Source organism: Leptodactylus fuscus, chromosome 1 (assembly GCF_031893055.1).
Source record: "Leptodactylus fuscus isolate aLepFus1 chromosome 1, aLepFus1.hap2, whole genome shotgun sequence".
NCBI classification, from domain to species: domain Eukaryota; kingdom Metazoa; phylum Chordata; class Amphibia; order Anura; family Leptodactylidae; genus Leptodactylus; species Leptodactylus fuscus.
Genome location: NC_134265.1, coordinates 110,487,643 through 110,559,731, shown reverse-complemented (window position 1 = coordinate 110,559,731; position 72,089 = coordinate 110,487,643). Strand labels below are relative to the sequence as shown.

The window sequence follows — 72,089 nt, the reverse complement described above, 5'->3', positions numbered from 1 at the left end:
CATAACATGACAAATTCATATTGTGCCTTGAAACTCAATGAATATAAAACGTAGCTTTTAATAAATATGATTAAAAACGAAATTTCTGTGTGTCTCGTCACTGCTATTGTGTTACAGTGTTAACAACAAGTATTGCACACTTGTATCTTTTTATGGATAGGGCAAGGGGGGTGGCCAGAGTCGGGGAAACCCACCCCACCAGCAATGGTTCAAAATAATTAGCAGCGCGGTGTGGTATACACCCACCCGTATGACCAATTCCCCCCTATATCTCCAAGGGCTAATGTCATTGCTCCTGTCACTATTTGTTAGAATGGTGTCTAAACAGATATAGTCACTTGATAAAACAATAGTAACCCTCTTGTATAAATAAGTGCAGATACAGCAGACTGCCTCTAATAGGTTGGATATAACAGGCTGCGCTTACACTATTACAGGCTAATTGTTAGCACATAAGTAAACTGAAGTAGACTGAGCTAATGGCATTATAAGCCCTATTTAAACAAGAGTGTTTAAACAAGAGTGTTTAAATAGGGCTTATAATACCATTAGCTCAGTCTACTTCAGTTTACTTGTGTGCTAACAATTAGCCTGTAATAGTGTAAGCGCAGCCTGTTATATCCGACCTATTAGAGGCAGTCTGCTGTATCTGCACTTATTTATACAAGAGGGTTACTATTGTTTTATCAAGTGACTATATCTGTTTAGACACCATTCTAACAAATAGTGACAGGAGCAATGACATTAGCCCTTGGAGATATAGGGGGGAATTGGTCATACGGGTGGGTGTATACCACACCACGCTGCTAATTATTTTGAACCATTGCTGGTGGGGTGGGTTCCCCCGACTCTGGCCACCCCCCTTGCCCTATCCACAAAAGGATACAAGTGTGCAATACTTGTTGTTAACACTGTAACACAATAGCAGTGACGAGACACACAGAAATTTCGTTTTTAATCATATTTATTAAAAGCTACGTTTTATTTTCACTTGAGTATACCCCTGTGCTGAAAAACTATTGATTTTGGATATACTAGCCCTTGGATACAATTGAAACTCAATGAACCCAAAAAATGATTTATTTCTAGTAGCGATACGTACACAACCCTTCATGAATATTTCACATTTTTATGAACTTCAGATTTTTTTGAGCACTGCAAATATAACAATTATGTCAATATATCATATTATACCAACTTACAGCTGTAGCTTTCCTTGCTCGAATTCCTTTAGGGTCTTCTTTCTCTCCCCAGGACTAAGACGAGAGGAGAACTCTGCTGCATTGATTCCTCCAAAAAGTTTTATGAGTAGAAACAGGCTGTAAAATATAATGTATCACTAAGTAAATTTAACATAAAACAAGTTAAGAATCCAAACCTGCCTCCATTCCTCGGTAATCTGACTACAGTCAAACCAGCCCCCATAGCACAAGTAATCAATTACCTGTGAGATTAGGGAAAGGATAGAGAATGGAGCAACTTGGGGAGCCGAGGCCGCCTCTGATCACTAAACTCTCGAACCCCCACGTGCAGCAAAAGCATTCTCTTAGACCAGGTAAGTGAATAAATACATCCTGGACAACCACTTTAACTAGCAAGTGAAACAAGCAAAGAAATGCTGGCACCCTTAGGGTATGTTCACAAAGAGTTTTTTGCAGGTGGATTTTCACGCAGAATCCACCTGCAAAAATTGCTACCATTGACTTCAATGGGACCCGCTCACTTTTTTTTCCCCACTAGATAGTAGCGGAAAAAAGAAGCGAGATTCTGCGGCTGAGTCAGCCGCAGTGTGAGACACGGTCCTGTTAGGCCCATTCATTCAGGCCTAATCAGAAGCGGGATGCCGCGACAGGATGATGATGCTGCATCGGCATCCTGTGGCAGATAGCTGCGCGGAAAGTTCACACAGCGGAAAAGGTTTCTGCCACCTTTTCCTCTGTGTGAACATACTATTAGGGTCATAAGAAGCTTTCAAACACTGGTAAAAAGAGGTTCTTCTGTTGACCACGTAAATGGCTTTAATATGTAAGCAGTAATTGCAATAATATTACTTTTTATTAACCCCTTTTTTTAAATGCCGGGTCTTTAAAGATGGTGACAATGGTAATACAAATAAAAATAAAATAAAATTATTTTTTTTTAAATAAAATAAAAAATAAAAAGTTCAAATCACCCCCCCCCTTTACCTAGATACATATATTAAAAAAAACCCAAAAAAAACACAGTGAAACACACACACGCACATTAGGTATCCCTGTGTTCAAAAATGCCCAGTCTACAAACTTAAAAATATATTTCTCATATAGTGAACGCTGTAGTGGGAAAAAAAACCCCTCAAAAGTGTCAAACCGCTGTTCTTTTGCTGTTTCGCCTTTGATAAAAATTGTAATTTGGGTGTAATGTGAATGCCGTAAAAATGAAGCCCATAAGAAAGTTGTAAAAATGCACATTTTCTCCAATTCCACCCCATTCTGATTTTTTTTTTTACCAGTACATTGTACAGAATAAATGGTACCAATACGAAGAACAATTTGCTCCACAAACATTAAGTGCTTTATATGGCTCTGGGAACAAAAAACAAAAAAGTGCGAAGCACAAAAATGGTGTCATTTTAACATGCAGTTTATATGTATGGTTAGACAATGTTTTTTGTGTTACTGACATGTTTTGACCAAAATCAGCATTAAACACTTGCGTTTACTTAAACAGAAAATCCAACTGAATACAAAATTTCTATTCATTGAATTCTTGCCACATTTTCCATTTCCATAAATGTGAAAACAGCAGCAAGTAGCCCCACTGAATGAGACCCTTCAGTGTCATAATCTCATATTTTTGCTGCTGGTTCGACTTTAAATATTGGTTGGATTCTTAATGTGTGTAATCACGTGCATTAGTAGTCACTTACCGATGTGAAGACTCTCTGGAGTTGGTGAAGCAGAGTATACGAGAAAAACGTAGGGTGAGTAAGAAGTGGAGGAGAATAAGAGGCTTGGAGTTAAGGTTACACGGAATATAGTAGTGCTGTAAGACATAAGCAGTCATATTCTTAATAAATACAGTACATAGCAACACTAGAATATCCTAGCTCAGAACATCTTCAAAAGCTGCTCACCGTAAGCCCCTTAGGAAGGGAGAAGTTTTCAGAAGTGGAAAGCTCAGTTTGATCTTCAGTGGTGTTTGGTTTTGGCTGCTTGTATATAGATGTAAAGAGCCGTGGTTGGTACAAGCCCAGCTTCTGAAGTTTCTCCGGATTGTGCGTCAGGGTAGCAGAAAAAAGCAACTTCTGCAATGGAATCTGAAGCTGGCCATAACTGTAAGGTAAAATGATATGTGAGAAAGATGAAAGCGTGTAGTAACATATATGCAAACCGACCACTGAATGTACTTAAAGGTGGAAATACTTGCACAAATACACAAAGGAAGTACAATATGGATTAAAGATGGTTGTGTAGGAGATTACTTACTTTGCTGCAGTTGGCACTCCTGGCATCTTGCGAGCAAACAGCATGCCAGAATCACGTGGTTCCACCTTATGTACAGCATTGATGACCTGAGGTAGCCAGTCTTGACTCATAGTGTCAATCATACGATCTGCTTCATCAATAACCTGTCAAATGAATAAGATGCAGCTCAAAAAAACTGGTAAAATCCAACATATAAGTTTTTACAGAGTGATAAAGCTTACCAGAAATCTCAGATGCCTCAAGGTGAAGCCTTCTGTCTTCTGAATATGATCAACAAGTCTACCTGGAGTGCAGACAAGAATGTCAGCCAAACTGCAGAAACCAAAGTTCCTATGGTACAAAGAGAACATAACTATTAATTAAAAAAATATATATATCACACATAAACACAGTTCTCCAAAAGAAAAGGGGTATGCTGGGTAATGGGAAGTAGACAGTCATAAGGCTTTTCCAACAAGTAGTAATTATGACCTATCTGCTGACTGACGGAAGGCTGTATCCACATCTAGGGCAATATCACAGCTCTCATTGGTATACATTTTGAAGTCATTGATTTAAACAACAAAAACAAAACAACACAACTTACTTTTTAGTTACCAGAGTCTCCTGCTCCTTAGCAAAAGATTTATGTCCAGCTATCAGGACAACCTTGAGACCTGTACCATCGGCATAGATATTAAAAACCTTGCAGACCTGTTAGAGGTAAAACCAAACCTAATGATACATAAATCATGTGCAGCACAATGGTAGAACCAGCAATAAATGAAAGCCACGGCTTGTCTTCTCAATAAAGCATTGAACTACCTGTTGTGCCAGCTCCTTGGTGGGCAGGACTACAAGAGCACGGACTTCACATACAACACGTTCCATCAAAACCTGTGGACAAAAAAGGATACTTAAATTATATGATATAATGAATAGAGATGAGCGAGTACTGTTCGGATCGGCCAATCCGAACAGCACGCTCGCATAGAAATGATTGGACGTAGCCGGCACGCAGGGGGTTAAGCGGCCGGCCGCCGTCAAAGCGGAAGTACCAGGTGCATCCATTCATTTCTATGGAGCATGCTGTTCGGATCGGCTGATCCGAACAGAAGTCGCTCATCTCTAATAATGAATGATCACCCTCACACCACCAGTGCGTATCTCCATCCTGGTTTGTGTAAGGCAATTCTGAACAGTAGACCCAACTGTAATAAATTCTGTAGACCAAAATCCTGTCCAAACTGACCTGTACTATTGGAACAACAAATGCCAATGTTTTTCCACTTCCAGTAGGTGCAGAAACACAAATGTCATTTGGGCGGTATCCACCTCTGCCCACAAGAAAACCATGAACACAGCTGTCCAAAATAGCCGGGATGACTTCAGCTTGAACTAAATATGAGTGGAAAAAAAAAATATCAATCAGTAAAGTGAAGTGTCTAAGATTAGAATCTTGTCTAAGATTAGTCTCAGATGCACTACCAAGGCCAGAAAAAATGCCAGCACTCATAAGCTCTACTTTATCCATAATACTGCCATTGTTGAAATTCTGGATTTTTTTTATTTTATTTTTGGAAATAATTGTTTTCTAAATGATTATTTTACTAGCTCTTTTAATAAGCTGCTCTTTAGGTTAAGCGTTCCTTTAAAAAGGAAATATACTTTCTATACTAAAACAATATAGAGGAAATACGATCCCTAACGTTTTTACAAAGATTGTTTCCCACTGACAAAATCAAATCGTTCTTATAAAGAAAATAATTACAAGGCAATGGACTTCTTCAACACAATGCAAAAGGGGTCTAAGACCAAGTAAACATTGCAAACTGGTATATGTACCTGGAAAGAAAGATTTCACTTTGTTATTTTCCAGTTTCTTTATAATGTTTGGGTCTAAACCAGGAACATCATGAACGGAAACAAGGTTCTGCTTAATATCCTTCTGAACCAGACTGGGTTTCGATAGCCACTGAGGGAGGACTGGAAGCACCTACAAAACAAAACTAGTGTTACATCACTTTACAAATTTAGCATGCATTACACCCTAAGGCTACACAGAATGAATGGTAGTAGCAGACATGGCTGCAAAAGACAAAATACAGGTTACAAGTGATATGAGAATGGATGGTAGAACTACAATAATCAATATTAGGCAGGAGGGGGATAAGGGGCAGAGGAAAAGGGAAGAAGGAGAGGACCAAGGTAGAAGATGGAGGGAAGGAGAAGAAACAAGAAAGAGAAAAAGAAAGCGGGGAGAAGATGATATAATGTATGAAGCAGCGTCCATGCACTTACTGGCAGGTCAGTAAATTACAGTTTCCAAGTTCCCTGTGAGGGAGTAGCTGAGAAACGCTTGGTATTCGCTAGACCAGGGGTAGGCAACCATTGGGACTCCAGCTGTTGTAAAACTACAACTTCCAGGATGCACACCTGCTCTGCTGTTCTTGGATCTCCCATGGAAGTGAATGTAACATGTTGGGAGTTGTAGTTTCACAGCAGCTGGAGTGCCTAAGGTTGCTGTCCCCTGCGCTAGACCATTGAAACTCCATCCAGTAATACCAGATTTTGTTGAATACGTCAGTTGCAACCTTTGTAATGACACTATCAAAGAGTACAATGATGTACTTCAGCTATCTACAGTAGACCCATTGAATGAAGCAGTGGTGTGCTTGTTTGACCACCGCTTCATTCAGAACAGGGAGTAAAACACCCTTATTCTTGTGGATATCATGTGACTTTCTGCTTGGTCTTACCCTCTGAACTCGCTTGGCCTCAAAACCTCCAAGTAGCAGATATTTGGGATCTGAGGAAGAATCTTTTGTTTCTTTGTTGTTCTGTTTCACTTTAGCCACCTCATTTTCTGCTTTGTTCACCTCTACTTCAGCATTCTTGCTGTTTTCGTCTGCAGCTTTTGAAACCTCACTTGATTGTCGAGATCCTGGTTTCTGTTCCTTCTTGTTGGGGGTCTTAGCATCTTCATTCTGGACCGTTTGGGAGATGACGCTAACTTTTGCCTCTCCTTTACTGCCTTTCTTCTTATGTTGTTGTTCTTCTTCAGCCTGTGGCTCCAGACTTATGCTGTCTTCTTGTTCATCTTTGTTTAGTTTTTTCTTGCGTCTCTTCTTTGCCTTTATCTCTCCTTCATCCTCTGGTTCAGAGTCAGAACCAGGTTTTTCCACCTTGATCTCTGTTTCATCAATGAGAGTTTTCTTCCGTTTTTTAGATTTTTTCCCCTTTTCAGATTTTGTGCTTTGGTTTTTGGTTTCATCTGTGTATCCTTCCTCCTCTTCCCTGCAGTGCTTAAAAATTTCTTTCCCTTTCTGCTTCTTACATTTTAGTTGTGACTGCCGTTCCTTGGCTTGTTGACGTAACTTCTCTAGCAAAGTTTTGGCACGATCTTCAGTTGAATCCACTTCATCACCAAGGTACCTAACAGATGTAAAAGAATAATAGATACATAATGAAGTATGTGCAGTGCATCAAGCTCAGCAACATCATATTTCAATACCATGAAGCAATTGTATATTTCAATTTACAACTGGAGGTTCATGAAGTAGAGACTCAAGGGAGCCAAGGAAGTATCGGAGTGGGGGAACCAGGGTATTGTGGGGGAGAATCACTTTTTTTTTTTTTTTTTTTGGGGGGGGGGGGGGGGGGGGACAAGGCAACAAAAAAAGAAAACAACAAAAAAACAATTCTAGCATTGTGATTTTTTTTTTTCTCTAATGGCATTCACTAAGACAGTGCCAGCTGAATAACAATAAGAGAACCTGAGAGTTAAGAGTTATGTAGCAGACATATCTTCTGTTTCTGCTACTTCGCAATGCTTTACTAATACATCATTGAGCATTAACTATCTGTTCTGCGTAATGTAATAGTATGACATTGAGCAGGAAAGGGTTAAATTGTACCAATTCTGAACTAGTACCACAAAGACCCCTGAACATAAGGAGATACCAGTATTATAAATGACACATACTAGGCCAGTGGAACAGTCACAGATATGAACTGGGGCACTTTGGCCCTATCCACTCTCCTTGCCAAAATACAAAAAGATTAAAACAAATCTAGAAGTGAGTAATACCAAGGACATCTTAGACTATGTTCACACTTGTGCCGGGCTGTCCGCTGACTGTTAGACTATAGTCTACAATGGGGTCTGTTGTGTTTCCACCATTTTTTATACTGAAAAGGTCAGATTAAAAAAAAATCCTGTATGGAGGATATTTGACAGAGACTCCACCATGGATGTGAACCTCGCAAACTTAAATACCGATCAGACAACAACACATATAAACATCAATACAGATCAGACAACAACAAATATACAGACATGATACAGATCAAACAACAACATTTACACAGAGATCGATACAGATCATACAACACATATACAGACATAAGCAGAGATCACACATATAAAGACATCAATAAAGATTATACAGCTGATGATCAAACAGCGGAGACCTGTCCGTATTCTGCACGAGACATGACTGCGTTCAAACGACGCACAAAGAGAACAGTACCTGTTAATAACAAACAGCGCCATCCTGAAAAGAGATCCCCGGTGATTCCAACATAACACAGCAGCACATCACGTGGGACACGGCATGGCAGGTCGCATATCAATGACATCACGGTCCGGCCATTGGCTGTGCGACGTATAGAAAGGTTTTCATTGTCGAGCGCCCTCTGCTGGCTGGGAGAGTAACATGCAGCTACAGTAGTCTGGGACCGCCTCATGCCCTGCGTGTTCTGCATTGTGATTATAACATAGTAAATCTATAATAACTGGTTTATAAGGACTGGGAAGAATCAGATGCCGGTGTTGGTGCTATATACAGCTTTATGTAATTAACCCCTAATGGTTTTTGTTTTTCAGTTGTTTTCATATAGGCTGAGGCCACATGTTTCTGAAAGGCTGCATTTTTTTTATTGCATGTTTCACTACAATTGTTTGATCCAAAAGCTTTCTTCCCTTTTGGTAACTGGCAGGGTCGCTTTAACCATAGGACCTACAGTGCAGCCTCACCGGGCCCTATGGTTGCAGGGGCCCCTTCATCTGCCCCGAATCGAGTGGGGCTGTACCACAATAATAAAAAATAATGCTCTGTGAAATGTGACAATGATTGTCCTTAAAGAGGACCTTTCATCTCCTCTGCCAAGTCCAGCTCTTTGCATCATTTGATAGCTACTGCTCCAATAGTTCCAGCACAGTTGGAATTTAGGCTATCAGCAATGACTGCTCAGGAAGAGGAGCTAGAGAAAATAATCCAACTGTCCTGGAATGTGTGGGCAGGCATCTATTTACAGCTGTTAAGAACTGTAGCTTTCAGAGGTGATGAAAGGTCTTCTTGAAAGGGAGTTTTCTGGCCACAGGATAGGTCATCTGTATGTTATCTGTCACTGTCTGACACCCAGACCCTGCACAGGTCAGCTATTCTTAGCAGCGTCCAGATGCTGAAAGGTGCTAGTGGATGGAGAGCGTGCACAACACCTCTCCTATTACTTGAACAGAAGCTGTGCTGTATATTCTCTGTCTACTAGCAGCTTCTGGCACCTGAAGGCTGCTAGAGCGGCTGATCTGTGCAGGGTCTGGGTGTCAGACAGTGACAGATAACATCAGTGTGAAAAATAAGTTTGGAGCTAGAAAATCCCTTGGAGGTTGTCCAGTTTCAGACCAATATTGAGAGATAAATGTTATTATTTGTATGATGATCAGCGCCGTACCTCTAATGAGGTGAGGCGATGGCCTCTGGCGTCGCTCCGGAGGGGGCGGCGCCGCTGCAATTTTTATAAATTTTTTTATCCTAAACTAGCGCAGGAGGAAGGTTGCTCTAAAAACAACTCGAGCGGCCCTCTTTTGCACTGGTTTAGACCTGTGCATTTCAGCACAGGCGGCATCATCACTCCTCCTATGGTGAGACGGAGACGTCTTATCGATGAGTGAAGAAAAGGCGGCACAGGAGCAGCGGCGAGGTTGTTAAGTATTACACTTTTTTTGTTTGTTTTATAATAGGGCGCTACATGCTGGAATATCCCCAGCAGGTAGCAGCCTATTTACCTACCTCCCCGGGCCTGCTCACTGCCGCTCCCGCTTCCCCTTCTACTATCGGCCAGTAGGGCATCAGTGAGCAGGCCTGGGCCCAGGCCGCGATCCCACTACCGCTATTATTATACTCAGGGGTCTTTTCATATATCATTTTGTATAATATTCAGAGCCCCAGGGGAGGTGAGGGAACATAATGAACAGTGTTACTCACCTCTCCGGTATCTGATGTTAATCCTAGCAGGCTTCGGACCTATATGGTAATGTCCCAGACGTCACGTGGTCACAAAGCCTGTGCTAGCAATACCATATAGGCCCGAAGCCTGTGCTAGTAGTAATACATACCTCCCAACCATCCCGATTTCTGCGGGACAGTCACGATTTCGGTGTCCTGTCCTGCGGTCCCGGTCGGCGGGAGGTATGTCCCGATTTCAACTCATCGTTGTCCTACGGACGCCAATGAGCTGAATACATAGGTGTTTAAAGCAGGAGCTGTCACAGTTCAGCTCCTGCTTTAACGCTGAGCTCCAGCATTTGTAGCCACAATGTGATGACGTCACATCTCGCCTACAACTATGTGTATGAGAGAGAGAGCGGCGGGGGAGCGATGGAAGGTGAGTGTAAGTGTTGGTTTGTGGTAAACATTAAGGTGGAACATAATGTAGGGGGCCCATGAAACTGGGGACAGATGAGGGGGGGGGGAACGGCATGACACTGGAGCAGATGAAGGGGGGGAGAATGGCATGACACTGGGGCAGATGAAAGGGGGGAGGACAGAGATGGAGGGGGGGGACATGAAACTGGGAACAGAGATTGGGGAGACATGAAACTAGGGGCAGATGAAGGGTGTATATGAAACTGGGGGAGAGATGGAGGGGGGACATAATTTACGGGTGACTGTAGGAGGATTATACTGTGCGGGAGCACATGAAAAAAGAATGGGCGGAGTCAACATAAAAGTGGGCGGAGCCAAAATTGCCAGGCGCGCAGCACACATTTTGTCCCTCTTTCTACTTTTCAAAAGTTGGGAGGTATGGTAATAGCCTGTTACTGCTAGCAAAGGCTTTGGGCATGTATGGTAACAGGCTATTACTACTAGCACAGGCTTCGCGCCTATATGGTACTTATAGCACAGGCTTTGGGCCTATATGGTAATATCCCAGACCACGTGACGTCTGATTAATGCACATTGGATCCAGTAGAGGTGAGTAACAGTGTTTATTATATTCCCTCACCTCCCCTGAGGCTCCGATTATTATACACAGGGTCTGAAAAGACCCCTGAGTATAATAATAGTTCATGGGTGTGCAACTGTGGGGCATAATAGTTGGGTGGGCAACTTTGGAGTATAATAGAGCTTGAAGGGTCCACTGTGGCCCCTGTAACCTCTATTATGCCCCACAGCGGCCCACCTGCAACCTGTGGGGGGCATAATGTTAGGCTGCAGGGGTTGCTGTGGGACACTATATATGAAGTGAGGAGTCAAAGATGTCTGTGTTGCAAACTTTTCAGAGTCAAGGCACAGCTGGAAGAAGTGGTCATGGCGGTCCAAGGAGAAGAGACGGGAAATGTGGGAAGAAGTCTCCAGTGAGCATTACTGCACAACATATTACTGCATTGTATTTATTGTTATGTTACGACTAGCACCCCCAACCCCCCCTGCTGCCTGAGATGGACGTGCAAGAGATGAACACTGCCCCCCCCCCCCCCCCCCCGGCGTCTTTTGATCGTTCACCTCAGGCAGCAGACAGGCCAGGTTCACCACTGATGATGATAATTACTACAATTTTCCAATATACTTTCTTTATCATTTCCTCACAGTTTACTAGCTCTCTGCTGGCCTGTCATTCATTCTTCTTACTTCCAATAGATAGAAACCAGTCCATGATGTATGATTCATGGTCATATGTTATAGGGTCAGGTACACAGCTTGTTTCGTTAATAGGCAGATGTCTGATTACTGTGCCGTGACTGTGATGAGCTGTGCATCTGTGTGTTCATTACATGACCATGGACCGTATAACGCATGAATATGGACTGTATATCACATGACCATGGATCATACATCGCATGACCATGGATCGTACATCACATGACCATGAACTGATTTTTATCCCCTGGAAGTGTAGAATGAATGACAGCGATCAGAGATCTACAAAACTGTAAGGAGTTGATACAGAAAGTATATTGGAAAATTATATAACTTTTCATTATATAAACAATAACATTTGTCTCTCAATATTAGTCTTAAACAGGACTACCCCTCTAAAGGGGTATTCCCACAACAATTATCATTATCATATTTCATATAAAAGTACTTTGCGAAATATAATTGACGGCCATTGTCAGTAATAAGCCAAACTGTATATGTCACTAAAGCACGGTTGACACTAGATAGGCCCTGTAGTCCATCTTCATCCAGGATGAGCATGCTCTGTATTCTTTTTCTTTTCCATTGCTGTTTATTAGATCAGGGTTACAGAACCATGCTCGTGCCATTCTAACAGTTGGATTATGAGCAGTACACACATAAGTTTTATTAGGTAGACTGGCCGGTGCAGCAGTGACAAGGTTCACCTGCGAAATATAGTTTTCATAGTGAAGCATGCTGCATTGTAAGGACCTCCCACTCTTGTCCTTGAAGAATGTAATGGCGCTATAGAGGTGTAGATCTTGGGGAGGTAGGTAATACTACAGTTGCAGTACAGATGGTTCATTTGTATAATTGCAGGATGGGCATGTTTCGTGATGATGTAGCAGTGCTTACTAATAGAAGAAAACTCTGCCTGTGCTCCAAGATCCTCATTTGAATAAAGAATAACAGTGATTTTTCTCACCATCCCTGGAACTCTGAACTTTATCCGTAGACCGTATCTGCCTTAAAATCCTGACCAAAAAGACGGCCCTCATTGAAATCCGGCTCCCAGAAAAAAGAATGGACATGATCATTCTTCAGGTGGAGTTGCCTCGCGCATCCGCCTGAAGACACTCTCTCCTCCCGACTAGGCCCATTCATTTGGGTTTAATCTGGAGCAGAGTGTGCAACTGGATGCCGGTACCCATATTTTGGACCGGAACCTGAGGCAGCCTCCGCCTCAGGTTCTGAACCAAAAAACCCCGTATGAAAGTTAACCAATGACAACTATACGGACCAAAACCGGATACAAATTCATCCAGTACTCAGATAAAACTGTGCTTATTGTAAATTTAAGTTACGGCTTTATTGACAAACACACACATTACTCGTTTCGGGCAGTACCATCGTCCTTCTTCAGGTGTAATGCTACAGCGGAGCGGCTCCCTCACTGGACAGGCGGCTCCGGGTTTGCACAGCTAACTTTGCAGACATTTGATGGGAAGTGCTCCCTCCCCAGTAAGTGCTCACAGCAAAGAGAAGAAACCATAAGAGGCTGCAGAAGAGGGGGAATCCGCTGCGAGAAGGATGTACCTGGCAGCGGGGCTGCTGCTGCTGGCTTTGCTGGCTCTGGCTCTGCCTCCCGCACCCTAGCTGCTCATATCATATGAAAGGTAAAGTTTTGATTCTGCTAACAGCACCTACAGCACTATAGGAGTGGTTTAAAGCAGCTAGAAGCAATGATAGACTACCTTTAAAAAATTCAAAAAGTTGTTTGTTGGGAAAATCCCTTTCAGGTTTAAGACAGGGGTGATATTAAGGGATTAAATTAGTTGTTTGAAAGTTTTTTAAAAAAAGAAACAGCAAATGTAAAATAACAAACCATCCATTACCCACCTCTTAAATCCACTATAGATCCAGTGCATCATTTGCTGGACCCTGATGGTTTATCTTTACAAGTATCTTTAAAAGTAATGTGCTATACAGACATGTGACTACTGCAGCCAATCACTGCCTCTGTGTGGTGATGCCATTAAGTGTGACACAAGACAGTGGTGGCCAGTAACTGGCTGCATTGGCATACCTCCCATTAGTCCCTGATTCAGCGGGACAGTCTCAGATTCCAGGTGCATTCTTGGTCAGAGGACACAGAAGAGTTGAATATTATGGTGAAGCAGGGAGCCGTCCACTCTCTGCCTCACCATTTGGCACAAGTTTTTGGTCCGGGAGCAGTAGACATGATGTAGTGATGTCATTTACATCACACCTACTCCCTGAAGGGAATAACAGAATGGGCATGGTGAGTATTATTGTGTATAATGTTTCTTCTATACTGTGGGGGCACCAAGAGAGGGACATAATACTTTGGGGGTACAAGGAGAGGGACATAATATTGCAGGGGGACTGTGGGGGCAACTGGAAGGGGACATAACACTGTGGGGGAACTAGGGGAAGAAATTAAACTATGGTTACAGCTGGAGGAGCACCTTAACCTGTGGGTGCACCAGGAGAGGAATTTTATATTGTGGGGCAACTGGAAGGGCACTTTATACTGTGGAAGCAGAGGGGGGCATTATACGGGCATATTCCCACTGCACTAGAATCAGACAATTATTAACAGATGCTAAGAACTGTAGTTGTTGGAGGTGGTGAAAGGTCCTCTTTAAAAATAGAAAGAAATAAATAAAGTGTAAAAATGTCATAGAACACATATAAGCTTAAGCAAAATCAGTCTCCCAACTTCTGTTCTGCATCAGATTTAATCATCAATACTGAACATAAGAGATAGCAGTATAAATAGTAAAAGAGTAGTCCATACACAACACTGAATGTCTATTGTTTATTGAATAATATACAATATAATTAGAAAAACTACTGTACATTGCAGGTACAAAGGGCCTTATTCCAATATGTTATAGAGCAACTCCGGCAAAGGTAGAACCGTTCCAGCCAACATTAGCTCCATTTATATCAATGAAGTTGATGTAAACCCTGAAAAATACAATGGAAATCATATATATGAAAGCGGCTACACAAGCTAAGGTAGAAATATCACTACAACATTGTATAGGGTAAGGCTGACATAGCTCTATAAACTTCAAATGTGTGGTTCTAATATTGTACTATTCTTTGTTGAACTTTTATCACTGCACACTTGGGCAGCGCGACAGACACATATCTAGAATTTTGTTTTGTGACTGGACTGATATGATGGTTAATTTTGAGTTTCTTCTATTACAGTACTATCATTACTTTGTGTCTTTCACTTTATTGAGACTATAACAAGGTGACATCATTGCATTGATATTTTGTATCCCTAGCTTTGGGACAGGTTAGGGGTAGGCAGGTTCACATATGTGTTGGAGTCTCTGGTGAAGACTGCTGCAGAAACCGCCGAAAATCGGCAGAGAAAAAAAGTCCTGCATGGAGGACTTCTCTCCCTGCCAGTTTCAGGATAAAAACAGCGGAATCCAAACTGACCTCAGGTAACTGCTATTTTAGCGTTCCGACTCTCCATCATTTGGGTTCCCAGCCCAGCACAAGTTAACCTAGCGTTAGGTGTGTTTGGAACAACTGTACCTGAGGAAGAGGCTGGACCACCAACCAGGTTGGACAACTTTTGATTTTCTACCCGTATTTGTGTCATTAACATATTTCATAACATACTTTATGAACAAATTTTGGATCCTTTCTGGGAAATCCTGTATTTTTTCACTCTTTCTCTTGTTGATGTTTTGAGAGTTGTTTCTGCTTAGCACTATGGTTGCTGTGCTATCTAAATTATTTCCAGAGATATCACTACATTGGTTGAAAACACAGTTGGGATTGAGATTTTTATATCATATATACAGTCATGGCCAAAAGTTTTGAGAATGATACAAATATTAATTTTTACAAAGTCTACTGCTTCAGTTTTCCGAATGGCAATTTGCATATACTCCAGAATGTTATAAAGAGTGATCAGCTTAACAGCAATTACTTGCAAAGTCAATATTTGCCTAGAAAATGAACTTTATCCCCCAAAACACATTTCAACATCATTGCAGCCCTGCCTTAAAAGGACCAGCTAACATTGTTTCAGTGATTGCTCCATTAACACAAGTGTGGGTGTTGATGAGGACAGGGCTGGAGATCAATCTGTCATGATTAAGTAAGAATGACACCACTGGACACTTTAAAAGGAGGCTGGCGCTTGGCATCATTGTTTCTCTTCTGTTAACCATGGTTATCTCTAAAGAAACACGTGCAGTCATCATTGCACTGCACAAAAATGGCCTAACAGGGAAGAGTATCGCAGCTAGAAAGATTGCACCTCAGTCAACAATCTATCGCATCATCAAGAACTTCAAGGAGAGAGGTTCCATTGTTGGCAAAAAGGCTCCAGGGCGCCCAAGAAAGTCCAGCAAACGCCAGGACCATCTCTTAAAAGTGTTTCAGCTGCGGGATCGGGCTACCAACAGTGCAGAGCTTGCTCAGGAATGGCAGCAGGCAAGTGTGAGTGCATCTGCATGCACTGTGAGGCGGAGACTTTTGGAGCAAGGCCTGGTCTCAAGGAGGGCAGCAAAGAAGCCACTTCTCTCCAGAAAAAAACATCAGGGACAGACTGATATTCTGCAAAAGGTACAGGGAGTGGACTGCTGAGGACTGGGGTAAAGTCAATTTCTCTGATGAATCCCCTTTTCGATTGTTTGGGACATCTGGAAAACAGCTTATTCGGAGAAGACGAGGTGAGCGCTACCACCAGTCTTGTTTCATGCCAACTGTAAAGCATCCTGAAACCATTCATGTGTGGGGTTGCTTCTCAGCCAAGGGAATCGGCTCTCTCACAGTCTTGCCTAAAAACACAGCCATGAATAAAGAATGGTACCAGAATGTCAAGATCAACTTCTCCCAACCGTCCAAGAGCAGTTTGGTGATCAACAATGCCTTTTCCAGCATGATGGAGCACCTTGCCATAAAGCAAAGGTGATAACTAAATGGCTCAGGGAACAAAACATAGAGATTTTGGGTCCATGGCCTGGAAACTCCCCAGATCTTAATCCCATTGAGAACTTGTGGTCAATCATCAAGAGAAGGATGAACAAACAAAAACTTACAAATTCTGACAAAATGCAAGCACTGATTGTGCAAGAATGAACTGCTATCAGTCAGGATTTGGTCCAGAAGTTGATTGAGAGCATGCCAGGGAGAATTGCAGAGGTCCTGAAGAAGAAGGGTCAACACTGCAAATATTGACTTGCTGCATTAACTCATTCTAACTGTCAATATAAGCTTTTATTACTCATAATATGATTGCAATTATATTTCTGTATGTGATAAAAACATCTGACAAACACACATAAAAACCAGAGGGCAGCAGATCATGTGAAAATATAAGATTTGTGTAATTCTCAAAACGTTTGGCCATGACTGTATTATACAGCTGCATATAAATATCCTAATCCCGACTGTAATCTTAGTATCATATGAAAGAAGAGACTCTCCTTTTTCATCTCTTTCATATAACATGAAAAGCAAGTTTGTATGTTGCATAATGTCGAAGCTATAACTGTTTGAAGTGACCTACCCTCATTTTCTCTACATGTTACACAGCCTCTATTCCCATACACAGCAGCATTCAGGGAGAGGCAGAAACAGCTTTAATTACAGAAGCAAATGAAAGTGAAAAATGCAGGATTTCACAGAAAGGATCCAAAATTTGTTAATAAAGTATATTACAAAATTTAATTATGACACAAATACTGACAGAAAAGCACACGCTGTCTGAAAATTTTGTTACACTTTAACTGATTAGTGGCAGCCCTCCTGCACTTTATGCTTTGACAGATATTACTTTGAGGCTCCTTGCAGACGACCATAACGAGGTTCATTGTTCATTCAGCCCACGCACACAACCTTCAATTACACAGTCCCATGTGTGAGATAACAGTCCAGGCAGCAAAAATTAAGGACAGATCCTATTCCTGTCCGGTTTTGTGAACGTGCTTCCGCTGCTCCTGTTCATTGAAGTAATGGGACTGCGGAAGCATGGACGGCACACAGATGACATCCATGTGTCGCCCGTGCAATGACTTTGCCGTTCAATCACGGCCAGCGGCTAGCACACAGTCATGTACAACTGGCCTAAGGTCTCGATTTGGGGAGGGCAGCGGACTGGAACTGCAGCCTTGAACACATGGAAGAATCCTGTTAGGGCCCCTTCACACGGAGTATACAGTAGCAGATTCTGAACGTATAACATGTTCCGAACCAGCAGCATTAGAACAGATCCCATTGTTTTCTATGGGAGCCGGCATATGTGAGCTTCCCATAGAAATGAATGGGCTGCTTTTTTCCCTATTGCTTTCAATGTGATGTTACACGTTCAGAATCAGCGAGCGTATACTCCGTGTAAAGGGGCCCTTAAACATACTTCACAGACTTTGTTCCCAATTAAAGCAACTAAATAAAAATGGGCGACTTTGACTTTGTTGGCAAAAGCAGAATACATTCATAGAGATGTGAATACAGCCTTATTTACACAGAAGGTGTGCTATGCTGGTAAATACCGGCCATCAGACTCACTCAGAATTTATACTATTCATTCTTTGCCAAACTGATAACAAACTGGGCTTGCCTGCAGAAATGTCAGACAAGGAATTGTACAAAGGGCCTCATACAGGTAGAATTTACCAAACTACAAAATAGAATCACGTTCATTTGCTATATCACAAGATGAAACAAATGTCATAAAACAAATTTTATATTACAAAGAATACAAATCATATCAAAGGATCAGTTATATATAACAAATACTGTATATCCACCATGGGCCTGACGAATAGAGCACCCTGGAAACATTAACCTAAAGTTACTAACCTGAATAAGCCAGTTTTCTGGATCTCTGGTGCACGGTCCGTTCTTGTGCCAAAGATGTGCCACATTGTTCCTTCTATGCCCCACTTACTACTCTTTAAGGTAAGATTACTACAGAGAGTTGGCGAAAGACCTGAAATCTATCCCAGCTCCTGACTGCCAGTTCAATTCTGGCGCACATGAAGCTTCATAATAATTTAAGAGCTTCTCACAACAGCAGGAGACTTGAATAAGACTGATGTACAGAACACCAGTCTTAATAAATTCCTCCCACTTTCTGGATGAACCATTTTGATAATATGCGTAGTTGTGGAATCTGACATTTGGATATATTGGCAATGCATTTTTATTACCGAGGCAATTTCATTTATTCACCCTTGCTTCCTTGAGAACATGAATAAAAAGGAATTCAGTATTTATACCAATAGACTTGCCTGTCAGGGGGTATTTGCAGCTGTTTGCTCAGAAACTCGCACAGAATTTTGGAGTAGGTTGCATTCTTTGGACCACCAGTCTTTCCAATGCTTTGCAGACTACATAAAGCACATGGATCTTTTGTTTCACCAAAAGTCATTTGTTGATCAGGGTGAATAATCACTGCAAAGGCCTACAGAAGAGGACGCAAGCAATATACTGTAAGATAGTATACTACGGTATATCCGTATGCCTAAAGTGTTTACAACAGCACAGAGAAAATATTCAGAATAAAGTGAGTCAATTAGGCTAAGGGTCCATTCACACAAAGTAACGTGCCGCGTGATGTGGCACGTATACGGTGTGTGAGACTTTGCGCGCCATAAAAGTTCCCATTGATTTCCATGGGAACCTGGATCGTATACGCCGTGTTATTTTGCGGCCGTGATTTGGCGAAATCACGGCCGCAAAATAACGCGGTGTATACGATCCAGGCTCTCATTGAAATCAATGAGAGCTTTTACGGCGCGCAAAGTCTCACACGCCGTATACATGCCATATCACGCGGCATGTTACTCCGTGTGAATGCACCCTAAAGTTGCAGAAACACAGTTTTTTTGTTGTTGCAGATTTTGTTGCTGTTTTTTGAGCCTAAGCCAGGAATGGATTGAGCACAAGGTAGAAGCATAAGAAGCTTCCTAGATATTTCCCATTCCTTTTGTAGACATTCTTGGCTTTGGAACAAAAAATTGAAACAAAATCTGCAACAACAAAAGCTGCGTTTCCGCAACAGGAGGCCTCAACCTTAGAAAGGTTTTTAAGGCCGTAAAAGAAATGTATCACCTATTTATTGTATTTTATGCTTACGTTTATAGGGCCATCATATTCCGCAGCACTTTTACAGCCATTGTCCACCACTGTCCCATATAGTGCTTACAATCTAAATTCCCTATCAGTAGGACAATGTACAAGATCTATGGTGCATACGGATAATATTTTTCACATTGGTTATATTGTACTTGTGCTTAAACCAAAAAATATAGTTTTTCCCCCATCAATCTGCATTCAGTACCCCATAATGAAAATGCGAAAAGCAACCTCAGAAATCCTGGGAAATTTATTAAAATGGAAAAATAAAATTTTTCATGGATGTAATATTTTTTGATTAATTTAAATCAGGTTGTGAAACATTGCAAACCTATGATAATAATGAGTTGAATGCTAAAAAGACATGTCCAGAAAATTGGAAATTTCAGCCTTTTATTAAGTGTAGTGGCCAGAAAATTACAAGATTTCAGGATTTTTTTTATATATATAGATAGTGAAGTAGAAAATTTAAAATTGCATAACCAAAATTCTTTAAAATGATATGGAACATAAAAACTTGATTAAAACAAAAGAAATTTTCTGGTGACACATTCCCTATAGGATAGGCCATCAATGTGTGAGTGTTCTCGGCACAAGCACATTGACTCCTCTGTATAGACTTTCTTGAAGTCACCATCCAGCACACATTTTTCAAGTTTAAATAAAACTCAGCCTTTATTTCTCCATTTTAGAGTAGGAAAACATCCATTACAAAGTTTAAAAAGCGCTCAGCATGGCCAGCATAGGAAGGAAAAACGCAGCGTCCGGCTGACGCGTTTCGGAGCCCTTATACTAGCTCTTTACTCAGGCTATGAGTAAGGAGCTAGTATAAGGGCTCCGAAACGCGTCAGCCGGACGCTGCGTTTTTCCTTCCTATGCTGGCCATGCTGAGCGCTTTTTAAACTTTGTAATGGATGTTTTCCTACTCTAAAATGGAGAATTAAAGGCTGAGTTTTATTTAAACTTGAAAAATGTGTGCTGGATGGTGACTTCAAGAAAGTATATTATCACCCTGGGCTGAAAGGCATACAACCTCCGTGCATACCATTTATGCCTTTATGCAAAGTTTCACCTGAAATTAACAAGAACAGTGTACATTCTCCTTTACATCAAAGTATCTGGACACGAAGGTGAGCTGACATATTATTTGTTTATTCTCCTCTGTATAGACAGCTGTGTTTAGGACTGTGGTGTTTAGTACCAGACACATCTATATGTCTCCCTAGGATCTGGAGATGAGACAGTCTTTAGCTTTTTCATCTAATACTAATACTTTCAATACCTCATTCAAAAGAAACAGGACGTGCTCCGTGTATCAGCACTTGAGAATGTCTTTTACGTAAGAATTTTCTTCTTGATACAAATCAATTTGCTATTTCCACCCATCACTTGGATGTGCTGCGATATCTTAGTATTACTAGTGGTAAAGACTTTGCATAGAAAGTATTTCACTAAAAGCTCCCCCTAAAATAAGTAACAGCGTAATAACCCCTTGTATATGGCTGACTATAAATGTACAATTCCCCGAGTCATTTCCACTCTCTTTGAATCCAATTCCTTACCTTAGCTGGCACATCCATGGCCTGTTCAAGTAGCTGGCACAGGTCGGTCATGAGGTTATTGGGTATGGAGCTCTGGCCTATATTAGTGTGCAGGGTAAATATAGGCATGATGATGAATAATGAAATATTTTTAATAATGAATGCGGCTTTTCTCTTCAGTCTTGGAAACAAATCAGACTGTCATACAAATTCATCCCTTATGTACTGTGCATCCTGTTCACCACACCCAACTGTTCCTCATTTATTCACATGATTCTGCTCCGATTGGTTTTCATGGTGTCAATCTGAACTGGAGACTTGGCAGCACATAAAAAAAAATCTTTGTGATGAGCAACATTACAGATAAAGAATACGATTATTATGGGTGTAGTGGTAGGGAGTGCAGGGGTTACATTCACACCTGAGTCTTAGAGAACCCTGTACCTTATAAGTCCGTACCAGTCTTTATTATCTCTATGTTGTGACACAATATTGTGTATTACTGTGTATTACTGTATGTGTTTTAACACTGTTGGTTTCTTTTGATGTGACTTTATCATACCTTGTAACTTGACTTTACAGTGTTTACTAGCCTTTATTACATACTGTACTGTGACATCTAGATTTTTATTATTCTTGTCATAAAACATCACTGTCTTACTTCCTTGTATTGTGACCTTACAGTCTTTAAGATCCTTTATTGCATACTATATTGTGACTTCACTAGATTATTATCTGTATAATGCACATTTCCTTGTTCCATGACTTCACAATTTTGTTATCCTGTATTATATACTGTACTGTGACGTCACTAGATTTCTTTATCGCTGTAGTTCAATATTACTGTCTTCCTTATATTGTGACATCACTATATTTATTATCCCTACAGTATGACATCACTGATTTTATAATACCTGTACTGTGACATCACTACATTTTTTTGTCCCAAAAGTGTAATCACTGCGCCTCTCTTCTTTTTACTTTGACATCATTACATTTATTATCCTGGTATTGTGACAACACTACGCCTATGATCCTTGCACTGTGATTTAACTGTGCTTATTATCTATGTACTGTGACATCACATAATATATTATTTCTTTCGTGTAATATCTTTTTTATGGTCTCACAGTGTTTATTGTTCATGTTCTATGCCATCATTATCATATCATTATGTGTATTATCCAGGTTTTCAAAAATAACTAATTATTCCTCTGCAGTGACAACACTCTTTGCATTGCTATGTACATAACTATAAAAGGTTGAGAGATTGTAGCGATACTTGTTATCTGGTGTACAAGAAGGTCCGCTGCTTTCTCATGTCATATTAGGGCATCTTCAAACATTGCAATAGCTGCAGGCAGACAAAACGACAAGACCACCCCACATACGGGTCTTCAAATAGCTTAGGCAGGATTCACACTACTGTTGGATTCCGTTATGAAGGAGCCCATTTAAAAAAACAAAAACAAACTGGACACCTATCATAACGGACACAAACTGATGGCTATCAGTTAGTTATAAGACTGTTGCCCATAGAATTCAATGCTAAAAAAATAACAGACACTTACCGTCTGTTTTTTTTCTAATGGACAGAAAAGTCCTGCATGTAGGATTTTTTTTGTCAGCTGGAAAAAAAACAGACTTGGTTGTAAATGGACACAAGATCCCATTGAAATGAATGGACGGTTGTTTCGATGTACTTGCATCTCGTCAGCTTGGCTGAGAAGACCGTATCTGGTTAAATCCCAACATCATTGCAAACAAAGGCCTCTGAGAAGGTCGGCATGATGTTAAAGAGGACCTTTCACCACTTTTGGGCACATGCAGTGTTATATACTGCCAGAAAGCTGACAGTGCGCTGAATTCAGCGCACTGTCGGCTTTCCCGATCTGTGCCCGGTGTAAAGAGCTTACGGTGCCGGTACCGTAGTGCTCTATGGTCAGAAGGGCGTTTCTGACCATTAGCCAGGAACGTCCTTCTGCCTCCCGGCGCCTATCGCGCTGTGCTGTGGAGCGGGGAGGAACGCCCCCTCCCTCTGCTCACACAGCTCGTCCATAGACGAGCATTATCAGGAGCGGGAGGTGGGAGTTCCTCCCCGCTCCACAGTACAGCGTGATAGGCGCCGCGAGGCAGAAGAACGTCTCTGGCTAACTGTCAGAAACGCCCTTCTGACCATAGAAGAGCTACGGTACCGACACCGTAAGCTCTTTACACCGGGCACAGATCGGGAAAGCCGACAGTGCGCTGAATTCAGCGCACTGTCAGCTTTCCAGCAGTATATAACACTGCATGTGCCCAAAAGTGGTGAAAGGTCCTCTTTAAAGGGAGCGCCCTCTATAGGCTTTCTTGACTGAGACTCTGTCTTCCTAATTACATCATGGAAGATAGACTTGCACATTCTCAGTCAGCGCCCTCTATTGGTGTGCATACTTGAGGCACAGGCATCCTAATTACATCATGGAAGTCAGATTTGCATGTTCTTCCCATGTTCCTTTGCAGTGGAGCACTCATGGCTTAAGACTCCACACACCTATATGGTGGTCTCTCCCTATGGAGTGACAATATCCCCTCAACCCTGTCTGATTTATAGTCATTGAGAGTTCTCCCCTAGATCAGATGTCTCTCTTTGGCATGAAATGATTATTTAGTAGTTGTCATTTGCAATGGTTTTCTCTTTGGTCTTTACAATGAGATAACGTAAAATAGACTTGTGATTTGTACGGTTCTTTTTTAGCCTTTGATGCAATTCAACTATTGCCATTCAAATTGTTTCGATATACATCTTTTACAGTCACAGTGACTAGTAGAGCGGACCTCATTGAATATTTCCTGCCACGTGGCTGTCATCTGTACATGATTGTTGCATGATCTTGCAAAAGATGACCTAATAAAAGTAGAAAAACTGCATTTAAAAAAAAAAAAAAAAAAAAAAAAAACACAAAAACTTCATATTTTGTATCTGTATTAGGGTATGTTCACATGGGCCATGATACTACTTTTTGATTCCATACTGGAAGAACAACAGTGCATCTTCCTGAATTCTGCCATGGTAAAAATCGCTTCAAATGGAGTTCAAAAGGTAACTGGTATGTCGCAACTGGAAAACCTGCACTATACCGTATTTTACGGACTATAAGGCGCACTGGACTATAAGCCGCATTGCCCATGAGCGCCTTATAGTCCGTCTCGGTTCATATATAAGGCGCACCGGACTATAAGCCGCAGTCCGGTGCGCATTATATGTTATTGAAAGCGGCGGCAGGCAGACTTTGACAGCGGCCGCTTAACCCCCGCGTGCCAGCCGCTTCTATTGGAAGCGCTCGGCAGGCGAGGAGGGGCTCTATCAGCAAAATCATGCTGATAGAGCCCAACCGTAAAAGTTAGATTAAACTACCCCCCCGTTTTAAAATAAAAGTCTGAAACAGAATGTGAAACTTACCGAGCGGTGCAGGGTGGGCGGGCATTCAGGCCTCCTCTTCCTCCGATGTTCCGTCCTCCTCCTCCGCCGCTCTCTAACTGATAATGGCCTGGGCGCATGCGCAGTAGCCGTAGTAGAAGCATTATGATATTGCGCATGCGCCCAGGCCATTATCAGCGAGCGCCGGAGGAGAAGGACGGAACATCGGAGGAAGAGGAGGCCTGAATGCCCGCCCGCCCTGTAAGTTTCACGTTCTGTTTCAGGCCGGCGTGACAGCAGGGCTGCCGGACACTTCCTATTCATTTCTATGGGAGCCGACATGCGAGCGCTCCCCATAGAAATGAATGGACTGCTTTTTTCCATTCATTTCTATAGGGAGCGCTCGCATGCCGGCTCCCATAGAAATGAATGGGAAGTGTCTGTCCATTCATTTCTATGGGGAGCGCTCGCATGCCGGCTCCCATAGAAATGAATAGGAAGTGTCCGGCAGCCCTGCTGTAACTCCGGCGTGTACGGCTGTGATACACGCCGGCGTTCCGTAGTGTGAATGCACCCTTACGGTGCCTTTTATGTATGTATGGAAGCGGCACGCAGACTTTGCCGCCGCTTCCATCCATATATAAGGCGCACCGGACTATAAGCCGCACTTACGATTTCTGAGGAAATCGTAGGTTTTCATGTGCGCCTTATAGTCCGGAAAATACGGTAGGTTAATTTGTGCAGCAGTTTTTTTTATGCATCATGCAAATTATATTTAACTCTCATCCATTTTGCTGCTAAAACACAATAGAGTAGCTCCCAGAAAACATCTGGCTAATCTAATAGTCCCTGGTTCCTTACCATGTCTCAGCAGTCATTTGGAGTGCAGGACTTCCACCATCAACCCCCGGTGCTAGACAGAATGGACGTACTGGGGACTGGTGAATATGGTTTTTTTTTCATCCTCCATAGGTGTTGTCCCAATTCCTGGACAACCCCTCTACCATTTAAGGCTAAGGCCCTATGTTCTAGAAACACAGTGCTTTTGGCTGATGCAGAAATACATTGGGAAAAGAAGGATGCTTCTTTACATTACCAGCATAGTAAATGAGATTCTGGCACATTGCAGAAAACTTTTTTCATACCGATAACCTACCCACCCAGACACAGCCCAAATCAGCGGATCCCACATCCTACAGAAGTTACAGCAGTAGATTGGGAGTGTGTGCGGGGCAGCTCCTATTCAAGGAATAGTCCTTGTCCTGTGACTAGGTCATCAGAATGAGAAATGCATTTGAGGCTGGAAAACTTCATTAGGCTGAGGTCCCACATTGTGCAAATCCAGCATTTTTTTTTCTGCAATTCTGGCTAACCCCATCCATCGTATATTCATAGCTTGGGGCCCCAGCCTAAAGACACAGATTACTTTAGGCTTTTTTAGACATTTTTTCTGGACATTGCTATTTTATGTTTATCTATATTACTATTTTATCTATATTTATTGGATTATTTTGTAATATAGTGATCCCTCAAGTTACAATGTCCTCAGAATACATTGGGGGAAAATAATCATTAAGGGAATTATTAAAGGGGTTGTCCCATCACAAAGGATCCTATCTATACTGCTAGTTTATGTGGATTTAAGACTTTTCCTAAATACATTGCTTCAGCAAAGATGCTTTGTTTGGCCGCTATCTGAGATTATCCACTTCATTGTTTACACTGTTTCCATAACCACGGACCTGGGGATGATCTTATCTCTCCGCCCAGGACAAGTGACATAACTCCCTGCTCTCAGGAGGGAGGGGGAGCTGAGTGCTCGGAGCAGCTTGTATTTCTGAGCTGTTTATCTCTGGCTCTTCCAGTTATCAGTCAGCGAATTTTGCTGATAAGGGCTGAGACAGGGAGTCCATTAAATACAGAACTAAAAGTGAGTATATTGCAAGCTGACTCGCGGTCTTGTGGCATGTACGTTTGGGATTCTCATCACCTATCAAATTCAGCTCTGCTATATCAGCTTCATATTGTGCATCTTCCATTGATACTTTGCTAATTTATTTACAACCATCCCTCATTACTGACTGCATACATGTACTGCTATGAAGAGAGATAGCAGAGCTGGCTTTGTCTGGTAGACAGCAAATGAAACCCTGCCCACCAATTCACCGAGTAAACCAGGAAGTGAACAGAGCATACACCCTGCTAGTTGGTGAGCGGGCGAGTTGGGAAAACCCCTTTAAAGTTAGTTTTCCTGGAGTCTATGTTGGCATAATCTGTGTCAAATGTTGCACAGTGCTTAATGATTTAGCTGTGTTTGTAAGTCTGACATGTCTGTCCTGAATTGTTACTCCACTTTTTACACCACCCATTTCAACTTTGTAAAAAGTCACAATTGATAAATCTGGAATACAGACAGCTAGATAGGCTAACCATGTTTACTTTTATCACCAACTTTTGGAAAGTGGATTGAGTGATGCAAAAATCAAAAAGTAACACCTTTTTTCCACAAATGAGCTAAAAAAAAAAAAAAAAAAAAGTCACAAATTCCTAATTTATGGCTTCTTTTACACCAAAAATTTGGGTTTGATAAATTCCCCCAATATTTTCAACATACAATTATCTTAAAAATCAGGCTCACCATACGATGCTTGGCTAGAGGTTCCAACTGGTAAATCCCCTGTACTAGTGAAGTGCACGCAGTGATTGGCAGACTAGTAGTGCCTCATGTTCTGTACTGCCATGATGATGAGCTGTTGAGAGCGGCTCCACGTTATATTTCAGGTGCACTTTGTATACTTTTTCAGGACCCTAATAAAGCTCCTGTCAACATTATAGAAAGTGATTTACAGCTTCCAACAGCTCTTTCTGACTTATGTGTAAGGGTTTGCTATATTAGTTATGAGATTATTTTTCTTTAATCCTCATTTTTTCCAGACATAGCATTCTCAGCATAGCACAGGGATAATAGTTTGGCAGAGTGAGTCATGCATGATGTTAAGGGGGCAGCCCCTAGAGGGCAGCATACAGAGGCAGTTCTCCTAATTACATCCTGGAGAATAGTTTTGCATATTTTTTACCTAGATAAACAATGTAACATTCTCTAAAGAAGCATGGAAAATCAATTCAAACTTGAAACTAAGTAATAAAAACTGACATACAAATGGCCTTTTTTTATTTATCATGTTTATTAAGTATGGAATGTATTACACAGGCATAATACTTATTATACTTATGTGGATGCCACTTTGTCTGCAGACCATAAAGCACTAAGGCATAGTTAAGCAAAGGTCGATTTGTTCCAGCCCACGTTGCATGGATTTAAGTCCACAAAATTGATGTAAACCCTGTAAATGAAGACAGTGTTACCTTCAGAAACTCATGTACAAAATTAAAAAAGCAACCACAACAATGCCAATCAATACACAAAATGAAGCTATGGCTGAACCATGTGGATGGACTGGGGCATGGAATGGTTATTTTAACAACAACAACAATAATAATAATAATAATAATAATAAAGAAAACTAGCACAAAGATTGAGATGTGTGCTTTCATTTAATACAGTAAAATAATTATACATCTCTCTCTCTCTCTATATATATTTATTTCTACCTACATCAGGCCATAGATGCAGTTTATAACCAAACTGTTTGGTTACATTGTGGAATTCAGAATGGCTGTACAGCTTGAAATGTATCACAATTTATCTTATATACTCAGTTGCTGTGTGATTCAGTAAAGATACTGTCCAAAACTGGTTATTTACCCTCTACAGCAGGGTTCTCAAACTCAATTTACCTGGGGGCCGCTGGAGGAAGAGTCTGGGTGAGGCTGGGCCGCATCAGGCTTTCCCAATTTTTTTTTCTCTAAAAGTCGTCATATTATGCATATGCATAGGGCGTCGTTTTTTTGCGGGGCCGGGTGTACTTTTTAGTTCTACCATTTTCGGGGAATGTTATTGCTTTAATCACTTTTTATTCAAATTTTTATCAGAATCAAAACAGTGAAAAAACGGTAGTTTGGCATTTTTGACTATTTTTCCTGCTACGGCGTTTACCACTGAATTCAGCGCACTGTTGGCTTTCCCGATCTGTGCCCCAGGTAAAGCGCTATCGGTCCCGGTACCATAGCGCTTTACAGTCAGAAGGGCATTTCTGACAGTTAGCCAGGGGCGCCCTTCTGCCCAGCAGCGCCAATCTTGCTGTACAGTGTGAGCGGGGAGGAACGCCCCCTCCCTCTGTTCACACAGCTCGTCCATAGACGAGCATTATCAGGAGGGGGAGTTTCTCCTCGCTCCACAGCACAGCGCGATAGGTGCTGCTGGGCAGAAGGGCGTCCCTGACTAACTGTCAGAAACGCCCTTCTGACTGTAAAGTGCTACGGTACCAGGGCCAATAGCGCTTTACCCGGGGCACAGATCGGGAAAGCCGACAGTGCGCTGAATTCAGCGCACTGTCAGCTTTCCAGCACTATATAGAACTGCCTGACAATCTGATGAAAGGTCCTCTTTAACTACTTTTATATGTGTTCTAGGGAAAGGGGGGTGATTTGAATTTTTTTATACTTTTTATATTTTTTTTATATATTTTTTTTTTTTTACTTTTTAAAAATTTTTTTTTTGCATTTATTAGACCCCCTAAGGGTGTTGAACCCCAGGGGGTCTGATCACTAATGCAATGCATTACAATGCTAATGCATTGCAAAAAAATCATCATTTCTTTTGCAGGCTGCATAGAGCAGCCTGCAAAAGAGATTGCAGACAAGCCTGGGAGCCATGTAAAAGCTCCCGGCTGTCATGGCAACGTGACGTCGGCCCTGGATCTTGCTCCAGGTGCCGGCGATCATCGGCAAAATGGCGGTGCCCATGCGCCGCCGGGAAAATGGCGCCTCCGGTGCCTTTAGCCGTTGCGCCAGAGGGGTTAATGCCTCCGATCGGTCCGGGGCGGTCGCCAAAGTTACACACCCGGCATGCGCCGTACTATTACGGCGGATGTCGGGATGTCCGCCGGGGGCTGCAAACTATTGTCCCGAGGGCTGCGAGTTTGAGATCCCTGCTCTACAGGCAAGAAATCAGAATCAGGCTGATCTGAAGATAAGCTTTAGCATCCATTTCCAAGTCAAAGGCCCTCATTTACTATTGTGTTTCCACCAGAATCCTGGCAGCAACATGCAAGATGTGTTGCCACACCTCTAGCACACTGTGCTGCATTTTTTTCTCTGTGCCTCACTCACCACTTTTTTAGACAGTGGGCAGGGTGTGAATCTAGGTGGGCCAGGGAAGAGAAGCCACGGTCCACTAGATTTACTATAACTCACATCAGAAAACTGGCATGAGTTATACGTCAAATTTACACCAGCCCCTGGCCAGCATAGATCTGCAAAAAGGCGCATCTACGTACACTAGAATTACTAGGAGACCAGAACCTCTTGATAACTCTAGTGAGTTGTACTCCTGGTGTGGAATGAATTAAGACTGGTGAAAGGTTCACCAGGGTTTAATAAATTGCCCCCAACGTGATCAGTGGCATAAAAACAATACAACACTGACAAGACTATAAAATTAGGGTTTTGAAAAAGCAGGTAAACTATGACACTGTAGGTCAAAAAATAGCACTGCAGAGAGGAATGCGGTGTCTGATCTCCATAGGTCATGAAAATATTCAGAATTACTCTCTTAAATTAATTCAGCAAATTCATATATAGTATAACTATCATTCCAAAATCAGAACCACCCACAGGACTCCCAAGTCCAGAATAAACAGGAATTTAAAGCCTATCAGTCTTCCTGCTGCAGGACTTGATAGATGGAGACCAGGTTAGCTCCAAGTGAGGCTAAGGCCCCACGTAGCAAGCCACAGCCAAAAAGTGATTCGGAAAAGACCGAGGTAGAAACCCATTGTGTTTTTTTCCGCAGCACTTTTCACTGCGTTTCCGTAGATATAATGGAATTGCTACGATTTACAAAAATGCAACAGATTTTTTTCTGCAATGTGTAGATGGAATTAGAATCCCATCCACTTTGCAGATACTGTAATGCGCGTTTTTTGCCAAAACATTGCGTATTCGAAATGTGGGACCCCAGCCTTATATGGGTTTATATCTTGTAGCAGAATTTCTGAGTAGAAATCCTGACAGGTCTCCTATACGAGAGAGTAAGAGTCTTGCTTAACCCACCCACATTCATACAAATATATTCATAATAGATCATGTTGCCTGCAGATCAGCCTGAAGATAGTTTAGTATTATTTTTAGTTCTTCTATACTGCAAATAAACCCAAGTAAATAACATGTGGTGCTACTTTTTGGAAAATAAAAGCAAATATACCTTAAGGTAACTTCACACGGCAGAAACCTTTTCTGCACAGCTAGCTGCAATGGGATGCCGATGCAGTGCATCAAATGAATGGACCTAAGCAGGAGGGTTTCTAGAGCCCCGGAATCCACGTGAAGATAGGGAATGTTGCATATTTTTTCCGCTAGCAGAAAAAAAACTGCAAGTGACTCCCATTGAAATGAATGGGAGGCGTTTTTGCAGGCGGAAAAATCCGCCTGCAAAAACTAAGTGTGAACATACCCTTAGTGCACTTATAAAGAGTTTTCTTTTTAGGCTGTATTCACACAGAGTAACGCCAGGCGTTTTTTGTGTGTTTTTTGCACATAGCGCCGCGTTAACGCCGCGCTATTTTGCAGTGGCGTTGAACGGCGTTAACGCGGTGCTACGTGGCGTTAACACGGCGCTATGTGCAAAAAACACACAAAAAACGCCTGCCGTTACTCTGTGTGAATACAGCCTAAGGGTGCATTCACACTGAGTAAACGCTAGCTTATTTTGTAGAGTAAAATTACACTTGTAAATTTTGCTATCCCATTGACTTCAATGATATTTTTTTACAAGTGTAAAAATACGCCTGTAAAAAATACGCCTGTAAAAATACGCCTGTAAAAATACGCCTGTAAAATGTCATTGAAGTCAATGGGATAGCAAAATTTACAAGTGTAATTTTACTTTACAAAATAAGCTAGCGTTTACTCAGTGTGAATGCACCCTTAGACTAGTTTATGAGGTGTGTTATAGTGAAAAATAGTGCATGGTCAAACATGAATTTGGTGAAGTTATCTTACAATGATGACCACCCGCCACAAATCATTCATTTATCAAAGATAGTATTGAATTTTAATACAATGTTCTAAGAATAGAAAGGTCTAAGATGGGAGTACCACATCTCAAAAACCTTCCCAAAATAGAACTTTTTAAAATTATTAGTACAAGATTTTGAACTTTTGCTATGAGTAAATATTGCAGGTACATAACTCATTTTAGCCTTAAATGGGTTATCCAGGAAAAAACAAAGCTTACTAATGCATGACCTCCACTGAACAAGCTTTATATCTAATATATAACCAGCTCTCACACAGCCCCGTTTATTACCTTTGCAAAGCTCAGCTGGAGAGACCAGAAGTCTTGTTCCTCGGCCTCCCCTGCTGCCACTCCAACTCTGTCACATGACTAACTCTGGCTTCCATTAACCGGCTACGCTCTGCAAAGGCAGTGACTGGGACTCCAGAAAGCAGGGAATGCACTACTAAGCTTTACTTCTACCTGCAGAGCCTCTTTAAACCAGTATGATTTTATCCCTTTACAGGGACACTTCAGTGAGAATTACACCAAAGAATAATGAATAATGGTCCCAATGATAAACTATGACCAGCTGCTGCAAGACAACTCATAGAGGTTATATGGATTATATGCTATATGACAAAACTCTGCTATACCTGTTGGGGGGGATATGCAATTCTTTTTGCAGAATGTCACTCAGTAAATTAGTGTAAGTTCTATTCTGTGGACCTCCAATCTTGCCAATGCTCTTCAGGTTGCAGAGGGCACAGGGTTCTGTTGTTCCTCCAAAGCTCATCATTTGATCAGGCATGATGTGCACAGCGATGTACTGTTGAGATAAAATGAACGGAGATCCAATTTATTTATAATGGATTTTGGGAAGAAAAGGTGATTATGCAGCTTTTACAAAGATGTATTACTTTCGGTTCCATTTTCTTTACTGTACTGCTAAATAGAAAAAAATCCAGTGGTCATGTATACTGTATATGCTTATTGGAAAGGGAAAAGCTATGCCTGGCACTACTTTTTTACTAACTGAAAAATGCATGACGCATGTTCAAATCCAACATGCCTAATTCTGTTAATCCAGATACTGAGGGATAGTGGCCAATGCTGCTTTACCCACAGTGCAAACTGTGCACCTGCCCTGGAGCTTATGGTAGTGGAGCCACCCAGCTGAGCGGAACAGTCCAACAGTCTGGGTGCTGTCCCAAGCGTCAGGCCCAAATTTCAATTCTATGTGAATCTTAAAGTTGACTACTACTGTATTCAGGCTTTGGCTGATAGGTCAGGGACAGAACTGTGGGGGCACTATGTGAGTGTCACTTGAGGAAACACTGTATAATGTAGGGGCCACTAAGTTACAGGAGAGAGGCCCATTGATGACATTTTTGCACCACCAATATGTTAAGCTGCCCTTATAGTGACAGACCCATTAGATTATTCCCAGATCCCATTTGACACCAACACGATCTGCTGACAATTACATTGGTCCCTCTAGTCACAATGGCCTCAGGATACAATATTTTCAACATACAATTCTCTTTTCTGGACCAATGTAACTTGAAATCAGACTCCACATACAATTCTTGGTTGGAGGTTACAACAAATCAGCTCAGTTATAGCACTGGTATAACCCCTGTATTAGTGAAATGTATGCACTGACTGGCTGACTAGTAGCGCCTCCCTACAGTATGCTCCGTACTTCTCTTTATTTGTGCCAGGATGCTCCTTTGCTCACCAGATGAGAGTGTAAAACCGGACACAAAGTCCTGCATGTTGTGTCCGGTTAAAAAAAACAAAAAACAGTTTTGCCACGGAGAGCATAAAAAGCTCACCGGATCTCAAGGCTGGACACTTTTCAGACCCATTCAAATGAACGGGTTTGAAAAATGCCTGCAGGTTTCCGTTTCCTGCCCAGTTTCGGGCAGGAAACGGAATCCTGTATAAATGGAGACCGGACGCAGATGTGAACAAGCCCTGAGGCAATCTACATACCAAAGGTAGGTGTGGAATAGCCTTTCTAAAGGCTATGCAATGATGTGATTAGTTAAAAATGACTTTTCCCAATGATAGAGCCCCTTTAATGAAAAGAGCCGCAGAAGCACGGCCTGAGCACGGGCGGCCCATGGGAACATCCCCTTGTCCCCCTCATTCTTTTAAATCACAGCAGGCCAGTTGCAGCACAGTCGTCTGCAACTGATCTTAGTGGTATTTATTGGATGTAAAACATTTCATCCATGCTCAGGAGCCTTTCTCAAGCAAAGCCAAGTGCATTCCTGCAATTTTTTGGAGTGCTGCCTTTTTCTTGTATTATGTTCAGTATAAGGCTGGTCTTACATGACCGTAATGCATTTGCGGTCCGCAACTTGCTGATCAGCAACACTAGTTGCTGATCATCAACTTACACTCCGCAGATGTCCGTGAGCTGCCACACTCACCCATAGAGTCGGCCATTGTGGATATGTTCCAAAAAGTGCGGACCTCGGTTGCGGCCCGGCACACCACGGATAAAATATCCGGTGGTGTACGAGGCCGCATTGACTATAATGTGACCGCAAATGGTCCGCAATTGAAAACCCTCAATTGTGGACCATTTGCGGACTTAAACTACAGTCGTGTAAGACCAGCCTAAGTTATTCATGCATTACATGATACTGCCACTGGGAAAGGGGCACAATGAATACATCAACAACAATAGTTCTGGCTCCACTGACACAAATCGCACTGTATTTATGCTGCCATTGGCACATTTTCCTAATTCCACTATAACACCCAACTCCCCCTTCCCAGTCCAGCAATCTGTCTAGTCCCCTCTGTCTACAAGCCTCAGGCTACACAATCTGGTCAGCAACCAAAATTTATACTCTAGCCTGAAAAGCAAAAGATACTAGAGGCCTAATATTTCTAAGCACTGGAGCATCTTCTACCAGATCATTAGTAGTGGTCCTGAGTGTTGGACCCCCTGTCTCCAGATCGCATACTGATGATGGATCATCTATATATTGAGAATATATTTTGAAAACCCCTTTAAATGTGGCCATACATATTACGTGGCTGGTGAGCGAATGCTCTCTGTCACCCAACTCCACCATACACAAGAAAGCCGCTGACAGAAGTCACCCAGAGACCCAAAGGATCAGGCAGGTAAATCACAGCTTTTCTAACATTTGTTGTTGGGGCAGAGTTTGGAGGACCCCACAAACATTAGATAGTCAGATGTTCCTATTAAAGGTGTCAGGTTGTAGGGCTACTCGTGTCATTGTATGGCTATACAGTGCGGTCCAGCCATACCTGTGAAGAATAATGCACCACACAGTATGGAGGCATCCTGAGCTCAGAGGACACAGGCGGCTTGGCAGGGGTGCAGGGTGTTTAGATGAGGGAGGGGGTGATGTGATACAAATGTATCCACGCCTGACAAAATGTGGCTATTGTATTAGTCTATGGAAGTTAACTACTTACATGCCAGAAACAAGTCAGAAATCACAGTAAATGCAATAAAATCAGTGCGGATTCCTGCAGCGTTATACCTGGCAGCCATGCCTGGCACTGTGTGCTATTACGTCTGGCACTGTGTGCTATCATGTCTGGCACTGCCCTCCCTCTGGGTGCAGGAGCGGCCTGCTACTTCTCGCCTCTAGCAGGGTACCACCACCTCATCCCCTCCCGCCATCTGCCGCTCACCTCCGCTGGCTTGCCAGTCGCCTTAGCGAGTTTCTCAGTCAGACAGGAGAGCAGATTCTCTGGAATGACGCCCTGGGGCACATTGGTGAAGAGTTCGAAGGTGGGCATGATGTCTGGTTGTAGACGGCAGGCTATGGCAGACAGACAGACACTGACTGAACACGTGTGCCAGCAGAAACGGCCCACCAAAGGGGTCAGCCAATCTGTAACCGCTCCTCCCCCTGCCGGCCGAAGCGAGATTGGCGGCTGCAGCGCTTCTGTGTAAGTGGACGAAGGCCCGAGCTCGCTGAGTGTTCCGGGATGTGTATGGTGTGTGCCCACATGTATGGTGCTCCTGGCACAGACACCACAGTAAGAGGGTACTTAGGCTTTATTCTCAATTCCTACCATATCAGACCCTACATGACAGGCAGAAGAGGGAGAATTGCATCATTTGGTTATTAGCTTTATTTCAGGGGAGTCTGTCCCCGTATGGGAGTAGAACCTGCAATCTTTGCTTGTTATCCCATAGTACTGTATTGTAGTGTATGAGGAAAGCGCTATATACGTATTGAGGCCTGCCACTGACAAGCCTCAATAGACATAGTTATGTCAGGTCTGGGACACCTCATGGCTTCAGGCTGTTATGAGCAGGCCAGTATCAAAGGAACCAGGAATAAGAGAAACTCTGTTAGGGGGCGTTCACACTACCGCCGCTGTCCGCCCCAGGGTTTCTGTCCTAAACACCGGGGAACCTGGACAGGGGACGGCTTGCCGGCGGTCAGCTTTAAAATTCATTCATTTGAATGGGTTTTTAAAGGTAACCACTGGTGTCCATATGAAGCCTCTACGCCTGGAAATCGGTTCATTTTTGTACGGGCACAAAGTCCTGCAAGTACGACTTTGTATCCATGCAAAAAAAACCAAAACTGTTTCCAGGCAGAGAGGCCGCATACGGATCCTGGAGATTACCTCTAAAAACCCATTCAAATGGATGGCTTTTACAGCTGACTGCCGGCAAGCCGTCCCCTGTCCAGTTTCCACAGGGTTTAGGATGTAATCTACAGGGCGGACAGCGGCAGTGTGAATCCCCCTTTAAAGAGGACTTTTCACCACCTCCATCAAGTCCAGATCTTTATATTCTTTAATAGGCTCCGCTACACTGATACTTGCACATTTGGAATTATTTCTCCTGCCCCCCCTGTTCCTGAGAAATCAGTGCTGTTAGTTCTGGTGCCTAATATGCTAATTAGGCTTTTTACTGTCAAGTGGGCGCTCTCAGGCAGGTTCAGGCAATTATGTGTTATTCAGAGCTCTCTAACACTATCCAATCAGAAGTACAGGGTGCCAGAGCACTGGGTCACGCCCACTTGCTTGCTCCTGCCTGAGACCACCCACTTAACAGTAGAAGCCTAATTAGCATATCAGTCCTGAAAATTGACTCCACAGAAGAAACACCTATTTTAGCAGTGGTTCTCAACCTGTGATACGTGTACCCAGGAATACACGATCTAGTCTCAGGGGGTATGTACCATGCCTGGGAACCACTATCCTTGAAGTGTCAGATATGGTGAGTGGTCAGGTTCTGTGGCTTCTGGAGGGCTAGAGCCAGCCATACATATTCAAATATTGAGGCAGAGTCAGGCATCAGAAGACGTCAGGTCAGGGTTAAGGGAGCAGGTCTTCAGCAAAGTGTAGTCTGTGCTGAATAGACAAATTAAAAAAAAAACCTCTGAATTCTCGACCCGCTTTTCCAGGCTAATTTATATGTTGGGAAATAAATCTCAGTCTGAACACTCTTTGCTTTATTTCCTTCTGATCACATGAAGGATGTTCTCTGAGCATTGGAAACTGATCTTCCAACTGCTCTGACGTCACTGAAGCTGCTGCAAAATCCTGGGTATGTACAGCACACTCCAGTCCGTCTGAGTATACTGCACATTCCCCACCTGGAAGTCCCACGCTACACTGGCACTGGTGTAGATTTGTGACATAACTCACAGCAGTAAATGTAGGCCACATGTGATAAATGTCTGTCAGAGAGGATTTTGGAGCCACAGACAACATTTTCAGCATCAGCAGCTAATTGTAGTATATCAGAAAGTTTTGGTGCTGCTGCCGTGGTTTCTGCCTCTAGATTTCTGTCAGGAATGATGTGCCGTACTATACCACCTCTACCAGTTTAAGTTCAGCAACTGCTTTCAGCGCAGTTGAAATTCTCTCTCTATCCCCCACCATTCCTGAGCAATAAGTGCAGCTAGTTTCTGAGTCTGGTGACCTATTTCACCTTTGTAATGTCAGAAGGGCAGCGTCAGGCAGGGGGTGTGATTCAGAGGCAGCCAGTGTCAGAGGTCAGAATCACACCTCTTGTCTGCTCTTGCCTGACACCGCCCACCTGACAGTACACGACTAATTAGCATATGAAACACTAAAACTAACTATATTTGCTAAGGAATGGTGGGGGCTAGAGAAAAAAATTCACACAACAGTACCATTTTGTCATGGCTCTAATGTCTGTGAAAAATGGCCAGTCAGCCTGTTCAAATCCACTGAAGAGACTTCACATGGCAGTAAATAACATCCATCACACTGCCATTATAGAACCCATGTATATCAAAGAGTCTATTCATGCAGTTCCTTCTATGTCTTTTCATGGTCATTCAGAGCATGTCAGTCGTTTTAACAGCTGTTAAAAGTGTGCAGTCCAAAAATTTGGCCCAGATTTATTATACTTTGTATGACAGTTTTCTGGTGTACAAGGCTAGAATGATGTAAAAATGGCTTTGTGCAAAGAATACAACTTTTAAGAATCTGTGCCGCAATGGCCCTGCCAAATTTACCATTGTTTATACCAGATATCTGGCATCTGTAAAATAAATACCAACTACAAGCTGATATACATTTTTCCCTAATGCCCGGTTCACTCAGAGTTTTTTGGCCCAGATTTTGACATGGAATCCACACCAAAATCCGGGTCAAAAAAACACCTCCCATTGAATTCAATGGGAGCCAGCCATTTCCTTTTTCTGCAAACGGTTTTTTATCACTTGCGGAAAAAAGAAGCGACCTGCCCTATCTTGACTCGGATTCCACGGCGGAAATCGCTGCAGCATCCGTATCAAGACAATCCTTCTGGACTAGGCCCATTCATTTGGACCTAATCCAGAGCGGAAAGCTGCAACTGTCGGAAGCCACGACAGTTATGGCTAGCCACGGCAGGCGAATTTGGTGCTGCCCGCTTCAAAATCTGGACCAAAAAACTCTGTATGAACCCGGCATAAGAGAACATTGGTAAGGGGGTCCACCTTATTTATGAGGAGTTGTGTGCCTTCTCATATGTGAGGCACACCCTCCATCATCTCAAGGGCTATGAAGACTGTATCATGTGAATAAGCCCTTTAAGGGCACAGACATTTTTCACAGAAATCGATCTGCAGAAAAAATACAAAGCCCTAAGTCCCCGTTCCCATGGAGTAACGCGGCACTCATTCTGCCATGTAAACACATGTCAGAGTGAGCACTTCAAAACAGAATCCCAATGGGTTCCGTCTTACGTGCGCTACACATTGAAATCAATGGGTTAAAAAGCCTCCCATTGATTTCAATGTGTAGCGCATGTGAGACGGAACCCATTGAAGTCAATGGGATTCTGTTTTGAAGCGCTCACTCTGACACGTGTTTACATGTCAGAATGAGCGCCGCGTTACTCCGTGGGAACGGGGGCTAAGACTGATCAAGAAATGAAAAACATGTTATTTCAGAAAACACACACGCAATGCAATAAACCTGCAAATGTGTAACATCACCATGTGGTAAAGGACAAGCTCAGAACACAAATGTATATTAGTCATCTGCATATACTGTACTATTAGTTATTAGCACATAATACATCATGCACACTGAAATATTATTATAAATATAACACAACTGATCACTATATAGTAACTAAGCATTTATGAAGTCATTCAGTCTGGATACACACTCATTGTCAGATGTGTCCGTAAAAAATAGATTATTTAGCACAATGGAGCATGCTTCCTGGAACAGATTAATTGGTAGCTCGACAAAACGTTCTTGTGATGAGCGTCTCTGGGGTCAGAATCTGGTTGATATAACATAGACACTTGGCTGGTCTCCTGTACTGTGCTGGTTTGTGAAATTGTACTTATTAAAATCCTCTTTTATCTGTAACCAAGATTTCCCTTTAGTTTCAGGTAGGTAAAAGTAGAGAAATGCCCCACAGATCGCAGTGATGAAGAGGAAGATGAGGAAACAAAACTGCTCCATAGTGGCCTGGGAAGGAAAACAAGAATATTTAATTTCTGAGGAAATAAACAGGTTTACTTTTCACACAGAGGAGAAAATGTATTCATTGCTTTGCCATTAAAAGTCACACATTTTGGTGAAAGTCATTTGTCAGAATTTTGTGACTTTCCCTTTTTACTCCACTCATGCCACTTTATAGTATTGTAAAACGTGGAGAGGTGTTATGGCCACTGTGGCTGTACAACTTATATGATAGAAAATAGCGAGCATAACTTTCACATCTGGCACACAGATGGCCTGACATGTGACATTGGCTGTTCATTCACTATGGCTGGCTAGATATCAAGTGTCTGAGTGACAGACTCTTTTTAAAGGGATTCTGTTGAGTTCAAAATTCCTCCCAATCTAATAATAGTGCTGGGTAGGAGACTTCGATAGCAGCAGATATATACCTATGTGGCCATAAACTGGTGAAGCAATGCAGAGATATTCATCTTTATATGGATTTGCAAATCTGTTTGCAAGTGCATTGGTGCCATATATTCCTATAGACAGCTATGATGCAAGTAGAGAGTGAAAATGTATATTATGACTAAAGGAGAGGCATTAAGGTAGCCATCTTCTTCAGACTCCATTTAGAGATGGCTTGCAGCTTTCTAAGAAACAAGCTTTCTCTTTTCTGCTATTCTAGCAGACACTTTCTGGAAGAGATATGGAAGTGTTCTCACACAGCCCTCAAGGCCAGTGAATGTTCCACCAGACTATTAAACAGGAACACCATTTTTTTTGTAAACTGGGAATGGGGTCTATTTCATGTTTCACCTAAACAACTGAGCTATGAAAGGTATATTAAAGGGGGTATCCCAGACATAAGCAATTATCACCTCTTCACTAAGACCCACATCTATGATCAGAATAGTATTCCGCAATCCATTCAGTTACAGCACTAAAGTATGGTGGAGTGTGAATGTGGGAGTGGTTCAGCAGGCCCCCTCACATTTGACATCCATGGCCATACTGCCAATGGTGTTGAATAGAGTGGCAGGGAGCATGCTCGACCAGCACTCTATTCAAACTCCTCCTAGCAGTGATCTTACAGCTTAGGAGGCATGGGGACTGGGGTGATCTATTCTGCGAAACAGTGGGAATCCCTGTGGTCAGTCTCCCACAATGAAGCAGTTATCACCAATGTAGTGGATAGGTGAGAATTGCTTGAATACCCCAGTAATGACCACTTGACACCTGAAAAAGGCAACATTGGTTCATATTTAGTGAGTATGTGTTAATGGTTTCAAAGTATTCTAAATAATGACATCTTATTTGGCCATGTGTCCAAAAAAACATTTCTAAGGCCTCATGCAAATGACTGAGTGTACAATTTTTTAGCAGACTGCACTCGGGAGACACTCAGATGACATCCAGGTGTCATCCGAGTGGCTTGATACCCCAAATCAGAGCCCCCCTTGGAAGAGCCTCGGGCTGCACAAATCCCTGAGGCCTCATCCGCAAATCATATTGCAGGTCCTATACCTGGAGGCTCTGTCAATTCATTTGATTGTATAGGTCAGTGAAAGGCAGGGATAACACATGGATACCAATTTGTGTGTCATGTGTGCCGTTTTCACTGACCTGGAGACTGCACACTGTTATGTACAGTAAGCCTTAAAAGAAACTGACGTGTACACAAGCCGATAGGAAAGCATTTATCCTAATGCTATCAGATCGCCATCCATTAAAACAACTGAAGGGATTTGGATGACAAAAATGGCCTTGTGTATGGACCTAATCAATGCTTGAAAAAGATGCTTTAATCCGTTTTAAAGCCACTGCAAAGTGGGTGGGATTCATTGCAGAAAAATACATACAGTGGAAACGCTGTAATTTCCGAAACATTCTCTGTTTTGGAAATCGCAGCATGTCAATTATAGCAATGGAATTGCCGGTGGTTTCCCTATAGTTATAATTGAAGAAGAAAGTCCGCTAAGGAAACCTACGTGGACTGTATGTAAAAAAAAAGCTGCAGGAAAAACCGCCATGTGTTTCCACTGGGGTTTTTCCTGCAGTGCTTTTTCACTGTAGGCCACTACTTGGAGGTCTTAGCCTTATACTTTTTTTTCTTACCACTACAAAGGGGAAGACAAAACCAATGATAGTCAGGCCCATCCAGTTTATTACTCCTGCAATCACCATTGCAGCAGCCCGAGCCTCCTGTGAAAATATTTCTAGATTGATAGTCATGGTGGTCCCACCTGAGGGGAAAAAAACCCGTAGTGAGTGCAAGATAACATACATGTTAAGAATACAACTATATAAGGGGCCACGCGGTGGCTCAGTGGTTAGCACTTCAGCCCTGCAGCGCTGGAGTCCTGGTGCTCAAATCCCACCAAGGGCATAAAACCATCTGCAAGGAGCTTGTATGTTCTCCCCGTGTTTGCATGGATTTCCATCCCATATTCCAAAAAAAAGACATACTGATAGGGAAAAATGTACATTGTGAGCTCTATGTGGGGCTCACAATCTACATTTACAAGAAAAAAAAAAGAATACAACTATATGGTAACTAAAGAGCATATTGAGACAAAAATGAGAGGGGCTGTTCAAATTCAGTATAGCATAGTAGCTGTCCAGATGTAGACCCATCAAATGTACCAAAATAAGAAAAATTTACAAAAATAATAGTTTATTAATTCATCAATATATAATATCCCAACAGATCCAATTAAAATCAATAAAATGAATGTCTATGGCTCTATTGAAATGCCAGTTTTTATTGACAAACTGTTTTTCCACAGCCTGTAAAAAAACTGACATGCACTCTTTGTTTTTTTTTACGGTGGACATTGATAGGTTTTAGGCTAAGGCCCCACGTAATGGGCCACAGCGAAAAAAGCGATGTGGGAAAAAACACAGAAGCAACGATCTGACCCACGGCACTTTTCCATTATACTTACAGGAAAACTGCCAGCATTTCTGTAGGTAACATTGACATGCTCTTATTTCCAAAAACCTCACAGTTCTGGAAATCTTAGTTTTCCTCTGTGGACTTTCTGCCCCTAAGATACCTATATGCAGTTGTGTAACTAGGAATGGCGGGGCCCCGTGGCGAACTTTTGACATGCCCCCCCCCCCAAGAGGGGTACATTGGCGTGCAGGCTGTATGTGAACAAGAGGGTGACGTGGGGTGCAAGGTGTGTATAAGCAAGAGGGGAAAATGGGGGTGCAAGCTCTGTGCGAGCAAGAGGGTAATGTGGAGGAGACCCCCCATTCCACCACACTCTTGGTCACCCACAGCCTGCACCCCGATTTCCCCTTCTCTCTCACAAAATCTGCCCCCCACGTCACCTCTTTGCTCACACACAGCCTGCACGCCCATGTACCCCTCTTCCTCACAGATAGCCTACAACCCATTCCTCTTCATTGTACACTGACCTGTACAATCCAGATAGCTCCGCCCACAAAATACACTGATTCTGTCTTAGTAGGTTAAAGGACCTTTGATGATGTCATGTCACAGGTCCTGTAACCTACTAGTATAGATGCTGGCACAGTGCTTGGAACAGTAGGCAGTAGGAAGTTTCTCCTGCCCGCTGTCACCATGCAAGTGCCGGGAGGCAGGGGCCAGACAGCAGGCGGCCCCTGCTTGAGTACAGTAGTGAAGCCAGCAATTGCTGGCTTCACTACTGTTAAAAGATGGACTGTGGAGGAGGCAGCTCCTCTCCTCTCCACATTCATCTTCAGGCAGCACCCGATGCTGCAGTAAATAGCGCCCGTTACCTGCTGGAGTTACTCCAGGTACTATCAAACACTTGTTTTCAGAACTTGGAGCTTCAGTCTAAACCAGGAATTATTAAAGTCAGTTATGCTGGAGTCTACATTGGCATAATCTGTCTCAAGTGTTTAATGAATTAGATGTATCTATAAGTCTCACACGTCATTCCTGAATTGTTACTCCACTTTTTACACCACCCACTGAGTGAGTTTGAGACAATTTTTGCAACTTTGTAAAAAGTCACAATTGATAAATCTGCAGTGCAGACAGCTAGAATATTCTAACTAGAAATTAGACTCAACATGTTCAAGGCTTGGCTGGGGGTTCCAACTGGTAAAACCCATGTATTAGTGAAGTGCTTTCAGTGATTGGCAGACTAGTAGTGCCACTTTGTGGTATTGTACAGTACTACATGTTCTGTATTTCCCTTTACCTCTGCCATGATGAGCTGGTAAGAACGGTTGCTCAGTTATTCGTATAGTGAAACCTCCAGTGTCTCCATAGTTATAATTGACATGCTGCAATGTCCAAAAACGCAACAACTTTGGAATTTGAAGAATTTCTTCTGTGCGTATTTTTCTACAATGTGTGGTTGAGATTCGTTAGAATCCCAACCACTTTGCAGGGACTGTAAAACGCGGCGGTTTTTGCCACAGCATTTATGCCACGTGAGGCCCCAGTCTAAAACTACTGCTTAATAGTGTGTCATTTGTTGGGATAGTATGCAAAGTAACATACTTTTTCTTTGTTTTATTCTGCATTATCATTGCAAATCAACTAAGATTCATTTCCAGTAAAGCTATTGTAGCCATTGATTCACCAACAGTCTATGGGGCTGATTGACACCACAGTTGTGATACACTATCACAGCATTTATTAACCCCTCATACCACTTTTTCTGTCAGAAATAAATATGTTGGAAAAAATGTGCAGGACCTTAGAGTCACGTAGATTGTGTCTCATTTACTACAGATTTCCAGCAGTGTGTTTTCTCTGTTTATGTCCCACTCCATGTCCAGGTTATTAAATACTGCGATAACAACCCAAATATTGCCCAGGGAAAGTACATTTAAATTGTCAGGAACTAGTACAGGAGATTATAAGAACATTTAATATAGTTTATCAGAATAAATGCATCCACTAGAATCCTATTCACTTTGCAGTTACTGTAAAATGCTGCGTTTTTGCAAAGTGGGGCTTCTGCCTAAATCTATCTGGAACATGTTTGTGTTTCCGCATCTAAAAATAACATGTTGCACTGTTCAAAAAGTTGTTTTTCTGCACCTGTATTTTTCTGCAATGTGTAGACGGGATTAGCCAGAATTGCATTCACTATGCTGGTACTGTAAAATACAGCGTTTTTTTCCCTCTATGTTTCCACAGCAGCCAAAAATCACCGCATTTTCACAATGTGGGGCCTTAGCCTAATGGGGTTGTTTTAGTAGGAAACAAATATGGTTCTGTATGCCTCATTTTGATAGATGAGACAGTAGCAGAAATTTACACAACATCCCACCTTATGTGAATATGCCCTTTCAAGGATTATCAGAATTATCACTCACCTGCTCCTGTACTGAATGATAGTGTATATATGAAAAGAAGGATTACACTGCAGTACGGCATCCAGGAGAAAGTGCCCTAAGTATTAATGAAAAATACTGTATTTACATGTGAAAATTATTTTAATAAATAGTACAGATTTAATAAAAAAATCTAAAATGAATCTAAATCTAAAATGAACAGTTATACATTTATTAGAGTATTTCTTCACAATTTTCTAGATCTCTGCTTGCTGTTAATCATACTGCTTACTTCTAGTGGATGAAATTCTGTCCATGGTCATGTGATGTACGATCCATGGTCATGTGGTATACAGTCCATGGTCATGTGATGTACACACAGGTGCCCAGCTCGTTATAGTCACAGCACAGTAATTAGACATCTGCCTGATAACGAGCAGTGCACCTGTGTGTCCATCACATGACCATGAACTGTATACCACATGACCATGGACAGAATTTCATCCACTAGAGGTAATCAGAATGAATGACAGCAAGCAGAGATCTAGAAATTGATACAGAAATTATACTGGAAAATTATCTAACTTTTTATTATACAAACAATAACATTTGTCTGTCAATATTGGTCTGAAAGTGGACAACTCTTATAAGCTCAGTATGTTAAACCAAAAGTGATTTGGATGATTTCAGTGATTTTATGGGAGTAGTATATCAGTATAGTAATATGACAGTTACCTGCAGTGAAATTGTCAGTGTCAGAAGTCCCAGTGATAGAATCATGAATGTATACCCGACCAGTAAAATAAGTCTTCTGCCGAAATGGTCGATTACTAGACTCTGAAAAAAAAAAGTTTGCAAAAAAAGGCCCTTTACACTACTTAGAAATAAAAACAGTGTTTTATATACATGGATAGATATGTGGGTTCCTGTGGAAATGGATTTCCCAAATTATGGTTTAGATCCACAGATCGCAGACCGACAATTATTTGGTGGCTGTTTCTAACCATATAATTTCATTAATGCGCATACATTATAAGTAGTGTAACAACTAGGTTGGGTGGGGGTTGTTGTAGCACCCCATAGCCAAAGAGGGCCCAAAAACCCATTGCAAAACCAAGCAGACACAACGTAGGTAATAGAGGAAAGCAATTTAATACCCTGTGCCGGGTTCTGTTCTAAGACACTGTATGACCCAATTTTTTTGCCCCCCCCAAAATATATGACAGATTTTTTTATGGTCCACACACAATATATGACCCCTTTTACGGCTACCACGCACTATATGACCCTCTTTTTTACCTCCCCACACAACATATGACCCTCCTATGTGAAATGTAGAAAACAGGGCACTCACCCGCCACGGGATACATAAAACATTCGTTTTTATTTCATCCTCTTTAAAAAAAAGGTCAAACCTTGACCATCGGGGTACAGAAGACGGAATGATGCAAAGAAACAAACAGCGACGATCGTTTCGTGCTTAGTGCACTTCGTCAGGCTTCCTTCAACTGCTAGCAACATCATTGATTTATCCAGATGGAACGGGTCAACACGCCTACTTTTGACCTTACTACACCCAAGTTCAGATAATTACATTCATCAGTTAAAAACAAGTTAAAACACAATCGATGTAATGTTGATAACATGTAATACATCATACATTATTAGCCTCAATTTGTGACATTCTTCTCTATAGAGCGTAATTCTTTTATTAAATGTGCACCAATTAGCGCTACCCCTAATTCACCTTCCGCCACCAGCACATCTATACAACAGATCTATAAAAGGGAACTACATTGCTATGCCTATACTGAAACTGTAACATTTGTCGTGATCCCTGATTATCAATCTATTAGAGACAAACCCAAACAGGAACTATATACATAAACTACCTTTATCCTCGTTCCTGTGCTATGGGGCAGGGAAAAGTAACCTAGCCTACTCCAAACTCCTCCCCTTCATTCTTTTAAATAATATAGGACTAAACAACGTTATTCCGTTTAGGTCTATAGCAGTCTCTTGTTGTCTACACCTAATTCCCTATACCACAGGATTATAAACGCCTATCGAAAAAAGAAGCTGAGTAAATTTGTCTAGCTACGTATATCAATCTATAGAAAACTATAACGGATCGTACCAGATATCGCTAGATGTAAACCGCGATTTATCTTGCACTCCTTACTAGCGGAAGTAGCTGAAGTAAGGACTTTTTTCCTATATTGCACATTATAAGACGTGTCAAAGCTCTTCTAGGGGATAACATAAGAAAAACAAACAGGACGAAGCCGACACATACTGTTCATGCGAAGATTACAAAAAAACGCTCATATCAACCCTCTCATTGAGACCAAGTGGTCCCATTGCTCCCGTACGCAGAATGATCTTAGCCTCTTCCTGTAATAACTTTCTACCTCTATCGCCTCCTCTGGGCAGGGGTTCTATATGACGTAACCCACAGAAAGACAGACAATCGGCTCTCCCTCCGTGGGCCTCCCTAACATGTTCTATCAGTCATGGTGATCCTTTGCCACTGCTGATAGACCGAACGTGTTCCCTGAACCTATGATGCATCGGTCTAATAGTTTTGCCCACATAGAACTTCCTACATGGGCATGTGATCACATAGACCACAAAGGACGTTTTACACGTAATGAACTGTCTAATATTAAATTCAATGCCTCCTATATTCATAAATTTCGCCTGACTGTTAAACTGACAGTAGGAACAGTTTTTGCAACGGAAGTTGCCTTGCGGTTTTAACCCGGTTAACCACATATTTTTTTGTGATGTAAAGTTGCTAGATACAACACTATCTCGAATTGTTCGACATTTTTTAAAAGTTATTAATGGTCGATTAATTGCTGTCTTCGCCAATATAGGGTCATTTTCTAACAAGTGCCAGTTTCTATGAATCGCGCTTTTAATTTGGTTGGCCAGTGGGCTAAACTTAAAGGAAAATACAAACCTGTTTGGTGCGCTTTTCTTTTTCACATGAAACAGTTTTTCTCGATCAATATTGCTGGCTCTATGATAGGCTTTATCGATTATTCTTTTAGGGTATCCTCTTTCTCTTAGTCTTTTCTTTAAATCTTGTGCTTGTAATTCAAACTGTTGGAACTGACTATTAACCCTTCTTAGCCTAATAAACTGGCCGTATGGTACTTATCTGACCGTATCTGAACTTGGGTGTAGTAAGGTCAAAAGTAGGCGTGTTGACCTGTTCCATCTGGATAAATCAATGATGTTGCTAGCAGTTGAAGGAAGCCTGACGAAGTGCACTAAGCACAAAACGATTGTCGCTGTTTGTTTCTTTGCATCATTCCGTCTTCTGTACCCCGATGGTCAAGGTTTGACCTTTTTTTAAAGAGGATGAAATAAAAACAAATGTTTTATGTATCCCGTGGCGGGTGAGTGCCCTGTTTTCTACATTTCACATATGTCACTGCCTGTCTAGGTTTTTTCACAGTGAGCACCACCCTGGGATTTAATTTATTCCATGGTTTTTTTGGCTGTTATAGCCGGAAGATTTGCCAATACTGACACAAGATTGTGAATACGAGCGCTGTCGCAGTAGTGCCGCTGACTACTTTGTTCTTTGCTATATATGAGCCTCCTATTGTTGGCCCTCACACAGTTTATGACACCTTTTTAAAGCCCACACACAGTATATGAGCCTTTTTTTTTTTTTTTTTTTTTTTTTACATCCCACACATCCAGTTTAGGACCCCCTTTTCCCTCACACAGAGTAGTGGGCGATAATTTTTACTCACCTGTCCATGCTCCTGTCCAGGCCGCCCTCCACTGACGCCTCCAGGGCACGCTGTAGCTGACATGAAGAAAGGCGACAGCGGATGGTGGCCTGGACAGGTGAGTAAAAATTATTTCTTTATTAAAAAATATAGCCCCCCCAGTTTATCCCATGAGGTGCTGCCTGAGGTATGTAAAGTGTATGGAATTCCAAGGAAACAAAATTGCAACTCTATATTTTGTGTGGCCCTCATCACTTTCTTAAAAGGGGAAAGAGGCCGCCATCCGTGCCAGATTTATTATCACTTATGCTAGTTTACTTAATACCTTTACTTGATACCTTACATTTACACCAACTATGAGTTGGCAATGATTTCAGTTCAGGTGTACAGTTTTGCCCAAAAGGTGCCTCATGTATGAGGAGGCATGTACCTCTTTATAAAGTAGGTGCATTGTTAACTGGCACCACAAATATGACCAGCGTTCACTACACCAGTATTTATAAATCACCCCAATAAGTATATTGGAGGGCCTAACCGTCATATACAACTATCACTGACAGAACCTCCTACTGAACCTGGTCTTATAGATGAGCACACATACTTTATTAGGAGTTTTCCAACTTTTCTTTGCAGTTTTCTTTCCCTATAAAATACTTGACTTTCCAGTGCCTTGCTTATGTTACCTACAGCATAATGTGAACTGAGTGCACAGTTCACTGTCATCTTAGGTTTAGCGCTTTATAAGGTTAAGCTTCACTGGACGGAAGCATTTAAAATATAACAGAAAATAAATGAGTAACAAAGTAAAATGTGACAGGTATTGTAGTGGTGATACTGTACGTACAGTGAAATACAATCTACTTCTTTGTTTCCTACTGAAATGCAAGAAGGTTTTGTTGTCACTTACACATAGGATCACTGAGGTGGACTCGCATACTCCAACACCTACTGTTAAGTATGGAATTTGTTTGTCTGGAAACCCAGCAGCTCTAAAAACTTCAGCAGCATAAAAGTAGACCTAAAAAACAAGAGTATTTTACAGATTACCCCGCCATAATGTTGTACTGTTTGAGTATTTTACTAATTTCTATGTAAAGTGAAATCTTTCATTTTATAATAGAAAATCTGAACCAAGCAGGTAAAGTGTATGTGATCTGTTCTTGGCCATTGTGTACCAGCTGTAAGGCCATTTTTTAATCTGTCCAACCACAAGTACGTGGACTATGTATTGCGATTCAGGATTGCAAAATTAGTGCTCTACACAGGAACTATTATCACTTTTATGTGTACATGTATAGCAACGTAACAACCTGTGTATTGTCAATATGTGGAGGCTAGTACTATAATAATAGTAATAATATAATAATTCAATATAGTCGGGGCCTGGTACAGATTTTACACTGGGGCCCTGAGGCTTCCTGTTTAGCCTCTGTAAATATATAGTTATATTTTAAGATTAACATCTGAATTTACTTATGATGGGGAAAAGCTGAGAAAGAGAAGTAGCCATACTGCATTGATTCCACATAGTTGTAGAGCCGTGGTCAAGACAGCCAGTATATAGAGCTGCCAGCGGAGTGACGGTTCTCTCAGCAATTCCAGGACAGTTAGACTCCGAGCACTTCTCCGGGAAGCTTGTTCTTGTAACATTTCATCAATCTCTTTCTGATGGTCTCGATCTCCCCACAGTTGTTTCAGTGCTGGTACGGAGAAGCATAAATAATAGCAAAATAAAGATAATTTGGTGTATTAGCATTAAAAGTGTTACTAGCTACTACACACAGCTTACTACTATAGGATAACGATTATATGCTATTTGTCACTCTCTCTTGTGATATATATATATATATATATATATATATATATATATATATATATATATATAGTACTTCAAACCATAATGTTTGAATCGAATCCACAACAACTGCTGTAGCTCATAGACTAGCAATGAATTTCACATTTGAGAATTTCTAAACTGATGGTTTGGCTGACATATAATCCCAAAAAGTTTTTGACTAAGGGAGCGTTCACACTACCGTCGGTGTCCGACATGTAGTGTCCGCTCAAAATCTGTCACGGACACTAGGAGGGGACACTAGATGTGTCCGTGACACCTGTCATTCACTTGAATGGGCATCGGGTGCGTTCTTTTGCACTCCGTGCCCGTCCTTCTCTGTCCGCAAGAGAAGATGTCCGACTTCTCAAGCGGACAGAGGAACCCTGCATGCAGGATTTTCTGTCCGCTTGAGAAGTCGGACATCTTCTCTTGCGGACAGAGAAGGATGGGCACGGAGTGCAAAAGAACGCACCCGATGCCCATTCAAGTGAATGACAGGTGTCACGGACACATCTAGTGTCCGCTCCTAGTGTCCGTGACAGATTTTGAGTGGACACTAGGAGCGGACACTACATGTCGGACACCGACGGTAGTGTGAACGCCCCCTAACAGGTCCCTCTTATGGTATTTTGGCTGGGTGCTGGAATTCCACGTGTGAACCTTTGTTGTTTGGTCTTGAGTTACCTGGTGGAGACTCATTATTTCTCTTTTGGAAGCTAATCTACACAAAGACTTCTTTATCTTTTAGACCCCCTGCAGTTTGGAGGTATCCCAGCCCTCACTTCATCTTTGAGGTTATTTTTCTATTATTGCTTTCTATGCTTTTGTTATTTTTGTTTGCCTACATGTCACATATGGTGGTTTTTGGGGAATCTTGTCCTTTTCTATTACTGTTTATTTCTCATTTAGCAAAATGACAAAAACATGACTTGGAATGTCCAAGAAAAGTAAAAACATGTCTTATTCCAAAAACAGCACATATAACACCTGTCTAAGAGTTGTGTCCAGCAATGCAGCTAAACTCCACTAAAATAAATGAGATCAAGCTGCAATGTCACACAAAGCATGTGAAATAAGCTTACTATGTACCTTGTATGCAGCCATCTTTATCCTTTTTTTCCATCAGGAGGTATGGTGGGGACTCCGGAAAGAATGGCAAAGTGACCATCTGAGCAAGTGCCCAGAACCCACTAAATGCTAAGAGAAGAGGCCACATAGATTCAATCCCTAGAACTTCTCTAGGGTAAGGACAAAATGTTAACATGTTAGAATGTCTTTTAGGTATGTTATAACAAAGAATGCAAGGAAGGTGTTAAAGAAAGTCTATCAGCAGTAAATTTGTTATAAACCTAACCCCAGTACCTTGTAAAGGTGATTATACAGTTTCCAAGTATCTCTCTGTTATTCAATTTTGGAGTCTTAATTTCATGTAAATCGACATTTTAGTCATATGCAAACAAGAGGAAAAGAGCTTTACCTGGGAATCTAGAGCTGAGACTAAAGCCCAAGCAGGCTAAAGCACTGCCCCAAAGCACTTTTCCCCTTATTTGCATATAAATAAACATACATTTACATGAAGTTATATTTTCATATAAAGTGTGAGAATGTGACAGGCAGAGTACTGGAATCTCGCTATATCTCCCTCAGGTTTTTAACTTATGTGTGCTCCAGTGCGGGTCTTTAGTGTTAGTCCTTGGCTCATTACTGGGCCAGAAAAACGCTGTAGATTCCGCACTCCAATACAGATCCATGGAGTGAAAGGAGATGGCCTGGTCTGTCCTGTAACCCTGAGTTCACTGAGACAAATTTGTGTTTGTTTTGTTCGCGTGGCTGGTAGTAACCCACACGTATAGTTAGGTTAACATTACTGTTTAGTTAGTCGCTCAGACGAGCAGGATTTTATTTAGTTTTTGTCCTGTATTTTGTTTTGCTCATTTTGTGTCTGAAGTCAAGGTTTATTTATTTTCCTGTTTTTTTCCAAATAAACCAGTTTGCTGAATATTTTGTGTCCCTGTCTTTGACTGTTTGAGTTCAGATCACTGCTTCTACCGAGCTACCTCCCCAACAAAAGTTATATGAAACTTAATAACAAAGGCACATCTACATACTGTTTACTGCTCACAGACAATGAAGTCAGGATACAATATTTTCAGCAATCAATGCTATTTGTCGACCATTGTAACTTGAAACCAGACTCAACATACAGTTCTTGGCTGGGGGTTCAAAAAATTCACTGGTATAACTCCTGTATTAGTGAAGTACAGACTGATTGTCTGGCTAGTAGCGCCTCCCTACGCTATAGTGGGAGACAGATCTGGGAGACAGATTTGCATATTCCTCCCATGATCCTTTACAGTGGAGCGACTATGGCTGTATAAGTCTCCACACACCTAATAGATGGTCTCTCCTTAAGGAGTGACATTATCCCCATAATCTGGTCTCTCTGTACTTTGTAGTCCATTTTCAGGAAATGTTATTGCTTTGATCACTTTTTATTCAAATTTTTATCAGAATCATAACAGTAAAAAAACGGCGGTTTGGCACTTTTGACCATTTTTCCCGCTACGGCGTTTACCGAACAGGAAAAATATTTGTATAGCTTTGTAGAGCGGGCGATTTTGGACGCGGGGATACCTAACATGTATGTGTTTCACAGTTTTTAACTACTTTTATATGTGTTCCTAGGGAAAGGGGGGTGATTTGAATTTTTAATCCTTTTTTTTTTTTAATATTTTTTTTACTTTTTTTAAACTTTTTTTTTTTTTGCATTTATTAGACCGCCTAGGGGTATTGACATGGGTGGGCGGTGTCACGGATTGTCAGAGCGGTGGGGGTTGGCAAACATGGCTGCTCTGGAGCGTTAAAGAGAGCCTCCTGGAGTATCGTTAAGGTGAGGGGCAAAGTGGTAAAGTATATGTATATGAGATTGTGTGGGGTTAGGGGCGAGGCTGCAGAGGGCAATATGAATTTTGTGGCTTGCTATGGTCCAAAGTGTGTGAGATTGCAGAGATGGTGGTGTGAGTTTGGGGTTTGTGGGGGTCCTGGGAAAAACGTATGTGCGCTATTGTGACGAAAAGTAGCCTATTGCGCAATGGGGTGTATTAACTATGTTTGTGGAAAATTTCAGCCAAATCGGTCGAGCGGGTTTTGCGTGATTGACTAACAAACATCCGAACACACAAACCCACAAACATCCAAACTCACAAACTTTCACATTTATAATATTAATAGGATTTAGGCTGAAGGAGGTGAAAAAACAAAATAAAAATCACACTCATCTTCTCTTGGTGATCCGGTGCCTCTCAGTGCAGTCTGGTCCTGCCGATCTGCTGTTTTCTTCTGGTGTAAGTGTCCACTGCACACAACCACTAGGTAAATCAGTGGCCTCAGAGAAGGCCATGGGGCGTCACTACCTGGGATGTCCCGTGTTCCTTCCTGAGGCTGCTGAGGCCAATCAGTGGCCTTAGCAGAAGGGACACAGGACATCACAGCTGGCGAGGAATTCCACTGCAAGAAGACAGCCGAGCAGCAGGACCGCACAGGTGAGTATGCTTTTTTTCAGCTCCCCTGGCCTAATTAAAAAATAAAATTTAAGCCTGGTAACTTCTTTAAAATGTTCCAACCGATATGTGTGTATATATATATATATATATATATATATATATATATATATATATATATATATATATATATACAGTGTATATATATATATATATATATATATGTTAGCAATAAACTGACATATACCTGAGTACTCACCTAAGCCCTAAAATTTGCCCAGTCAGTTTTCCAGTTGTCACAAATATGGAGATACTGGTGCTAGTAAATCCTCGTAGTTTCTTATCTGCAATTTCTCCTGCATACTGACAGTGGATGTTGAGTCCAAATCCTGAAATAGAAATCTCAGTTTTAAAGGGAGTCTATCACAACCTCCTACTTAACTGCCAACACCACATTACTGGGGACATTACAATGGTAAAAAACATAGCTTTGATATGTATGCCACTTTTGTAGATTTTGAAAAAAAACAACTTTGAAGTCTTATGCAAATGAGTCAGTTGGTGCACAGGGGGTGGGCCTTCAGCTCCCTGGAGCACTGCTTTTGCCACTGAGACCCCTACCATCTCCTGTCTACACCACCCCTTGCAGTGGGAGTTGATTTTCCTACTGCCATGACATCACTCATCATACAAAAGCAACAAGAGTGATGCTCCACGGCTGAATGCTCGCCCCCAGTGCACCAACTGCATAAGTTTTGAAGTTGTCATTCTCCCAATCTATAAAAGTGACATAGATAACATAGGTAAGTTGTTTATCAGTGTAATGTGCTGTATAACAAGATGCTGGAAGTTGAATATACTTGGGGAGGTGGTAGACTCCCTTTAAAGCCTACTTATATAGGTATATATTTATACTTGAAAGTAACCAGTGGGCTTTAGTAAAAAGGTCATACCTGCATTAATGCCATACAGAAAGCGGGCAAGCAGAATCATCTCAAAAGATTTAGCAGTGGCACTGAGACCCATCAATAATGCTGCAGCTATAGGGATCACATCGCTGCACAGCTGACATCTTTTTCTGAAGTGAGAAGTGAATAATTTTGTCTTAAGTAAAGTAACGAGAAAATGATTGATATGTTATTTTCTGTACTTTATATGTGTCAATTTATACTTATATATGTGTGTATATACAGTAATTTACATATATGTGTCACTGAATGTAAATGTTAAAATTGTATTCACAATAGTATGCCATTATTATAAATTGTTATGTAAGAATTGTATACTTACTTGCCATATTTAGAAGCTAAATATCCAGATCCCAGAGAGCCCACCAGCCCTCCAATGCAGTAAATTGATACAATAAAAGACCAAAGTAATCTTAGGCTATTGTCATTAATAGGTAGATAATAGCGATGTATCCAAGTGTCATTGATAAATCTCTTTACAAACTAGGACAGAATCAAAGAGTAGATATTAAAATGCATTCACTAACTTGTTTTATAGGAATCACTAATTCACAAAACGTGTAATTTTACCGATGTCCAAAACTTCACTATGTCACTTTTCTAAAGCATGCCATTTGTACAGAATACCCATTCGGGACCCATACTAATGTAGGTTGACACAAAAAGTATGCCAAAGAGTTTGGTATTGAAAGCTAAGTGCCATCAAAACTGAGTTACAATATTCATCAAAACCCAGGTGTAAAACTGTTTCAGGAAGAATGCAATCATATTTTTGTAGTCATGTACAACACGTTTCATATATGTTATTGTATGGCTGATTTCCCAGAGTCCTTACATCTAGAATCACTGTAATCCATTCACAGATATTCCAGGTTGGATATTTCTAATTGCTGCTGCATGTAGCACTTTCTTGTCCAGTGAAATGTAATATTGGGCACACAGAGGATCTATACATAATATCAATACCCCACCATAACAACTTATCACCTATCAACAGTATAGGTGTTTGTGTTGCATTATTGTAGGATTTCCACTTGGGACGTTCACTGATCACGACAAAGGGGAGTTCACGTCTTCCGCTTGAATGGAGCAGTTGTTGCGCATGTGAGCCACAGTTTGCAGTACCGACAAAGCCAATGAGATTCTGGCAAATCCATCCACACACACAAACTAAAAAATACGCTGCAGAAAAGCTGCATTTTGAAAACGTGTGTTTTTGAAAAACGCAGCATGTTGATTTTACCTGTGAAAAAGCTCATGTTTTCCCTATAGATTTAATAGGGGAAGAAAATCACAAAGAAAAACACGGCAAAAAAAGTAATGAAAAACACTGCAGAAAAAATTGTGATGCGTTTCTTCTGCATTTTTACCAGAATGTTTGTTAGCTGTGTTCTACAACATGGACCTTTAGCCTAAGGTTTATATATTTTATTTTTTGTTTCCCCTGAAAATACCCCCTACTTAAGGGTAAGTTCAGACTGTGTGGCCTTGACTGAAAACCGGTGCACTGTACAGGCATCCAGCCGTGCACTCTGCTCCGGATTAGGCCCAATGAATGGGCCTAGTCCGAGTTGGGAGTGTCTTCAGGCCAAATCGCGAGGCGAAACTGCCTGAAGAATGAGCATCTCGCTTCTTTTTTCTGGGAGCAGGAAGAAACAGCTCCTGGAAGAAAGACCTGAGCGGCTCCCATTGATTTCAAAGGGAGCCGTCTTTTTGGTCAGGATTTTGAGGTGGATATGGCCTCAAAATCCTGACCAAAAAACTCTGTCTGAACTTACCCTAATGTTCCACAGGTAAGAGTAGTAAGGGGGTTTGGTTCACATTTGTATTATATATGTTAGAGAGCAGAAAGGCTATATACATCTATGTTTCACTGAATATTTAATATAAAGTTATGGGGTTGAGTGAAGGATGCCAACTTGTTCCTGCCTTCATCTTACATTTCTTTCTCGGGCACTGCCCAAAACTCATCCCCTCCTTACAGAAAACTGTTATCTATAATGGGATGAAACTTCTTCTTGTGCCTTATCCAATAGTTATGTGCTGAAACTTACGTGACGGCTTTATAGCCAATCATGTTATGTTAATTATATTAATCGGAACTTACAAACTTACAATGTATACAAACCTCACTATACGCCCTTAAAGACCAGAATCCATATTGGTCACATACTTGCACCTTTTTTTTTTTTTTTTTATGCTCTACATAGAGCTCACTGTACATTTTTCCCTATCAGTATGTCTTTGGAATATGGGATGGAAATCCATGCAAACACGGGGAGAACATACAAACTCCTTGCAGATGGTTTTTTGCCCTTGGCGGGATTTGAACCCAGGACTCCAGCACTGCAGTGCTAACCACTGAGCCACCGTGTGGCCCCTACATACGTGCACCTTGTGACTGTGTGTGTTCCTCTGAGCTGGCTCATATATCAATTTATACTAATTTGGGCTTCAATATACATTTAGAGCAGATTGTGCTCACAAGTGCACTGACTGACTGCAAGTTCACTCTGGTTACAATAATGAATATTTACAAAGTTGTCAGTACCTAATAAAAATGTAAAAAACAATTCAATAACATCATAACGGGGAGTTTTATATTTTACAGATAGTTTTTGCTGTTTATTAGGCATGCATTGGTATTAATTAACAGCATAAATAATAATTTACTATAAAATTCCATGTTTTCACTAAATTCCGATTCTATTGTATGTGATATATTTTTATTAGTATAGTATTCATTAGTTACTTTTCATTGGAGGAGTTTTGAGTGCAGAATTTTTTATTTTGTGAATATCTTTGTTTAAAGTGATTGTAACTTCCCTCCACATATTTAGGCCCCTTGCAGATGACAGTGACTGTGCTCAGTGGGCTATCGTTTATAGCACACTGACCCATTCATTTCTATGGACCCATACACATGACTGCAGGTGCAAAATATAGAACATTTCCTATTCCTGAACTTATTTTGCGGCCCTTGCTTCCATAACTCCTATTCATGTAATGAAAGGGACTTTGGAAGCACAGCTAGTGCACAAGCAGCACACGGGGACATCTGCGTGTCCCTCGTGCGAAGCCCATGCCTTTAATTCACGGCTGACCAGAAGCACACGCTCGTCTGTAACCGGCCTTAGTAATAAATCCCAGTCATATACTTACCTGAGAAGGAGAATTCATGATAGATATTTGAAATCCATATTGAAAAGATCCTCCAATTCCCAGTACAAATATCAGTGTGAATAATCCACGATATTGCACCTGAAAAACACAAGGTAACATTAAAATATGATTATGTGTGGTTCATTGTGATATATTTAAAAAAAACATGGGAAAACATTTTGGCATAAAACTAGATACTTAAAGCAATTGACCACTTTCAGACCAATATTGAGAGACAAATGTTATTGTTTGTATAATAAAAAGTTGTACAATTTTCCAATATAATATTTGTATCAATTCCTCCAGTTTTCTAGATCTTTTTGCTATGACTCATTCTGATTAATTCTAAAACACAGAATTTTGACCATGGTCATTTGATATACAGACCATGGTCATGTGACAGACACAGCTCATTATAGTCACAGCACAGTAATCAGACATCTGCCTGGTAATGAGCTGTGTACCTGTGTGCTCATCATGACCATGGACTGTACATCACATGACCATATTTTCCAATATATTTTCTGTATTAATTCCTCTGTTTGTTTTTTAGATCTCTGCTTGCTGCCATTCATTCAGCTTACTTCTAGTGAATAGAGATGAGTGAGTAGTATTCGATTGAGTAGGTATTCGATCGAATACTACGGTATTCGAAATACTCGTACTCGAGTACCACTCGCTGTTTGAATGTAAAAGTTCGATGCAGAACCAGCATTGATTGGCTGAATGCTATACAGTCGGCCAATCAACGCTGGTTCTTCTCCTACCTTTAGAAGTCTTCTCCGTGCAGCTTCCCCGCAGCGTCTTCCGGCTCTTCATTCACTCTGCCAGGCATCGGGCCTTGGTAGAGCCGACTGCGCATGTCCGCTTGTAGTGCGGGCATGCGCAGTCGGCTCTGCCCAGACCCGATGCCTGGCAGAGTGAATTCAGAGCCGGAAGATGCCGCGGGGACGCTGCACAGAGAAGACTTCTCGGAGGATCCAGCCCGACCCTCACTCGTGGACTTGGTAAGTATAATTTGATTGAACGTTGCCTACCCCTGAAACGAGCATTTTCCCCCCATAGACTATAATAGGGTTCGATATTCGATTCGAGTAGTCGAATATTGAGGGGCTACTCGAAACGAATATCGAACCTCGAACATTTTACTGTTCGCTCATCTCTACTAGTGAATTATAATTAGTACATGGTTATGTGATATACGGCAATGCACACACAGGTGCACAAGCAGCAGCACTTTTCTCTCCGCATGTTTCGTGCAGAAACTGAATGGAAACCACATGGGCCACATTATAGTCTATTGCGTCTGTGGGTTTCCTTAGGTAACTGATTTTTTATGTGTATAGGTTTCTGTTCGGTGGGTCCCTAAGCAGACTTTCCGAATGGAAACCCAAACACAGATGTGAACCTGGCCTAATGCTAAGGTCCCACATGGCGTTCAGCAGCAAAAAAGCGCTGCAGGAAAAACCACGCCGGCAATGCATTGCAGTGCTTTGGACTGAAAGTTTGCAAAGGTTTCCACTGCAGACTTTCTGTTTCAGTTATACCTATAGGGAAACTGCCGGTTTTTGACCGCAAAGTGGGGATGGGATTCCCTAGAATTGGGATTTCTGAGACTGTAAAACGCCACTTTTTTTTCGCCACATGGGGTTTCCAAGGAATTGTGAAGATGTTAGCTCCTAATGTAATGTACGTTTTTGTGCCTGTTTATATGAAGTTCACCTAAAAACATCAGAGCTTTTGTAAGTTAACTTGAGTTATATAACGAAAAATACTACTTATACTAAGGCCGGGTTCACATCTACATCCTGGCCTCCATTTTGCAGGTTTCCATTTCCTGCACGAAACTGAGCAGGAGGTGGAAACCTGCAGGCATTTTTAAAACCCATTCATTTGAATGGGTTTGAAAAGTGTCTGGCTGTGAGCGCCGGTGAGCGTTTTAAGCTCTTTGTGTCTGTTTTTTAAAAAAACGGTTTTGCTGCAGAGTCGGACATGCAGGACTTTGTATCCGGTTTACAAAAAAACGGTTTCGCCGCGGAGAGCATAAAACGCTCACCGGCGCTCACAACCGGACTCGGTCTGACAGGTTTCCTCAGAACGGAGACCCGAACGCTGGTGTGAACCCAGCATAAGATATTTCTATTACCTCAGTTAAATAAAGGAGATAGTTAGATTGAATTGAGCAAAGTTTATTTAAGGCATACTGTTCTTGGGTGCATTTGGGAGTACCTTAAAGTTAGTAAATTGCAGCTTGTAGAATTACACATTGCACCAATATTTGCACCATGTTCCTGGCGACACGTGGGCAGTACTCTTTGTGGATTGGTCACCAGCGAGTTTGCTACAATGTCCAGTACCAGCAAAGTGGTGAGATTTCTACATATCTCATTCATTTGCTGTTACTAAACCCCACACCACAAAGTGACCTGCGCTATAGGTTATAGCCCCACAGAATGTCAGGTATTGCTGCAAGTTTCACCTATGGTTTCAACCTATACAAAGCAAAGGTTAAATAACTTCTACAGGTGTGATACAATAAAGATCGCCCAATTTCTGATAGATTTTGCTGCAGCAGCATTCAGGTAAACACTGACGAAGAATTCAGCAGTGTTCTCTGATGGTAGTTTAGCATTGTGTCCATCCCATGCTCCCCTGATCTTTATTGGCTTCTTTCTTAACAACTATGACTAAACCCACTCCTTGCAGGCCATGGCCACTTTTCTTGTCACTTTTCAAATTTGGAGAATGTTAAGAAAAGCTAAAACTTTTTGGATAAATTTCCAAATACAATGACTATTTTTGGTATAGTTTGCACCAAATATGGTTGTAAACTTTTTTTTGTAAATGGGGACTTTATCAAAACTAGAACAAAGAAATGTGGATATTTTGCCCACTGCGGCCAATCAGATTTTAGCTGTCAGAGAAACCATTTGTTTAAATTAAAATTAATCCAGAATGGTTGCCATAGGCAACAACACTTTGGGTATGTCAGTTCATTATGATATCATATCTTACCACCAGCCATGCCCTGTAGATTGTGTCTCTTTTGCCACCCACTAATAGAAATGGATACTCACCAGTTCCTTCAGCCAAGATGTCATTTTGGAAGGATTGCCAGAGTTCTCTCTCTAACCCTTTTCTTGTCTGTTAGTGCTGCAGTATTTGATAGAAGATACGCCTGAAAAATTGGAATAAAGTTAAAGTTTACATAGACTGGGTCATAGTGAACGTTGGATTAGATATTTCAGATTAAGATGTCAGATGTGACTTGTTTTTTTTGTCTAGTCTGCGTGACATGACTTGCAGTTACATCAGGTGCTGCATTGTTTAATATATGTAACATTAAAGGGGCTCTATCACTAGGAAAAGTCATTTTTAACTAATCACACCTTTGCATAGCCCTTAGAAAGTCTATTTCACACCTACCTATAGTATGTAGATTGCCTCACTGGTTTCTGAATAAGTCCGTTTATATTCATATGCTAATTAGACTGGCGCACGATAGATGGTGCACACCTCTCTCTGCTGTTTTCTATGGGAGGCTGCTGATGATGACTCGCTTCCTGTTTGCTTCACACACATAGGAGATAATAGCAGAGAGGAGGCTGCTGGGAACTTCCTGAGCTGGCTGGAAGCTCATTAGCATATGAATAAAAACGGACTTATTCAGAAACCATTGAGGCAATCTACATACTAAAGGTAGGTGTGGAATAGCATTTCTAAAGCCTATGCAAGCATGTGATTAGATAAAAATGACTTTTCCCAGTGATAGAGCCCCTTTAAGATGAGACTTCTAGGAATAGTCTGTATTTTATACATGAGTAAAAAAAAAAAAAAGATGAGTCCTGCTATATAATATATAATCCAAGTTTTTCTATACAAGAATCATGTCAGGGGTTAGAAAAAAAAAATCCAACTGTGTCAGATTATTATAGAATACATTATATATAGTTAATAGAGATGTGTCTTTAGTAGGAAACCCCTTAAGCAGTCAATAAACATGTTTGCCACATCTTCATTTTATTCTAATGGGATATTCATTAATGGAAGATTTGTGGCAGAAATTGTATCAAACTTTCTAAATCATGTAAGTGGGATTTGCAAGAATTCATATACCAAAATAATCCCATTCAAATAAAGGTAATTGATTTTCAGAATAGAGGATCAGGGTCTGCTCAAGTGCCTGATTAATGGGGGTCTGACAGGTGGAACCCCCACGATTCATATGAGAATACAAAGGGGACCTAATTCCCCTGCCTGATCACCGCTCCATTTTTTTCTATGGGACTGACTAGAACAATCTACTTGTCTATCTTAGTGCAGGGGTAGGGAACCTTGGCTCTCCAGCTGTTGCAAAACTACAACTCCCAGCATGCCTACTTGTTCTGCTATTCTTGGAACTCCCATGGAAGTGAATGGAGAATGATGGGAGTTGTAGTTTCACAGCAGCTGGCGAGCCAAGGTTCCCTACCCGTCTTAGAGTATGTTCACACGGCGGAATTTGCATTCCGAATGTGAACACTTCCACGCGGCTAGCCGCGACGGGATCCTGTCGCAGTATTCTGCTCCGGATTAGGCCCGAAGAATGGGCCTAATTGGGAGGGAGCTTCGCACTACAGACGCCGCAGTTGAGTCAGCTGCGGAATCAGTGGCAAGATAGGGTATGTCGCTTCTTTTTCCTGCTACTAGCTAGCAGAGTAAAGAAGCGAGTCAATGGGAGCTGTTTTTGGAGCTGGATTTTGAGCTGGATTTCACGTCAAAATCCGCTCCAAAAAACTCTGTGTGAACATACCCTTATCAGTCCCATAGAGGTAAAAGGAACAGTGATTGTGCAATCACACTTAATTTATGCAGGGGACTTAAAGACACATGTTCTCATGATTACTGGGGTGATGGGGATATGTGTTATTCTTCTGAAGACCCCTTTAAGAAGCTGAAAATTAAGGGACATATAGAGCTCCATAAGTTTAGTCAAACACTGAAGAATCCATTTTATTTCACTAGAGTTATATTTTAAAAATGTAATGGAAACCATTAAAGCAGGGAAACCATTACTATAACTATTGTCCATGAATTTTTGCAGCTTTCACTGTGTGGTAAAAATCACATGTTCTTTATATTTTTTTGGGTCAGCACAATCATAGAGAAAACAAATGTATATTATTTTTGTCATGCTTTAATACTTTTACAAAAATCCAGAAATTATTTCTGACACCCTTACCTTTTTATGTTTCTGTTTACAGTCCTTTTTTTGAAATATAAGATGTAGTTTTTATTCAATTTTGGTGAACATCTAGGGGTTTGAAACTGCGCTCATTAGATTGATTGTTCCTAAGGCTGCAATATAATGGTATTGCAGTCTATGGGAGAAGCACTGTATAACTATGAAGGCCAGCCACTGGCAAGCCTCAATAGTTACTTTCCTATGACAGTCCTGGGACCCTTCATAAGGCATTAGACGACTCCTGTGACCACACTGCGCGAGAACCCTCAGCAGTTATGGACCTACTCTGTTTCTGAGCTGACGGGCACCATATTTAATGTTTCCATCCTCTGCAATGATACGGCAGATGTCGGCAATTATGGATTACCATATTAACCCATTCCTCACCAATTGCAGAGAACATGTTAGCAGATGTTGCAATCAACTAATGTCATTAAAAGTAAACCTTTTCTTCATGCGTATGTGTATTATTCACATGAGATTTTTTTTCAATTTTCAGGTGTCTATAAATGACCTCTAGTGGGAATTATTGTAAAATTATGTGATAGCGGTTTTTTCCCTTACCAAATTGTGTCAGAGGTAACTGTATAGGCGATGCTACCTTTGGTACAGTTCAAGTTATAGATTTATAGTTACACAGAATATTCTACAGCACATGAGAATGTATCTGTGTCTGACAATGCTTGAAATGGACACAAAGGTCATTTATTACTTCAAGAAGTTCAAGTGAAGAACAGCATGTGGTTCAACATTATGTAACACATAAAAGTGTACTGTTAGGATTGTACTGAAATATAATGTATTATTAAATCCTACTAATATTATAAATGTGAAAGTTTGGATGTTTGTGTGTTTGTTACTCGATCACACAAAAACGGCTGAACGGATTTGGGTGAAATTTGGACCATAGATAGTTTGTAATCTCAACTGTTGTGAATTTATGTTCATATACTATATAAAACTGCTCTTGGCAGCAGCTTATCTCAGCTAATTGGAGGTTGCTGATAAAGCCAGGTCTGTTATCTCTCTATGTAAACATACAGATAACACGGAGTCCATTGTGTACAAGAATCTGCATATTATCTGATCTGCTCCAGGCAGCCAATTTAATCCAAATTGTCAGTTTGCCAATTTTAAGCATGCTGGGAAAAAGAAAATCTAATTTGTCGCAAAATTCTAAAACAACGGCAGCTATGAAGGTAGCCAGAAGTAAACAGACTTCTCCTCAAGCAGAGCTCAGGGGATCATTGACGCCAACAACACACTCTTTATATGGCGTCCCAGCAAGCTGCTGAGATGCCAGAACAATCTTAGGCACAGTGTGAGGAATGAGTTCAGCAGCAGGACAGCTTGACAGCTCCCGAAACACCAGAGCAGGCAAATCATCAACGGCAGCAATTTGCTGAGCACGCAGGTAGAGGCTAATATATATATATATATATATATATATATATATATATATATATATATATATATATATATATATATATATATATTTAGAAAGGATATTCCCTAAAGAGAAGTGAGTTGTTACTGTTGCCACAAAAACTTACAGTTAGGTTGAGTTCACACAGAGTTTTTTTGGTCAGGAATCCGCCTCAAAATCAGCCTCCAAAAAAAAGCCTCCCAAAAAGTTCTACTGGGAGGCTTTTTTTGGAGGCTGATTTTGAGGCGGTGTCCTGACCAAAAAACTCTGTGTGAATTCAGCCTAAGTCTATCATTGCCCAAACACATTTTTAACTAAAGCCACGTTAGAATAGCCTTTATAAAGACTATTCTACGCTTACCTTCATTTCGTTTCTCCTCTCCTCCGTTTCTCCAAAATACCGTTTTTTCTCCAATGATGTTCAGCGAGCATCAATGAGAGGGCGTTCCCCCTGTGCTCTGAGCACACCAGTGTCATCCCCTGCTCACCACCTCCAGTTCTACTTAGTCACAACCCCCTGCACCTTCTGGCCTTACTCTGGGCTGCGTAAGCAGCTGACTTTGTGTTGTTCTGTCTTGAAATCCCGTGCATGTGCAGTTGGCTCTGCCATTACAGGCTCAGGCAGACCGAATGCGCATGCTCCGTCCGCCAGTGTAATTGCACCATTCCCACAACACTCCCTAACAGGGAACATATACATGGAAGCTGCAAAACATATTTACAATTGGAGTGGCACATACATAACATATAAAACAGTGCAAAATAGTGCAAATGTATTTAGCAGTGTATATTGGGCGCTGCAAGGGGTTTGAAGTTATATTGACATGTCTGATCAAAAGTGCTCAAGGGTTCATGATCTTGGTTGTATTATGCCTTCATACAGGCTGCCAGTCGTACTGAGCCATAGTTAGATATCCATAGGTAGTCCATGGCCATGTTGTGCAATACCATGCACAGATATGGAGAAGTCTATTATATGATAGCACAAAAATAACAAATCATGGCTGCTCTATCAGATTCTATGTTCTATTATTTCAGAAATATTGTGTCATACTGAGGCTCTATAGAGTACCACATCGAGTGTTACAGCCAGTGGTGGATCCAGGGTTTGTGGGGCCCTGGGCAATTGACTTTGGCGGGGCCCTACTTACTGGGGGTCTCACACTTCTAACCTGTACTTCCCAACTGTTGAAGACCAGAAAGAGGGAACAAAACCTAGGCCCCGCCCACTTTTATGTTGACTCCGCCCATTATCATTAATTTTTCATGTGATTCCACACAGTATAATCCTCCTACAGTCACCCGTAAATTATATGTCCCCCCTACATCTCTCCCCCATTTTCATATACACCCTTCATCTGCCCCCAGATTCATGTCCCCCCCTCTATCTCTGTCCCCAGTTTCATGCCATTCTCCCCCTTTATCTGCCCACAATTTCATGTCCCCCCATCTCTGCCCCAGTGTCATGCCGTTCTCCCCCCTTCATCTGCCCCAGTGCCATACGTTTTCCCCCCCTTCATCTGCCCCAGTGTCATGCCATTCTCCCCCCTTCATCTTCCTCAGTGTCATGCCATTCTCCCCCCTTCATTTGCCCCAGTGTCATGCCGTTCTCTCCCCTTCATTTGCCCCAGTGTCATGCCATTCTCCCCCCCTTCATCTGCCCCAGTGTCATGCCATCACCCCCTTCATCTGCCCCAGTATCATGCCATCCCCCCCTTCATCTGCCTCAGTGTCATGTTGTTCTCCCCCCCTTCATTTGCCCCAGTGTCATGCTGTTCTCCCCCTTCATCTGCCCCAGTGTCATGTTGTTCTCCCCCTCCATCTGCCCCAGTGTCATGCCGTTCTCCCCCCTTCATCTGCCCCAGTGTCATGTTGTTCTCCCCCTCCATCTGCCCCAGTGTCATGCCATTCTCCCCCCTCCATCTGCCCCAGTGTCATGCCGTTCTCCCCCTCCATCTGCCCCAGTGTCACGCCGTTCTCCCCCCTTCATCTGCCCCAGCGTCATACTGTCCTCTCCCCCTTCATCTGCCCCAGTGTCATGCTGTTCTCTCCCCCTTCATTTGCCCCAGTGTCACGCCGTCCCCCCCCCTTCATTTGCTCCAGTGTCATGCCGTTCTCCCTCCGTTCATCTGCCCCAGAGTCATACTGTTCTCTCCTCCTCCATCTGCCCCAGTGTAATGCTGTTCTCACACGCTCACCTTTCCTCGTTCCCCCGCAGCTCTCTCCTCTCTCTCCCTCATACACATATTGTAGCCGCGATGTGATGACGTCATCACATCGCGGTTACAAATGCCGGAGCTCAGCGTTAAAGCAGGAGCTGAGCTGTGACAGCTCCTGCTTTAAACGCCTATGTTTTCAGAGTTGAAATCGGGACATGCCGACCGGGACCATTTTGTTAGGTCTTAGCCCTGGATCCGCCCCTGGTTACAGCTCTCTAGTGTGGAGTCAAAGAGATTTTTTCTGCAAACCCACAGACTCATTTTTGCACAAGTAAGTGTCAAAGTAATTGAAAACTGCAATACTTTAGACCAGGGGTCTCAAACTCAATTTACCCCGGGGGCCGCTAGAGGTAAAGTCTGGGTGAGGATGGGCTGCATCAGGTTTTTCCCATTTTTTTTTCTCTAAAAGTCATATTCTGACACCCGTAACTTTTTTATACTTCCATGTACGGGGATGTATAGGGTGTCTTTTTTTGCGGGGCTGGGTGTACATTTTAATTCTACCAGTTTGGGAAATGGCTTTTGCTTTGATCATTTTTTATTCAAATTTTTATCAGAGGCAAAAGAGTGAAAAAATGGCGGTTTGGTTCTTTTGACTTTTTTTACCACTATGGCGTTTACCGTACAGGAAAAATATTTTTATAGATTTGTAGAGCGGACTTTTTCGGACACAGGGATACCTAACATGTATGTATTTCACAGTATTTAAAGGGGTTGGCCACTTTATAACTAACAGTCTGTAATGTGTAGCCCAAAGATAAATAATAAACTTTCTCATAGACATTCATTTTCTTCCCTGCTCTGCCAGCTCTCTGACACTCCTTCTCTGACCACTGAGCTCGTGACATGGAGGGGCATGTGACCCAGCTTGACCATGTCACGTGTCTGTGCCTGCCCTGCTCTTCTGCCTGGTCTTTCACTACTCAGCAAGGACTTTATGATGTCACAGTCACATGACTCTCTAGTCTTGTTACTGGGTAGGCGTGTCTGTGATTGCAAGAAGGTCCTTGAACATGTACTGTATAAAAGTTGTATCCCATTGTAGTGGAGGAACATGCAGAGATGTGAGGTGCCTGGTGTACTGTGGGGATGTGAAAGATGTGGGGTTTATTGTGTAGTGTGGGTGAGATGTAGGGTGCATGTTGTGGAGGGGAGGACAAATCTGGGGGAGAGATCTGGGCTGCATTGTGTAGTGAGGCTGAGAGATGTAGGTGCATGGTGTGCTCTGTTGGGGGGGGGCAGATCTCAGGTGCATGGTGTACTATGGGGTAAGAGTTGTAAGCTGCATGTTGTAGTGTGGAGGTGGAGAGATGTGGGGTGCATTGTCTAATGGGGAGAGATATGGGGTGTACTGTGGGGGGGCAGATTTGGGGTGCATTGTGTAGTGTACTGTGGGGGGGGTAAAGATTCTTGAGTGCATGGTGTACTATGGGGTAAGAGTTGTCGGGTGCGTGTTGTAGTGTGGAGGTGGAGAGATTGTATAATGTGGAGTGTAGTGTGTACTGTGGGGAGAGAGATGTGGGGTGCATGGTGTACTATGGAGGAGAGATGTGGGGTGCATGGTGTACTATGGAGGAGAGATGTGGGGTGCATAGTAGAGAGGCACATGGAGAGCTGGGTGGTGGTTGTGTGTGCTCCTTGCACTGAAGATACATTCAGGAAGGGGGGGCTTGGCGATGCACAAGAGGCTCATGAAGAATGGAGGAATCTTTCATATCTGTGTTAGGGCTAGTTCACACGGGGACATGGAGGCGGATTTTGACAGCGGAATCCACGTCATAATCCGCCTCCATACAATGATAGTCTATGTAGAGGCTTTTTTTTTTCGCTAGCGTTTTTTTACCCTAGACGAAAAAAGAAGCTACATGATCTTTCTTCAGGCTTTTTTTTACCGCGCGTTTTTTTGCATACAAATGCGTCGCGTTTTTTTTCTACAAAAAACCGCGCGGTAAAAACGCAACGCGGTTTTTGCGGCCCGTTCTCTTTTAAGGGATGGGAAAACCACCTGGCCTTGTTGGAAGCAGTTTTTACAAAAAAAAGCTCCAAAAAAACAGGCCAAGGTCCAAAAAAACGCTTCCTAACTAGGAAGCGTTTTTTTCCGGTGCCAAAATAAGCCATACGTAATTTACGTGTGAACTAAGCCTTAGGTTTCCATGAGAGGCAAACATTGGGCTTCGGCCATAAAAGACACATGGGAGCTGTGTGAAACTTGTTTGGAGTGTTCTGAGCTGTGGAGTGCTTATTAACACTATGGGGGTGCACTAGAGAGATGTAGAATGCTTGTCTGGGGGTGCACAGGAAATATATGGCTATTGGTGAAATAACTGCTAGCAGTGCGGGGGTAGACGTACAGGGGCTACCTGCGACAAGTTATCCCCTCCCCTGTGGGTATCTTGCAAGGGGGGTCATAAGAATTTGAACTTTTCTTTGGAATTTGGACTGGTGAGGACCTGGCTGTGTGTATACAGTCACTGGTGAGGACCTGGTCCTTCTGGAGTAGGAGATTTAGCTATTTTACTGTGAACTGGCTAAATACTACTTCAGTTCAGATCCTGACCACTAGGGGGGGAATAGGTCCTGACCAGTAATGGGAAATAGATCATACTGAGGCGGCTAATACTATAAGTGATAAGGACCATGTCCTTACTGAGTATAGGATTTAGTCACAACCCTATTGTAATCAATGGTGTCCAGTGGCATTTTATTGATTAGTCCATTTGAATTTAGCGCTAAAGAAGGTGTTTTGGGACTCCTTTCATATTGGATGAATCATAGCGGCCCTCAGCGGCTATTAGTTGCGCAGGACCCCTAGGATTCAGCCCAGTGTTGTGACAGTGACAGCCATTGTGAGCGCATTCTGCTATCTGGAGGTGCTGAGGTGAATAAAGCTGTGTGATCACATCCTATGTGTGGGCAGCGCTGTGATGTGCCTCAGCCTGGAATGTAGGTCAGGAGTTTTACTTTCAGTTTATTGATGTCCCGCCCACACAGGCCAGCTGAGCTCACACTGCAATATCTCATTTTAATGGGGAACAGGTAAGATAAATTTCATTTTTACCGCACATTTGTCCTATAACCATCTTTCTGAGTTGCCTGGGGCACTGTGGTTTTTTCAGCTTAAGGGTGGCCAACCCCTTTAAGACTATGAATTTGACAACATAACTATATAGATAATATATTTAATAATATAGTCAACGTGCGGCACTGAATGATAACAGATTTTTTTTTTTTTATTACAGTCATTGGAATGCTGACATTTTCTCATTTTTAAGGTGGACTTCTGGTTTGGGTACAAACTCAATATATTCTAATTCACATGGTGCTAACCTTTCCACAAAAGAGAACTAAAACTATAGATAAAGCTAAATAATTTGTCCATGTACAAGCCCTTTATTATCATCTTTCTATTCTTTTTTTAATCTTGGAACAGAGACGGAGGTCCAAAACCTTAAAGAGGACCTTTCACCGATTTGGACACAGGCAGTTCTATATACTCCTGGAAAGCCGACAGTGCGCTGAATTCAGCGCACTGTCGGCTTTCCCGATCTGTGCCCCAGGTAAAGAGCTATCGGTGCCGTAGCTCCTTACAGTCAGAAGGGTGCTCTTGACAGTCAGTCAGGTACGTCCTTCTCCACAGCAGCGCCTATCGCGCTGTACAGTGTGAGCGGGGAGGAATGCGCCCTCTCCTGCTGATAATACTCGTCTATGGACGAGCACTGTGAGTAGAGAGAGGGGGCGTTCCTCCCTGCTCACACTATACAGCACGATAGGCGCTGCTGTGGAGAAGGACGTACCTGACTGACTGTCAGGAACGCCCTTCTGACTGTAATCTGTTATCTGTGTGTTTACATAGAGTGATAGGTTTATCAGCAAACTGCAATTAGTTGAGCAGATTGTCCTGCTGGTAGAGCAGTGAGTAAGTGTTTTAATTTTAGATGACCAACTAATGGCAGATGACTGCCAGTTACTAGCGCTAAATTAAAATTGATATTGTATCTCTAAAAAAAAAATAGCAAGGTAGAAACTCCATAGTTTATTAGTTAGAAGGAAAACACTTAGTATAGAGCTATATAATGAAACTATATAGGGAGGCTAGATGAATAAAGGGACTGGACAAAAATTGAAAAAAAAATAATAATGAAAAAATAAAAAATAAAAGAATAATTAAAAAAAAATATAATCTAATAATGAAAAAATAGTCATAAATACTTTGGTGTGTCAAGCCTCCCAGGTCTGCATACTAAATGAAAGTCTCCAAAAGAACAAATTGAAGGATCAATTATACATCATTGCGTCAACCTGTATTAGTCGGCACACCCAATGTGCTGGAAATGTGAACAGAGCTTTAGGCAACTTAAACACGACGGTGCATGTTGCACCACCCATACTTCCACAGCTCCATTCATTGGGACCAGTGATCACAGTCCACAAAATGGACAGGAATAAGGCCTATCCTGAGTTTTGCTCACGACTTGCGACCCCATACACCAGGCTGTGAAAATACTCTGTGGTGCCTATGGTGCCATAGAAATGAATGAGTTATGAAAAACACGGCTAGCACATTGACTGTGCGTCTGGTTGTGTACATGAAGCCTTACTGTATAATAAGAATGGAGATGCATACACTATCGGCCATGTGTAACATATTTCAAGCTCTTTACATTTCTCTCCTGACATGACTTTAATGTTAATGTTTTTGATCTGTTTTTTATATGTGACTTTCAATGCTGAGTTTATTTTCCTAAATTTCTATTAATTAGCAAGATCTCATGATACAGAATCCATGTAATATATTTTACTGCAGTATAACTGGCACTGGCATGTGCCGCATGACTTATCCTGGCATGTGCCGCAATAGAATCACAGCATGCGGCTACAAACCTGGAAAAGAAACGTCAGTTGGTGCCAGTCAGCGATTGCTCTTTTAGAGATTAGACCGGCTCCCTATTGCTCCCACTTGCGAGAAAGCGACAGTTTTTTTTACTACAGATTCCTGATCGATACCTGCGGATTAAGAAGAGAACCGCTAATAGCGAGTCACCAGAGGTAAGATATCATCACTTTATTGTGAAATCCGGATTTATGTCCCCTGAAATGTGACAGTGAGGGGCCCCCTGTAATTAGATAATAGAAATGGTTTACACTGTGTGAGATATAGTAGATGGCTTGGATGTACATGGGTAAGCCTGGGAGACTACAGGGAAAACATTACTGAATTGGGTGCTCATAGTGT

General features: G+C 41.8%; 4 protein-coding genes across 4 annotated transcripts in view; all 4 read right to left on the bottom strand.

Annotated features, from left to right (window-relative positions):
• Positions 1 to 8,064, bottom strand: part of DDX51 (DEAD-box helicase 51) — a 12,034-nt gene extending 3,970 nt beyond the window's left edge. Inside the window, exons 1-11 of the mRNA XM_075262611.1 lie at positions 7,979 to 8,064; positions 6,206 to 6,881; positions 5,292 to 5,442; positions 4,699 to 4,844; positions 4,272 to 4,343; positions 4,054 to 4,160; positions 3,689 to 3,797; positions 3,468 to 3,610; positions 3,116 to 3,314; positions 2,909 to 3,024; positions 1,203 to 1,319 (exon numbers count right to left, since the gene is read on the bottom strand). Coding sequence (XP_075118712.1) covers positions 1,203 to 1,319; positions 2,909 to 3,024; positions 3,116 to 3,314; positions 3,468 to 3,610; positions 3,689 to 3,797; positions 4,054 to 4,160; positions 4,272 to 4,343; positions 4,699 to 4,844; positions 5,292 to 5,442; positions 6,206 to 6,881; positions 7,979 to 8,001 — 1,859 coding nt within the window. The 5' untranslated portion in view covers positions 8,002 to 8,064. The remainder of the gene's footprint in view (positions 1 to 1,202; positions 1,320 to 2,908; positions 3,025 to 3,115; positions 3,315 to 3,467; positions 3,611 to 3,688; positions 3,798 to 4,053; positions 4,161 to 4,271; positions 4,344 to 4,698; positions 4,845 to 5,291; positions 5,443 to 6,205; positions 6,882 to 7,978) is intronic.
• A 6,204-nt stretch (positions 8,065 to 14,268) lies between these two features.
• On the bottom strand, positions 14,269 to 21,162 carry LOC142204694 (macrophage migration inhibitory factor-like). The gene is made up of 3 exons (XM_075276001.1): positions 21,055 to 21,162; positions 18,646 to 18,818; positions 14,269 to 14,347 (listed from the first exon to the last, which is right to left on the bottom strand). Exons 1-3 carry the CDS (start codon positions 21,160 to 21,162, stop codon positions 14,269 to 14,271), a joined length of 360 nt encoding a protein of 119 aa, XP_075132102.1.
• A 6,443-nt stretch (positions 21,163 to 27,605) lies between these two features.
• Positions 27,606 to 35,421, bottom strand: LOC142204671 (macrophage migration inhibitory factor-like). Its single transcript, XM_075275979.1, has 3 exons — positions 35,238 to 35,421; positions 32,207 to 32,379; positions 27,606 to 27,777 (listed from the first exon to the last, which is right to left on the bottom strand). Exons 1-3 carry the CDS (start codon positions 35,343 to 35,345, stop codon positions 27,711 to 27,713), a joined length of 348 nt encoding a protein of 115 aa, XP_075132080.1. The 5' UTR covers positions 35,346 to 35,421; the 3' UTR covers positions 27,606 to 27,710.
• A 3,890-nt stretch (positions 35,422 to 39,311) lies between these two features.
• On the bottom strand, positions 39,312 to 61,088 carry LOC142193609 (solute carrier family 2, facilitated glucose transporter member 11-like). The gene is made up of 12 exons (XM_075262600.1): positions 61,065 to 61,088; positions 57,988 to 58,086; positions 55,148 to 55,308; positions 54,811 to 54,935; positions 54,117 to 54,246; positions 51,447 to 51,595; positions 50,033 to 50,220; positions 49,428 to 49,538; positions 45,507 to 45,608; positions 44,814 to 44,889; positions 41,604 to 41,731; positions 39,312 to 39,509 (listed from the first exon to the last, which is right to left on the bottom strand). The coding sequence occupies exons 1-12, from the start codon at positions 61,086 to 61,088 to the stop codon at positions 39,312 to 39,314; spliced, it is 1,491 nt and encodes a 496-aa protein (XP_075118701.1).
• Positions 61,089 to 72,089: the final 11,001 nt, after the last annotated feature.

Bases quoted from the DNA above. Each gene is read 5' to 3' on its own strand.
- LOC142204694 (XM_075276001.1), bottom strand. From the start codon at position 21,162: ATGCCTATATTTACCCTGCACACTAATATAGGCCAGAGCTCCATACCC. The intron at 18,819-21,054 runs GTAAGGAATTGG...CCTCTTCTGTAG, and splicing joins CCATGGATGTGCCAGCTAAG to GCCTTTGCAGTGATTATTCA. The intron at 14,348-18,645 runs GCAAGTCTATTG...TGTATTTTTCAG, and splicing joins CTGCAAATACCCCCTGACAG to GGTTTACATCAACTTCATTG.
- LOC142204671 (XM_075275979.1), bottom strand. From the start codon at position 35,345: ATGCCCACCTTCGAACTCTTCACCAATGTGCCCCAGGGCGTCATTCCA. The intron at 32,380-35,237 runs GTGAGCGGCAGA...TTATCTCAACAG, and splicing joins CGACTGGCAAGCCAGCGGAG to TACATCGCTGTGCACATCAT. The intron at 27,778-32,206 runs GTATAGCAGAGT...CTTCATTTACAG, and splicing joins TTGCATATCCCCCCCAACAG to GGTTTACATCAATTTTGTGG.
- LOC142193609 (XM_075262600.1), bottom strand. From the start codon at position 61,088: ATGACATCTTGGCTGAAGGAACTG. The intron at 58,087-61,064 runs GTGAGTATCCAT...TGTGTTTTTCAG, and splicing joins CATCTTGGCTGAAGGAACTG to GTGCAATATCGTGGATTATT. The intron at 44,890-45,506 runs GTAACTGTCATA...ATTAATACTTAG, and splicing joins CACTGACAATTTCACTGCAG to GGCACTTTCTCCTGGATGCC.